The following is a 72,089-nucleotide window of genomic DNA, read 5'->3' on the forward strand; positions in this document are numbered from 1 at the left end:
TGTTTTCGCTCCCAGGAGGCTGCAAGAAGGCCTACTAGGCTCAAAACGGGGTGTGGGGGCTGCGTCACATCCCCTCCACAGCCCAATTTTGCTCCCAGGCGGGTGCAGGAGGCCAAGTGCTACCTGTCACACCACCTAGCACGCTCACCCAGCTGGTCATTACAGCAGAGAACGAGTTGTTAAATTATTTTAATCCCACCACTGACCCAAATCTATGGAGAAGGCTCTAACCCTAGAAGAGTGAAAGGGAAGAGAAGAGGAAGAGAACATTTATTTATTTATTTATTTTGTCAAACACAACAATATATATAAGTATAAGCATGAAATAACCACGCAAAATGAATACAGCCAAAGGAAACATTAGGACAGGAATGGTAGGAATGCTGGTGCTCTTATGCACGCCCCTTACAGACCTCTTAGGAATGGGGTGAGGTCAACAGTAGACAGTTTTAGGTTAAAGTTTTGGGGATTTTGGATGAGACCACGGAGTCAGGTAGTGCATTCCAGGCATTAACAACTCTGTGACTGAAGTCATATTTTCTACAATCAAGATTGGAGCGGTTCACTTTAAGTTTGAATCTATTGTGTGCTTGTGTATTGTTGTGGTTGAAGCTGAAGTAGTCTTCGACAGGAAGGACATTGTAGCAGATGATTTTATGAGTTATGCTCAGGTCATGCTGAAGGCGGGGTAATTCTAAATTTTCTAAACCCAGAATTTCAAGTCTGGTGGCATAAGGTATTTTGTTGCAATCAGAGGAGTGGAGGACTCTTCTTGTAAAATATTTCTGGACACGCTCAATTGTATTAATGTCCGAAATACAGTGTGGGTTCCAGACAGATGAGCTGTAATCGAGAATTGGTCTAACGAATGTTTTGTATGATTTGGTTAGTAGTGTAATCTTTCCGGAGAAGAAGAACATGGCGCAGACACTCAGTTACAGAAGAGATTAATGCATTTCTGGAATAGCTGAAAGACCAGGTTAGGGACAGATCAACACAGAGAACATCTATCTATGTAGTCACCAAGACGATGATGGCAAACGAACAACCATCCACATGCAACCAAGAAAGGCACTGGGCTAGCAAAAATATGCATGCCATCCCACAGAATGATGAATATTTCCAAGAATCAATTATGGAACCTTAAATGACGAATCTGTGGAACTTTTTCTCAGGCATCCTTAATCAGAGGGTGGCCTGTTTTGAATTAATAGGTTAAAGAAACAGTTGACCAAGGAAGACCCAATCAACCTTTTGTTTGGGTTGATTGCTTGCTAATGAATATAATGCTGAAAAGAGACTTCTGGAGCGGGAACTATGAGTTCAGGTCATTTCCTGGCTGGCAATTTACTTTTTTTTTTTTTTTTCAAAAAAGTTTTATTTTGACATTCTTATCCAATAACATATCCAATAACATATTTAATGTACCATCATATACAATTAATCGGGTCTGCCCGTTCACCACCCCCTTCCTTTTCCTTTTACTCTCCTTCTCTACCTTCTTCTACTTTCCATAACCATCCTCCCCCTCTCTTATCTACATCCTCTCCTCTTTCCTCCCTACTCCTTTCTTCTCCCTCTTCCCCTCTTCCTTCCTTTCCTCCTCCTCCTCTTCTCTTTCCTCCTTCTCTCTTCTACTCCTTCTTTCCCTTCATTCTAAAGTGGTAGCCAGGCAGGTCCGATCTTACATTAATTATACATCTTCAATCATCTTTGTACATTAACTATCAATCCATTTTCTGCCCCTCCCCTCCTTCCCTTCCTCCCCACCCCCAGGACTTCCGAGAACCGAGTACAGGGTATAAAACTAACAACAAAATTAAAATCTAGCACAAATCATAATCCATAGTCATTCCTTAAAACCTCCACTCCTTCCAAAGACAAAGAAGATACTTTTCTTCCACTCCATTATATATCAGACCATTCCACTCCTAGAGTTCTCAGAAGTTTCCGATTGAGTTAGTGTTTATTCTTGAATAAAGTACATAGTTTTAATATCCAACCTTCATCAATCAATATCAAAACAACGTTCCATCTTCCAATATTCACCAAGGGTTCTTCTAAAATGTCTTTCTTCCTTAGCAGTCTCTCAAAATAGTTCATATTTCCAACTTAGTTTCTTTAATTTTTCTGTCCAACCTTCAGGGTAAGCAATAGTCCATCTTTTCACATCTTTAACATTTATATATACAACAAATAATATTACAAATATCCAAAGTGTCAATTGTAGTAATTAAAATCTTCACTTTACCTTACTTATATCAAATAACATTATTAAAATTACACCTATAACTTATCCAAAATATATCTATTATAACAATTACATTCTAATTAACATTACATCCATCTCTTAAATATAATATTTAATCCAAATTCCTAAATTTTACTATCTATCCTCCAAAATTAAACAATATTCCATCTTCCTATTCCTTTATACCTTTAATATATCATATAGTACCCCTAAAATTACACATTTATATCCACAATAAATCATTTACAAAAATTAACCATAATCATATGTAATAAAGTTAAACATTCTCCCTCCCCTTCTTCTATCTTACACATTTTCGACCATCTATTCACCATTCAACTTAACATCTGTTAACAAAGAATTCCCAATCTTTAATACATTAGTATAAAAATCTCGTGCTTTACAAATTGTGTTGAGAAAATACTTTCTTCCTTTATAATTCAGTGTTAAACCTACTGGAACCTCCCATCTAAAATATATCTGATGTTTCTTAAGCTCATCCACCAGAAAGGCAAATTCTTTTCTCTTTCTTAACATTTTAGGAGGAATTTCCTTCATCATTATTATATCTTGTCCTAATATTTGAAATTTATTTTTATAAAATGCTCGCAAAATTCCATACCTAATCCTCTTATTTGTAAAATAAATAACCACATCTCTCGGTAAGCACTTCTGCCTTGCCCACCAGGAATTAACACGATAAATTTTTTCAATATTAACTTCAAAATCTTCTGGTTCCATTCCCTCTATCTGAGCAAAGGCCTGAATAAAAATCTCTTTCAAATTTTCCTCTTTAGATTCTCTTAAGCCCCTTACCCTTATAGCATATTCCATTAATTTATATTGTAATATAACCCTTTCTTCCTCTGCCTTATCAGCCTTAACCTGAATATCATCTATTTTATTTTCTAAATTCAAATTAATTTGAACTTCATCTATTTTCCTTTGCAAATCTAAATTAATTTGGTTAAATTCATTCAGTCTTTCTTCTGTCTGTGTACTAGATAACAATAATGGAGTAATTGATTCCTTTAATTTTTTCATCTCCTTACTCTGCTCTTCCACCAAATCTTTAAAATCCAGTATTTCTTTCTCCATTTCATTAAATTTTTGATCTATTTCTGAAAGATGAGCCTCCATAAGCTCCTGTAAAAAATTCCTTAGACTTTCTTTAATATCATCTCTCAATTTCCGTACCTGAAGTGAAGATATTTCCAATAGTTTAGAAGTGGTTAAATCTCTTTGCTTAAAAGCCATTTTTAAACTAAATAATATCAAGAAGAAGAAAAAAAAAGGGGGGGGGGGAATAAAAAGAAAAAAAAACCCAATAAATTTTTCTTCTTAAACACTGTAAGAAAAAGATAAAAAAAAAAAAAAGAATAGATTTTTTAAAAAAAGAAATCCATTTAGAAAAAAAAATCTTGTTATTTTCTTCTTAGAGGTTCCACGCCAGCAATTGTAATTAGCATTTCCTTAGCTTTCACTTTCAAAACACAAAACGCCATCTTTCTTCATCTCCACTCTTCAAATAACTTCTCTGTCAGGGAGTTAAAATCATCTTACAAACGAATGCCAGCCCTCCTGCTTTCGATTCTTTCCGTGTTGACAATTTATCAGTAATCCTCTTCAGTCACGGAGATGGACGCTGCGTTTTGCTCTGCTTTTGCAGAGGCGTTCTGGATTCTGGAGCTTTTTTTGAACTATAGAAGGAGCGTTCCCATCAAACCACCAGAAATCATTCTGGGGCTTTTCTTGGGGGCTCAACTTCAGTTCAAATGCTCATCTCCCCCTCCTTGCCCGAGGGTAGAGATTTACGAGCTGTTGACAGATTAACGCTGTCTAAACAGCTCTCACAGAATCACAAAGAACGGGCGGACTGAGATTGTCCGCCATTTAGCGCAGCGGCGCCACCCGGAAGTCCTGGCTGGCAATTTACTTGAAGGGTGAAGTAGGAATGTGTGTTCTGTAGGGTGGGATGGAAACACAGGTGACGGGAAGGTAAACTTCACCGCAATGTGGGCTGGAGATGACCAGGGAGACAGGAGCAGAAGGGCTTGCGGAATGGAGTTGCAGTTTGGAGGGTACAAAATGTATTCTTTATGAAACGGGTGGAACGCATTCTACCTTTCTCTCCGTTGCCGGTATATGCTTTCAGAATAATAGAATAGAATAATAGAATAACAGAGTTGGAAGGGACCTTGGAGGTCTTCTAATCCAGGGGTCTCCAACCTTGGTCCCTTTAAGACTTGTGGACTTCAACTCCCAGAGTCCCTCAGCCAGAAAAGCTGGCTGAGGAACTCTGGGTGTTGAAGTCCACAAGTCTTAAAGCAGTGGTTCTCAACCTTTATAGTGCTGCGACCCCTTTAATACAATTCCCCACGATGTGGCGACCCCTTTAATACAATTCCCCACAATGTGGCGACCCCAACCATAAAATTATTTTCGTTTTGAATTTATCGCGCCTGAAGCCGTATTGGCTAGCGATCTGAACTGCTTGCGATTGCCTTGAGGACGGAGGCATTAAAGCGGAGACTCCTCCCCTATTATCGTGCCTGAAGACAGATTAGGCTAGCGATTGGGAGTGATTGCAGCTGGCTTGAGAGGGAGACATCAGAGCAAAGATTTCTCTCTTTTTTAATTCATCGCACCTGAAGCCGAATTCGGCTAGCGATTTGAAGAGCCTGCAGCTGGCTTGTGGAGTCAACCATTGGAGCGCGATTCTTTGACTCACAAGTATACTTCCCATATTTCCGATGGTCTTAGGCGACCCCTGGCAAATCGTCATTCGACCCCCAACGGGGTCGCGACCCACAGGTTGAGAAAGGGACCAAGGTTGGGGCTGGGATAGCTCAGGCAGTAGAGAAGCCTGTTATTAGAACACAGAGCCTGCAATTACTGCAGGTTCGAGCCCGGCCCAAGGTTGACTCAGCCTTCCACCCTTTATAAGGTAGGTAAAATGAGGACCCAGATTGTTGTGGGGGCAATAAGTTGACTTTGTAAAAAAAATATATACAAATAGAATGAGACTATTGCCTTATACATTGTAAGCCTCCCTGAGTCTTTGGAGAAGGGCGGGGTATAAATGTAAACAAACAAACAAAAAGACCCCTGTTCTACTCCAACACCCTGTTCACGCAGGAAACCCTGTACCACTATATGCAAGTGGTTTATAGGGTGGAGACTACTAAGACCCAAATGCTCTTCTGGCCCTTGGAGGTCTTTTGGAAAGAAATAGCTAAAAGGTTTTGAGGGCATAGGATGAGGGGTGGTATTCAGCAGGTTTAGGCGAATCGGTAACAGAGATCACCCACTCACCCTGGCATAAAGACGTCCTAATTAGCCACGTTTTCAAGGCCGGGCGCATGCGTGGAAGGCACACGCACAAGCAAAGTGCATGCATGGAAGGCGTGCGCATGAAACGAGTGTGTGCACGCATGGGGCGAACCGGTGGTAAGAATATGTGAAACCCACCACTGATGTATATGCATATCTACGGACCCTTCACATCCTGGACATAAATTGTTTTAACGTCTACCCTCAAAACGACGTTATAGATGCTAAGTCAAGAACTATCTGGAACAAGATAAATGACCAGCCATGAGTTTGAATTCCTGCCATACAATTGCTTTCTCACTGTACACATGTAAACATGGTATGGACATGTGACATGGATATTTTCTTCCTATTAGACCAGTGATGGTGAACCAGTGACATACCATGACATTTTAGTGACATGCCAGCATTCACCAATATATCCTAAGACAACAATTCTCAAAAAGCACACCACATTTTCAGAGTGTGATTTTCAGAGGGTGTGGAAGTCACACAAAAATGGGGTGTACTCTCACCCGGCCTCCAGAGTCTCCGATGTCATTTGTGTAATTATTTGTTTTTATATAATACATAGTGACATACATGATTGGACTTGTTGTGGCTCCAGCCCTCGAACCTGGCCCCATGCCTGAAAGTGACTCCGAGAGTGAGGGGGAAGGGCCGGTAAGGCTTACCTCAGAAGCACCGATTCCTTTGGCCCGGCTCCAGGAGCCAGAACCAGGCCAGTCGGAGGACGTAATGAGGCTGACATCCCCTGATTCCTCCCTTCCTCAGGCTATGCCCTCAGACGCAGCTGATAATCATACTAATCAAGCCTGGATCGACCCGCACTTCAGAAGATTAGAGAGGCGGCGTCATCAGAGGGAAGGGTGGGGCAAGAGCCCCACCCCACAGAATATATAAGGAGCTTTGGGACTGCTCTCAGTTCCACAGGAAGCAAATTAGCTGAACCGTATCGAAGTGAGCTGAAGTCTTAATCTGTTTGAACCTTTTGGCAGGCAGCTGCGTTTTCTCGGCCAGGACTGATAGGAGCCATGAACCCACTGGCTGAAGGCCAGCTCGTTACTCCAGAGTGAGGACGGAGACAGAACATGACTGTATTATTTCTAAGTTAATGAGACTCCACTTCCTAAGGGTCTTGCGTAAAAAACAGGATGGAACAACAACCGATGACCTCCTTTTACCGGTCCACAATATAAAGCATCCTCACTTATTGCATCACGGTGTGGAATGCCGGCTTGACAGCCGTGGATAGAAAGACATTACAGAGGGTGGTGAGTACAGCACAAAACATCGTGGGCTGTCCCCTGATTATCACTAGATTACATTGCTAGGGCTCGCTGCCTTAGAAGAGTGACGAAAATCCTCAGGGACTACTCTCACCCTGGTCACCACTTCTTTACCCTCCTACCATCGGGAAGGAGATATAGAAGCATAGGCAGCCGCACAAACAGGCTAAAGAACAGTTTTTATCCGTGGGCTGTCAGACTCCTGAATGAGAAATAACATCATAACTACATAGTATGATGGACTTGCAGGGCCAGCGCAACATGTAACATGTTCACACTGGTGCAATAGGACTGGGTGTTTGTTAATATGATTTATTGGGTTAGGGATTTTCTGTTTCCACTGTGAGTTGTATTGTGTTGTGGGTGGGTGTGCACCGAGGGAGCTTCACCAATCTCTTTGTACATATGTTGTGCAGTGTCAGTAAAGGTTATTATTGTTAATATGTATACTAGGACACAGAATACAGAAAAATGGGGTTGGAAAGGACCTTGAAGGCCCTGCTTGTGAAGGAGATCCTATACTATTTCAAACAAATGTCTACCCACTCTCTTCTTGAAAACCTCCAGTGTTGAAACACCCGCAACTTCGGGAGGCAAGTTGTTCCACTGGTTAATTGTTCTATCAGGAAATTCCTCCTTAGTTCTAGGTTGCTTCTCTCCTTGATTAATTTCCACCCATTGCTTCTTGTCCTGCCTTCAGGTGCTTTGGAGAATAGGTTGACCTCTTGTTCTTTGTGGCTTTTGTCCATAGGGTTTCAGGTGTTAAGCATTTTCCAAATTTTTAACACAGAGAGCCCCAAAGGTCCCCCATCACTGTGCTAGACATTCTGATAGATATATTCAATCTGGCCATCGCACAAACACCACTGCTTCCAACTTGGTTGACTTGACGGTTTTATTTTTATTTTTATTTTTATTTACATTTATATCCCGCCCTTCTCCGAAGACTCAGGGCGGCTTACAGTGTGTAAGGCAATAGTCTCATTCTATTTGTATATTTACAAAGTCAACTTATTGCCCCCCCCAACAATCTGGGTCCTCATTTTACCTACCTTATAAAGAATGGAAGGCTGAGTCAACCTTGGGCCTGGTGGGACTAGAACCTGCAGTAATTGCAGGCAGCTGTGTTTTAATAACAGGCTATCTTACAGCCTGAGCCACCATGGCCACCATGGTTCTGCATCGTAGGTAGACACAAGTCTAGGGCTACACAATTCTCAACCTGGAAGGGGGAAAAAGTGCCTTGTGAACTTGTGAGTGCATCTCAAAGTAGTATCTATCGGCATCTCCAGAAGGAAGAACGAAAGGAGGGAGAAAACTGTTCAGATTTCCCCAGGTCTCACCATGCAAAATTAATATATTATTCTCTATTTTCGTACTATTGTTTTCCCTTCTCCTCCCCCCATGAAATATAATCTCGCTCAATGATTTTGGCTTTCCACTTCCAGATTGTCCCTTCTCAGAATCTTTTGTTGGCCTTGACTTTTGGATCAACCCCATAACTGGCTTGGCTTTGAAAGTTGCACGGCCCCCAAAAATTAATGTTTAACACAAAACACCCATTAAAACACAAGTGGAAGCAGGTCGGGTCAGAAACTGCTCCTTCCCTCCCTCCTTCCCCTGCATCCCACTTCTTCTGAAGACTTCAGCAATCCTCCAAGAAGTTCTTATCTTCCCTGGGATGCTTAAACCAGGGGTGTCAAACTCAAGGCTTGGGGGCCGGATCCGGCCCATGGGATGCTTAGATCTGACCTGCAGAGCCACCTTAGAAACACTGAAGGACCAGCCCGCGGTGCCTCTGCCAGTGAAAAAGGAGCTTGTGTGCTCATAGGTGGGATTCACTTACCTACCGGTTCACAAATGTGAGCATACACGACCTTCTGCACATGTGCAGTGCTTGCACATTACATCTGGGCAGGTGGGCGGAGCTTCCTGCAGTTGCCACTACCGGTTCGCCTGAACCGGACAGAACCAGCTTTGAATCCCACCTCTGTGTGTGTGTGTGTGTGTGTGTGTATGTGTGGCCATCATGAGCTCCGTTTTTGCTGGCAGAGGGTTGCAGGAGGACATCACAGCTGAAAACGGAGCTCACGAGGGCCGTGGGTGGCACTCCCAAGCTCCGTTTTTGCTGGCAGAGGATTGCAGGAGGCCGTTGCGGCTGAAACAGAGCTCGGGAGCCCGTTTTCGCTGGCAGAGCGCTCGGGCAACCACAGGCACCCCCAACATAAGTGATGTTGAGCTGGCCACATACCACTCTGGGCCCCCGAGGTCAAACACAACCCCAATATGGCCCTCAATGAAAGTGAGTTCGACACCCCTGATTTAAACAATCTTGACCATTGTCCTTGTCTTCTAGATAGGTGGTAGAACAGATCGGCTGAATTTGGGGGGTCCCCCAACTCAAATCGACTCCCGTGGCTTGAGTTGGGGGACAGAACAAGCAATAAATGGTGGCGTCTTGCTTTAGTTAGTAATGAAAGAAGCGCTTGTTCCAATATTCGGCTTGTTTTCGTTCCAGACAGACTTAGGTGGGGGAATTCCGCATAACTCATTTGGCAGCAGCCTCGGAAAATTTGTGAGTGATTAATCAGGAATCTCCTTGAATCTCTCATTTCTCACTGGCAGCCAATGAAGGAACTTGACTGCTTTGACATAAGCAGGTAAACTTCATTTATTTAGAATAATGAGCTGTTTATATCAACAGGGCCAGTCCGGGATTCTAGCGATCCAAGAATAAAGAAAGGCAAGTTTTATAAATACGTTGATAGAATATATAATTGGAATGAAGGAAAATGGGGAAATGATTGCTCCGCAGATGACCAGAAACACTTCACGATTCTGGTAGTTAAGGAATTTATGTCACCAAAAGTGATCCGTCTCAAAGTTCCAGAAAGATTTGGGAATCCAAGTCATATCACAGATGGTTCCCGACTTACAACAATTCATTTAGTGACTGTTTGACGTTACAATGGCACTGAAAAAAGTGAGTTATGACTGTTTTTCAGACTTATGACCATTGCGGTATCCCCCTGGTCACGTGACCAAGATTTAGAAGCTTGGTAACTGACTCATCTTTATGACGGTTGCAGTGTCCCTGGGTCATGTGATCATTTTTTTTTTTTATTCAAAAAGTTTTACAAATTTTTTTTCCCCCTTTCCCCCCTCCTCCCCCCTCCCTTCGCAACCCCCCTCCCCCCCGACTTCCCGGAACGAGCACAAGGTATAGTTAAAAATAAAACAAACATATGCTAAAAAATTTTCGTCCCAACTTAATTATACCCCTACAATCATCAATTCCTAACTTCCCCCAAAAGCAATCAAGAATAATACATCATAATCATTCAAAAACAGTCTGATAACTCTTAATCTGATATCTACGTTGAATATAGTCAATCCATTTTTTCCATTCCTTTAAGTATCTTTCTTGCGTATTGTCTTTCAAAAAGGCTGATATCTTCGCCATCTCAGCCAAATTGGCAACTTTCAATATCCATTCTTCTATTGTAGGTACTTCTTTTTTCTTCCAATATTGTCCTATTAGTAATCTTGCTGCAGTTATTAGATTTAAAATCAATTTAGTCTCAATTACTGTACAATCCGTAATAATTCCCAACAAGAAAAATTGCGGCAGGAACTTTATCTTCTTTTTCAAAACATTTTGTAAAATGTGATCATTTTTTGAGGCCTTCTGACAAGCAAAGTCAATGGGGAAGCCAGATTCACTTAACAACCAGGTTATAGATAGTCCTCGACTTACAACCATTCATTTAGTGACTGTCCAAAATTAGAACGGCACTGAAGAAAGGGATGTATGACCATTTTTCACACTTACAACCATTGTATTCAAATGCTTGACAACTGATTCATATTTCTGACGGTTCCAGGGGATCATATGATCCCCTTTTGTGATCTTCTCACAAGCAAAGTCAATGGGGAAGCCAGATTCATTTCACAGCGCTGTTACTAATTTAACAACTGCAGTGGTTCACTTAACAAACGCGGCAGGAAAAGTCGTAAAATGGGGCAGGACTCGCTTATCAAATTTCTCACTTAGCAGCATAAGTTCTGGGCTCAATTAACATAACATAACATAACATCAGAGTTGGAAGGGTTTTGTGGGTCATAAGTGGAGGGCTACCTGTACAAACTTAACAACTGCAGCCATTCACTTAACACCTGCGGCAAGAGAAGTTGCAAACTGGGGCAAAGCTCACTTAATAACCGTCTCGCTCAGCGACAGAAATTTTGGGCTCAATTGTGGTCCTAATCTAAGGACTGCCTGTATACATGCTTGGTTTTTGAAAGGCATTTGGCATTTGGACAACTGCTTTTTGGGGGAAGATGTCACTTTGACAGAAGACAAAGTGCAATTAACTTGCAATAACTTCATCCTTCTTTTATGACGAGGAATAGCTGGATGAATCTTCAGACCTCAGCACCGTCTCCAGGAAATTTCTCCAACCTCTAAGACCACTCAGTTCTTCAACCCAGAATTTCCCTAGGGCAGCGTTTTCAACTTGCTGCTCTCCAGATGTATATTAAACTTCAAAACTACCCATAGCCTCCAGGCAATCTGGCTTACCCTGAGGATTACGAGTTTTCCAAAACATCTGGAGAACACCAGCTTGGAGAAAGTCTGCTTTAAGCAATGCAGGTGCTCCTATCCTGGGAAAGTGTCCTCTGCCCAATATGCCCATTCGTCCCTTTAATGGGAAAGGAGGGTTTCTGCTGAAGTTGGAAATTTGCTGGGACACGTCGAGGTTTCTTTGGCTCTGACACTTGGTTTTCCGTAATCCTTGACTTTACTTCCTGGCTCTGATTCCTGGCTTGGTCTTTTGATTCTCAACATCACCAGACTCAAATTTAGAATTATAGAGTTGGAAGGGACTGATCACTCCATCTAGTCCAAGTTCATGCTCAGTGAGAGAAATCCAGATGAAAGCCTTTGTCTGAAATGGTAGAGGGCAGGCCTGTCAAACTGGCGGCCCGCGGGACGGATGCGTCATGCGCAGGCCCCGCCCACCCTGGCTCCGCAAAGATGGAATGGTGGCCTAGCGGTGAAGATGCTCACCTCCCCTTTGGAAGGTTGAGATTCAATCCTAGGTAGCGGCAGATATTTCTCTCATAGAGCTCAAAGAAAAAAAAATACCGTATCTGCTGCTGCAAACTCCACCTGGTGTCAGGAAGGGCATCCAGCCGGTAAACGCTCAGCTCCATCCAGTTCACTGGTGAAATCCAAATTTTTTCGCTACCGGTTCTGTGGGCGTGGCTTGGTGGGCATGGTTAGGGGAAGGATACTGCAAAATCCCCATTCTCACCCCACTCCAAGGGGAAGGATACTGCAAAATCCCCATTTTCTCCCCACTCCTGGGGGAAGGATATTGCAAAATCTTCATTCCCATTCCATTCTGGGGCCAGGCAGAGGTGGTATTTGCTGGTTCTCCAAACTACTCAAAATTTCTGCTACCGGTTCTCCAGAACCTGTCAGAATCTGCTGGATTTCACCCCTGATCCAGTTGCCCCGACTCTACCCGAATTAAGGGGATTACAGGGTGACAAAAAGGGAGTTACTTTCAGCTGACGTTTCTAATCTATAAAGACTGTTTTTAGTTTTGTGTCTTCAAGGCTATTAGAAAATCTCGTCAAATTTGAGGTCATCCGCAAATTTGTTAAGCATTCTTCCATTTCTTCGTTGAAGTCATTAGTAAAACCAGATCCAGTCTTTGGCACTCCACTTGACAGATCATTCCAGACTGATGAAGGACCAGTGATGAGTGTAATTTTTAAGCCTGCGAAGTATCCACTTAATTTTCAACCCGCCCAGCCCGCATTTATTTAATTAGCTAAACACAGCGCTCTTTATTAAAACCCCTTGATCTTACATCTGAATCATTTGCAAATGCACTAAGGAAGTGACCCGATCAGAAAATGAGATTCAGTGAATTTAGCAAATTTTTCTTCCTGGATAAATCCATGCCATCTTCTGTTTTCTTAAAAAAAAAAAAGATCTAAAATCTCCCCTCTTATGTCAGAAGGCCCACTTTGTTGTACTTGGCATCTTCTTTATCTCCGTTTTGGAAGACTGAGAAATATGGATTTCACTAATCATTTGTTGCTTCATCTGTTCTCAAAGCTATCTCAAGATAGCTCATAAAAGTTCAGTCGGAACGTAAACAAGTTCATCCAGAGCCCTCAGATGTCATCTGACTTCGGATAGTTTAATGAGTTTTCTTTAATTTTGAACCTAATCAGCTGAACAAGCTCTTTTTTTTGTTATCCTTGTTCAACCTCTGCTCATTTCTCTCTCCAAAACATATTTTTTGGAGTATAAGATGCACTTCCCCCTCGCCTCTAAAAATGGGTGAAAATTGCGGTGCATTTTATGCACCGAATGTTGCCAAAGCTCCGCCCACCCACCCTTTGACCATTTTCGGCCTCCATGTGTCACATTTTCAGCCTCCACATGCTCTATTTTAGACCCGTTCCAGGCTGCTGGGATCGCCACAGCACGTCACCACCGATCGCCACCTCTGTGCGTCACGTTTTTGGCCTCCGCACACCCCGTTTTTGGCCTCTGTGCGTCGCATTTTCATCTGGTTCCAGGCGGTCGGGATCAGTGGCGGCAGCAAGCCAAAAATGGGACAAGCGGAGGCGGTGATGGGCTGTGGCGATCCCCACAGTCTGGAACAGCTGATCGGCGGCATACTGGGAGGCTTATCCAACTGCCAATCAGCTGGTCATGCTGAATCAGGCTGCGATAACATGGTGAAGCTGACCAGGCTGTTTGCTTTTTTGCGGCAAGGACGCTAGCCAGATGAATACCAATGGATGATGGTAGGCAGGGGCAGAATTTTATTTTTCTTCTTTTCATCCCCCAAAACTAATGCGCGTCTTATAATCCGGAGCATCTTCTTTTTATTTATTTATTTATTACCACAAATCAATATATTTTATCTAATTTATATTCAAACCATACTAAATAATGTAAAAATATTCTTGCAAATAACTGACAAATGCAAGGAACCCTTTTCATATATTTTCTTTTCTTTTCATGGAAAACTCGGGGATATAACATCTTGTTTTAAAATATATTGTTTTTGAAACAGCGTCTTACACTCCGAAAAATACGGTACTCTGTTGTTCCATACTATCTGTCTAGTTCTTTCTTTTCAACATGATCCTTTTTTTATTTTTTATTTGAATGTATATCCCACCCTTCTCCGAAGACTCAGGGCGGCTTACACTATGTTAGCAATAGTCTTCATCCTATTTGTATATTTATATACAAAGTCAACTTTTATTGCCCCCAACAATCTGGGTCCTCATTTTACCTACCTTATAAAGGATGGAAGGCTGAGTGAATCTTGGGCCTGGTGGGACTAGAACCTGCAGTAATTGCAAGCAGCTGTGTTAATAACAGACTGTCTTAGCAGTCTGAGCCACAGAGGCCCCTCTGTGCTTTGCAGTTATTTGTTTAGAGACCATCCAAAGTCACAACAGCACTAAAACAAGTGATTTGTGACTGGTCTTCACCCTTAAAATCATTTCGGCATCCCCACAATCACGTTTCTCTTAATTTCCTTTCTTTCTCTATCCTTTCTCCTATTGTTTCTATAGGGGAAAAGAGTGTGTTCTTTTCGGTGCATTGAATCTCAGTGTTCACTCAAGGGTTTTAAGATTGGGCTAAAGTCCATAAAAGACCCATGCTCTCTATTTGTCTATGTTAATGGGGGAGATTCACCGCCTGCTTTTTTTAATTCAACAGATGCAAATCATAAGATCCAGTGTCGCTGAATTCTAAAAAAAAGAAGAAGATATTACTGTGAAATTACTTACTCTTTCAGAGAGACAATTTCATAAACTGGTTTGAAGTTACTAGTTAACTTTACTAACCACAGCAAAATTCGCAAAACTCCCATGATGGGAGTGCCAAAAAGCTAAAAAAAAATTGGTGGCTAATAAGCTGGTTAGAAGAGATGCTAATGGTCAAAATAGAGGTCGAACCAGAATTTTTCTTATTGGGCATGATGGATGGCAAATACGATAAAAACGTAACCCACTTAAAGTTGCATATATTAACCGCGGCAAGATTAGCATTTGCTCAAAAATGGAAGTGTAAAGAAATAGAAGAAGAAGAAGAAGTAATAAGCAAAGTAATAAGCAAAGTAATAAGCAAAATTTACAACTATGCAGAGATGGACAGACTAACTTTAGAACTTAAAGACAAGAGCGAATCAAGGTACTATGAGGTCTGGAATAAATTCTATGACTGGCTTGATAGGAGGAAGAATGTTAAAACCAAGAGATAACAAATATCTGGAAATGTATATATCAACGTATATTGTACTTGTGAGAGTATAATAGGTTTATTAAATATGTATATAGTTGTAGGGGTAGTAGTAATATAGTATATACTTGATATATAAGGAATTAGGAGATATGTAAATTTGTATATAGACTGAGGAATATATGATTTAGTAACCTGAACTTGTCGTAAATGTTAGAAACCAGATACGTAGAGCAATGTCCATTATTTTTGATTGTTTTTAAAACCAATAATTTTTTTCTAAAAAAAAAAATATCTCAAAACTTCTGTATAAAATCTTTTGGAAACATCTGAAATTCTTAAGTTTCCTTCATACTTCAGAAGCTATTTCAGAAACGGGGTGGGGGGGAGACGACCCACAATTCTTCAAAATCTGAAGTAATCTCTTTTTAAAATAATGTTAAAAGTAGATTTCGTGTGGATAGATTCCTGGTAAATTCTTGCAGAAATATGCGATTTATTGTGCCAACTTTTCAATTGAATGTGGACATGTGTTAAATAAATGTGCATTGTATTTTAACTCCATTTATGGGACGTTAGCTATTAATGATTGTTCAGTTATCTCTGATGCAGTAATTCCAAACCAATTCTGCTTTTAACGAATTTACAGATTTGCAGATTACACATGCTTAAATAAGTAAGTGGGACCAATTCGGAGTTAATGATTAAGTAACTAAATTATGCAAACATGGACGGCATATATTAGAAGTTGGATAACTTTTCGATGGGCAGCTGGTAGATGAACTCATTTCTTTTTATGAAGTTAACAGCTGCAGTGGATATAGCAATGTGGGCAAATCCATGTTTTTATTATTGTTTGGAGTATGTGTTTAAAGTATGTAACAAAAAAGTACTTTAAGTCTAGTTTGGGGCTTATTTTTTGAGTCTTTATGTGTTTTCAACTGTAAGTAGTAAATGAACGGTTGTAACTCAAGGACTACCTGAATAGCAGAATATTCACATATTTATATTTATTTATATATTTATTATATATAATATATATAAATATATTAATATATTATATATAATATATATAAATATAAATATTTATTTATAGATATTTCACAAAAAGAGTCCTCCACTCCTCTGCTCGCAACAAAATACCTTATGCTACCAGTTTCAAAATTTGGGGCTTAGACAACTTAGAACTTTGCCGTCTTTGGTTTGACCTAAGCATAGTACATAAAACCATCTGCTACAATGTCCTTCCAGCCAATGAATACTTCAGCTTCAACCAAAACAATACAAGAACACACAATAGATACAAACTCATGGTAAACCGCTCCAAACTAGACTGCAGAAAATACGACTTCAGTAACAGAGTGGTCAGTGCCTGGAATGCACTACCTGACTCTGTGGTTTCTTCCCCAAATCCCCAAACCTTTAACCTTAGACTGTCTACTATTGACCTCACCCCATTCCTAAGAGGTCTATAAGGGGCATGCATAAGCGCACCAGCGTGCCTACCGTCCCTGTCCTAATGTTTTCTTTTATTTGTATCCTTTACATGTGTTTATAATTATGCTTACACTTGTATCTATCATAAAATACATGCTTGACGAAAATAAATAAATAAAAATAAAAACTAAGAGAGCTGGAAAGGACCTTGGAGATCTTTTAGTCCAGCTCCCTGCTGAGGTGGGAAATCCTGCACCATTTCAGACAAACCGTTGTTCAATCTCTTCTTTAAAACTTCTATTGTTCACAATAACTTTGCTTATGGCCAGATTTTGAAATTTTGCTGGGCTGAGCCAGAGGTTGTACCTACACTTGGCAATTAGGTTTCTCTACTATCTCGGTGATTCAGCGTGCTGCAGCTGGTACCGCCGGAACCTGGCAAACCCTGGCATTTTCATCTCCTACGATAGACGTTAGCTAACCATGGAATTTTTAAAACCTTCGTCATTGCCACATTCTGCTCCAGGTGGCAAAGATTGAGAACCTGAGCCAATATTTGACTTTTTTTTAAATTTGCATTTATATCCCCCACTTCTCTGAAGACTCAGGGCGGTTTACACTATGTTAAGCAATAGTCTTCATCCATTTGTATATTATATACAAAGTCAACTTATTGCCCCCCCAACAATCTGGGTCCTCATTTTACCTACCTTATAAAGGATGGAAGGCTGAGTCAACCTTTGGGCCTGGTGGGACTTGAACCTGCAGTAATTGCAAGCAGCTGTGTTAATAACAGACTGTCTTAGCAGTCTGAGCCACCAGACTTGGTTTGTCTTTCAAAGTTCCTCATGCAAAAAAAAACAAACATTTAAAGTCTTCTTTGGGTTTCAGGTTTTACTTCGAACTTTGGAAACCACTTGATAAAGAGTTAAATCTAGGGAGTCAAGCTATTCTCCAGAGCAGGGGTCCCCAAGCTTTCGGACCTCAGGGACCACTAAGTTCATAATTTTAAATCCTGCGGATCACTAATATGATCTGCCTAATGACCAGCTGGGTGGTCATGTGACTGGGTGGGCATGGCCAACTCCTCACCTCCCCACCTGGGCTTCCTAGGGCCCCAACAAGAAGCAGTTGTTGGAGCTAAGCAGCCACCACGAGAAAGAGTTGGCAAAACAGATCAGTTCAAATTCGGATCTGACCAAGAATGAGGCTCAGCAGAAGTATCTCAGGACTACGAGCATAGGCTTTCCAAGCAGAGGAAAGACCTGTGGGAGTGCAAGGCCAGGTACCGGCACCTGGAGGCTCAGTGGGCTGAGGTGGTCAGCCAGTTCCAGGCCATGATGCAGTCCCAGTGGACCAAGGCCCTCTGGCTCTTCGCCACCAGCTGTGCTTCCCTCCAGCCTTCACCCAAAGCCCCACACCAGGAGGATGAAGCAGACCCCAAGTCGGAATTTCTGCACCCCTCCGACCCACACAAGAAGACCCCGAAGGGGGAGATACTCCGCAGCAACACAAATGTTCATTGCATGTATCCATCCCAGGCCTTTTGTTTGAGGATCCCTGATTTAGTGCAATAATAAAAATGCAAATAATTTTTCTGTGGACCACCAAAATTTTCTTGTGGACCACCAGTAGTCCACGGACCACCAGTTGGTGACCACTGCTCCAAAGCACCTGACAGGACAAGAAGCAATGGGTGGAAACCAGGGGTGAAATCCAACAGGTTATAGAGAACTGGTAGCGGAAATTTTGAGCACTTTGGAGAATAAGTTGGTGCATAAGAGCACCAATGTGCCTACCGTTCCTGTCCAAATGTTCCCTTTGATTGTATCCAATTTCATATAGTTATTACATACTTATGATTATATATATGCTTATATATCGTATAGTTATTTCATGCTTATGCTTATATATAATGTTGTGACAAATAAAATAAATAAAATAAATAAAAATAAATAAAATAAACTGGCAGATGCCACCTCTGGCTGGCCCCAGAGTGGGGTGGGAATGGAGATTTTGCAATATCCTTTCCCCAGGACTGAGGAGGGAATGGGGATTTTGCAATATCCTTCCCCTGCCATGCCCACCAAGCTACACCATGCCCATCAAGCCACGCCCAGAGAACCGGTAGTAAAAAAATTTGGATTTCACTACTGGTGGAAACTAATCAAGGCGAGAAGCAACTTAGAACTAAGGAGAAATTTCCTGATGGTTAGAACAATTAATCAGTGGAACAACTTGCCTCCAGAAGTTGTGAATGCTCCAACACTGGATGTTTTTAAGAACAGATTGGATAACCATTTGTCTGAAGTGATGTAGGGTTTCCTGCCTAAGCAGTGGGTTGGACTAGAAGACCACGAAAGTCTCTTCCAACATCGGGGAAATGATGTGCGGACTCCAAAGCCTCCAGAGGCTGGCAGTAGTGAGGCAGAGGAACAGGAGGAGCCTGTTCCTAATGCACACATGTGAAGAGCTCCCAGAAGGCAAGAGCAGCTAAAGCAAAGAGGACGATTCGGGAGTAGGGCCGCAAGATGATTGGCCCCTCCCATAAGGCTTAAAAACCAGCAATGGCGTTTGGGCTCTTTGCCGGAAAACAATGTTGATAGCTTTGTCTTGTTGCATTTGTTTTGTATCGGTTTCTTCTGAGCTTTTGCCAAGAAAGGCCTTTGGCAGTTTGCCTAATTGGACCAAGGTTGGTGATAGGACTGAGGAGGAATTTGCTTTAATTTAGTTGGACTACGCTGAGAATGAATTAATTTTCAGCTGTTCTAATAAAGTTTGTTTGTTTTTACACGGACTGAATTTCCTACTACCTACTTGGGCCTGGGTCACAATATTGCCCCACCAACAATCTGGCTCTTCATTTTACCAACCTTAGAAGGATGGAAGGCTGAGCCAACCTTAAGTCAATGCCATCTATTTGGTTGTGCCATTCAAGATTCCTGGCCCTGCTTGCAAATTACACCTTGCCACTATGTGTTGGACTGTCTCCGAGGCCTCTCTGCCTAGCCAGCACCTTGGGTCCTGTCTATTTTATATAAAGGTAAAGTAACAGCAGCAGGATTTTTAATACAGGTTGTCCTCAACGTACGACCACAATTGAGCCCAAAACATTCTATTGTTAAGTGAGACATTTGTTAAGTGAGTTTTGCTCCATTTTATGACCTTTCTTTCTTTTTTTAATTTGCATTTATATCCTGCCCTTCTCCAAAGACTCAGGGCGGCTTACACTATGTCAAGCAATAGTCTTCATCCATTTGTATATTATATACAAAGTCGACTTATTGCCCCCAACAATCTGGGTCCTCATTTTACCTACCTTATAAAGGATGGAAGGCTGAGTCAACCTTGGGCCTGGTGGGACTTGAACCTGCAGTAATTGCAAGCAAGCTGCTGTTAATAACAGACTGCATTAATCTGTTGAGCCACCAGAGGCCACCAGATTAATCTTGCCACAATTGTTAAGTGAATCACTGCAGTTGGTAAGTTATCAACCCGGATGCTAAGTGAATCTAGCTTCCCCGTTGACTTTGCTTGTGAGAAGGTCGCAAAAGGACATCACGTGACCTCGGGACACAGCAACGGTCATAAATACGAGCCAATTGCGAAGCAAAGGTCGTAACTGCAAAGGTCGTAACTGTGAAAAACGGTCATAATAAGTCACATTTTTCAGTGCTGTTGTCACTTTGAACGGTCACTAAACGAACTGCTGTAAGTTGAGGAATGCCTGTATGGCCAGCGGTGGAAAGATTTGATATTACTTACACTGAAAAAAAAAAGCGACTAGTGAAGTGGATGGAACTGGTTGAGAGAAATGACTCCATCATATTTTACAGAAGTGACATTTATGGCATACCGGGTTGTTTTTTTTTATGGTGCTCACATAAATATGTTTTGCAATGGGAAGTTTCTTGGAGCAGGTCATTGAACTAATCTAACTCCAGAAACATTGGAATGACTCTGTTTTGCGCCAGAAGTGTGAAGATGTTGCTTCTCTTCTCCATCTTCTCCAATCCTAGTTCCCACAAGGATAGGGGTGAAATCCTCCCAGTTCGGACCGGATCTGCCGATCCGGTAGCAATGGCGGCAGGTGGTTCGGAGAACCGGTAGCAAAAATCCCTGACCCCCTCCATGCCCAGCTGAGCCATGTGATCGTCAGAGCCTTTTTTTTTTTCACTTTTAAAAGCGTTTTTTTTAACAACCTCTTCGGCCGAAGAGATTGTGAAAAAAAAATGCTTTTAAAGGGTTAAAACAAAGTTCTGAGGATCCCAGACTGATCGTCAGAGGCTTTTTTTTTTTTACTTTTAAAAGCACCTTTTTAAAAAAGGTAAAAAAGCTGAAGCCTGCTAGGCAAAAAATGGGGATGTAGGCAAAAAATGAGGGGGCGGGTTTGTTTGAGAGAGAGAGAGAGAGAGAAAGAAAGAGACAGAGAAAAAGAGAGGGAGGGAGGGAGGGAGGGAGGGAGGGAGGGAGGAAAAAGGAGAGGAAGGAAGGACTACAAACCTGGCACTAGACGCAGCTTCAGAGGATAATCCAGGGCTGGAAAGGACCTGGAGATCATCTAATCCAACCCTGCTCCAGCAGGACACTTTTAGTGAGTTTCTGTCTTTTGATCCCCCAGTCACATAGCCACGCCCACCCAGTCACATGACACACACCCAAGCCATGCCCACCAAGCCATGCCCACAGAACCACAGTAGGAAAGAAATTTAGATTTCACCACTGCGCAAGGATAACGGGAATCATAGTCCATCAAGTTGGGACTTTATTACGGGAAAGAGAGACCCTCGTGTCAAACCTGTCAGCAATTTTCCAACACAGCAGTCTTCCAATATTTGAGGGGCTGCCACAGAGAGGAGGGGGCCAAGCGATTTTCCAAAACACCTGAAGGCCAGACAGGGAATAATGGATGGAAATTGATGGAAACTGACCAAGGAGAGATTCAACCTGGAAATAAGGAGAAATTTTCTGACAGTGAGAGCTTCATCCCATGGAACTGAAGTTGTGGGAGCTTAATCCCTGGAAGCTTTCAAAGAAGAGACTGGGCTGTCATCTGTCAGAAATGGTGTAGGGTCTCCTGCTTGGGCAGGGGGGTTTAAAGATGACCTACAAGATCCCTTCCAACTCTATTAATCTGTATCTGTAATTCCCTAAAGAAGCTGCACAGAACCCAAGGGCGGAGTCAAAAGAGGAATCCGCCTAGAATTGCTATGTGTAGCCACAAACGGACTAAATCCAATTCTGCTTGGATTTTGTTAATCCTTACCTAGTCCCATAATAGCACAGACTGTTAGTTGACTTGATTCCTGTGCACAGGCATAAGCAATAAATCAGTTTAATTAACTTTAATTAATTAACATGGAACTTAACTTATGGTCCTTATCTTTCTGTTCCTGACACTGCATCTCTTTACAGACTCATGCTGTTGTCCCATTGCAATCCCAGGTAGATGTCTTTGATTTAAAGTGGGACTGGCAGGTAAATTGTGCGCATCCATCTGTCTTCTGAATCTCTTGCTCTTCCTCAAATCCAGATTCCTGTACAGCCTTCTTTAAAGTACAGCACATATACCTGCATTCCTTTCCTGTAACTGTTAAGTTCTATTCTATTCTATTCTATTCTATTCTATTCTATTCTATTCTATTCTATTCTATTCTATTCTATTCTATTCTATTCTATTCTACTCTGGTCCAGTCCAGTCCAGTCCAGTCCAGGCCAGTCCAGTCCAGTCCAGTCCAGTCCAGTCCAGTCCAGTCTATATTCCATATTCCATATTCCATATTCCATATTCCATTCAATTATCTAGTCCTCTCTAGTCAACTTTAGTCTAGTATATATTCCTATCCTTCTCTTCCCTACCCTACCCTACCCTACCTAATAATTCTGTTCTATTCTATTCTATTCTATTCTATTCTATTCTATTCTATTCTATTCTATTCTATTCTATTCTATTCTACTCTACTCTACTCTACTCTACTCTAATCTACTCTACTCAGGTCCATTCCATTCCATTCTAGTCCAGCCCAGTCCTGTCCAGTCTATATTCCATATTCCACATTCTATATTCCATTCCATTATCTAGTGTACTCTAGTCAACTCTAATCTAGTATATATTCCTACTCTTCTGTTCTCTTCTCTTCTCTTCTGTTCTCTTCTCTTCTGTTCTCTTCTCTTCTCTTCTCTTCTCTTCTCTTCTCTTCTCTTCTCTTCTCTTCTCTTCTCTTCTCTTCTCTTCTCTTCTCTTCTCCTCTCCTCTCCTCTCCCCTTCCCTTCCCTTCCCTTCCCTTCCCTACCCTACCCTACCCTACCCTACCTATTCTACTAATTTTCTTCTCTTCTCTTCTCTTCTCTTCTCTTCTCTTCTCTTCTCTTCTCTTCTCTTCTCTTCTCTTCTCTTCTCTTCTCTTCTTCTAGTCTATTTAGGTCCAGTTCAATCCAGTCCAGTCTAGTCTATATTCTATATTCCATATTCCAATCCATTCTCTAGTCTATTCTAGTCAACTCTAGTCTAGTATGTATTCCTTATCCTACCCTACCCTACCCTAAACCTGAACTTAACAGTAAGAGCAAAGAGATGCAGGTACTGTACTTTTCACAACTTCAAGAATAAATAAAGGTAGACAACGTGAATTGACTTAGCAACGTTACTTGGCAACCTTAGTGACCTCGTATTGTGATTTATAAGAAAATCGGCAATAGGTAGTCCTCGGGTTATGACCTTTCATAACCGGATTCCAAGGCTCATGGGGAGTTTTTGTAGAACTGCAGGACTCCTTGTTTCATTTCTCTTATGCCCGAAATAGCTTGATCATGGGAGCAGAGGAGGTGAGTTCGATCCTAATAGAGGCAGATATTTCTCTCTCTGGGCATGATGAGAAATATATCTGCTGAATAAGACTCCGCATTGGCGACAGGAAGGGCGTCTGGCCAGTAAACACACAGCTCCATCCAGTTGCCCAGACTCCCTCCCTCCCCCTGCAAGGGATTATGGGGTCATTAAAAGAAGATGGGAGTAAAGGAGGTGTTGCCTGCTAACCCTGCCTGTTGTGATTTCGATCAGGGGTCTCCAACCTTGGTCCCTTTAAGACTTGTGGACTTCAACTCCCAGAGTCCCTCAGCCAGCAAAGCTGGCTGAGGAACTCTGGGAGTTGAAGTCCACAAGTCTTAAAGGGACCAAGGTTGGAGACCTCTGATTTAGATTAAGTTGGTTCTCCCTTCAGTGATACATCTGGCCCACCCTGCTTTGGAGTTTTCCAAACTTCTCCAGTCTAGAAATTGAGGCATGGATCAGAACAGCTTTTCCTTGAAGCTGCTCTTGGGGTGGGGGGGTCATGCCAAGAGATCAAGCAGAACTCTAACTCTAACTCTACTGGGTAACTCTACAGGACCTTCCGAGGTGGTGTCCCCCCCATCCTTTGGAGAAGGTCAACATAGAAGTCACCTCTCGGTCCCACCTGTCCAGACTGCACCGCAGCAGCGACAAGCAATGATCGCAGCCACAGTCCTACCTCTGGGTTTCCGGCAAGGAACTTTTCTCCCCCTCCTTAGAGACCCTGGAAGGGTAAACCGCCCCGCCATCACAGTCCCCCTCCCCAAGATTGCAACCGCAAATGTAGCTGTATGTTGTCACCTCCCACCCCCCACTCTCACTCTCACTCTACTCTCCCAGCCGGCCGGCTGATCCATTGACCTAGTAATTGATCAAGGGCGCGTGACTTTCCATTAGTGGAGCGCTCCCCAGCCCCAGAGTCTGTTTACACACACACACACCCGTTTCCATGGGACTTATTTCCCAGCAAACCCGCAGCGAGGCTGGGGACCCCGGTGCCCTCCTATGCATCCTTGAGGAAAGAAGGGGATACGAATGGCATTCCAAGCGCCACTCATTCCTTTTCCTCCTGCCCTCCCCCCCCCCCCCGTCGCTCCTGTTGGAATGTCCCCTTTCAACGATCCCAAAACAGAAGGCAAGAGGCTGCTTCCCCCCCACCTCTCTCCCTCCCTCTCTCTGTCCTTCTTTCCTTTCTTTTCTCTCTCTCTCTCCCTCCCTCCTTCTCTCCCTTCCATTCTCCCTCCCTCCCTCTCTCCCTCTCCCTGTCCTTCTCTCCCTCTCTCTCATTCCCTTCCTTCCTCTCCCTGTCCTTCTCTCCCTTCCTTTCTCTCTTCCTCTCTCCCTCCCTTCCTCCTTCTCCCTGTCCTTCTCTCCCTTCCTTCCTTCCTTTCTCTCTCTCCTTCCCTCCTTCTCCCTGTCCTTCTCTCCTTTCCTTTCTCTCTCTCTCTCCCTCCTTCTCTCTCCTTCCTTCTCTCCTCTCTCTCTCCTTCCTCTCTCTCCTTCCTTCCTTCTTCCTTCCTTCTCTCCCTCTCCCTCCTCTCCTCCCTCCTTCACTGTCCTTCTCTCCCTTCCTTTCTCTCTCCCTCCCTCTCTCCCTCCCTCCCTCTCTCCCCCTCTCCCTCTCCCTGTCCTTCTCTCCCTTCCTTTCTCTCTCTCTCCTTCCTTTTTTCCTTCCTTCCTTCCTTCCTTCCTTCCTTCCTTCCTTCCTTCCTTCCTTCCTTCCTTCCTTCCTTCCTTCCTTTCTCTCTCTCTCTCTCTCTCCCTCCCTCCCCCTATCTTTCTCTCTCTCCTTTCTTTATGTACACTGAGAGCATAAAGTGTGTGTCCAATCACACTTGGCCAATAAAGAATTCTATTCTATTCTCTCTCTTTCCCTCCCTCCCTCCCTCTCCCTGTCCCTCTCTCCTTTCCTTTCTCGCTCTCTCCCTCCCTCCCTCTCCCTGTCTTTCTCCCCTTTCCTTTCTCTCTCTCTCTTGCTCTCTTCGCATCCCCCCCCCCGCTCCGACGACCCTCCTAGGGTCGTGGCGGAGCAGGGGAGTGTCCCCAAATGTCGTGCGTTCTTTTAAGGCAGGTCAGGCTGTCAATGGAGGTGAACCAGGTGGGGGAAAGTGAAAGAGCGGAGGGAGGTGGGGGGTGGAGGGAGAAGAGAACGTCGAAGAAAGTGGTCGGAAGTGAGGGAAAGAGAAAGTCAGAGAAATTGGGCGGGGGGGAGAGAAACTTGGATAAAGTGGTCGGAGATGGAGGAGAGAAAGTCGGAGAAAGTCGGAGAAAGTGGTCGGAGATGACGGGAGACAGAAAGTCGGAGAAAGTGGTCGGAGATGGGGGGGAGAGAGAGAGAAAGTCGGAGAAAGTGGTCGGGGTGGGGGAAAGAGAAACTTGGAGAAAGTGGTCGGAGATGGCGGGGAGAGAGAAAGTCAGAGAAATTGGGGGTGGGGGAAAGAGAAAGTGGGAGAAAGTGGTCGGAGATGGTGGGGGGAGAGAGAGAAAGTGGGAGAAAGTGGTCGGGGACGGGAAGGGTCCTTTCCGTCGCTTTTGAGACCAGAGTCTCTGCATCCATTTCTTTCTTGCTTCTACCCCGGACCCGCCTGGATTAGTTTTGGAGACCCGAGAAAAGCGGCGACTTAAAGCGCCGGCTCCGCGTCTGCCTCTGGATGCGCAGGGAGGGGCGGGCGGTGCACGGAGGTGAGGAGGGAGAAGGGGTGAGGGGTTATTAGGGAGGCAGGGGAGGGGCATTTGCCCAGCCGGGAAAAAAAAAAAGATCTTGACAAAAAGGCTGGGTTGGGTCACAAGGCGCCTGCGCCACTCTGCCGGCTCCTGAGCAGTCCCGAACTTTTCCTCCGCCTGCCCAGCGCCTCCGCCTCCGCCTTCCTCGCCTTGGCAAGCGGGGCTCACTCAGCCCGGAGATCGCAGAAGGAGCGCGGCGGGGCTCCCAGCTCGCACCTCCGCGGATCGCGGTCCCCTCTTACCTCCTCCTCCTCGTCCTCCGCAGTTCCCCTCCTTACCTCCCACCCACCCAGAAAGAAGAGGTCCCCCCCCCCGCGGAGTCCCTCGCGCGTGGGGAAGGGGGTCTCTCCCTGCGTTCGTGGGGGAAGACCAAAAAACCACCTCTGAATTTTTTTAAAAAAAATATATATAAATCTTATTTTGGGGAGGGGGGGGAGCCGGGATCGGCAGTGCGGAGAAACCCGCGCGGGATGGGCTATCGGTACCCACCTGCCTGATCGTTGTTACCATCACTTTTCAACCCAGACCAAACTGCTTTCAAGAAGAAAACTTTCGGCGCCCTTAAAAGCTGCGGCAGAGGTAAGTGGCGAAGGAGGGGGGGAGGGGGCGAGTGAGAGAGCGAGTGAGATACAGATACAGAGAGATAGAGACAGTGGTGGGATTCAAGTAATTTAACAACCGGTTCTCTGCCCTAAGGATTTCTTCCAATAACCAGTTTGCCAAACCGTCCAGAAAGTTACCCACCGGTTCCCCGGAAGTGGTTCGAACTGGCTGAATCCCACCACTGGATAGAGATACAGAGAGAGGGGGAGGGAGGGAGGAGAGAGAGAGAAAGTCAGAGAAAGTGGTCGGAAGTGAGGGAGTGACAATCGGAGAAAGTGGTCGGGGTGAGGAAAGAAAGTCAGAGAAATTGGGCGGGGAGAGAAACTTGATAAAGTGGTCGGAGATGGAGGAGAAAGTCGAGAAAGTCGGAGAAAGTGGTCGGAGATGACGGGAGACAGAAAGTCGGAGAAAGTGGTCGGAGATGGGGAGAGAGAGAGAAAGTCGAGAAAGTGGTCGGGGTGCGGAAAGAAACTTGGATAAAGTGGTCGGAGATGGCGGGAGAGAGAAAGTCAGAGAAATTGGGGCTGGGGAAAGAGAAAGTCGAGAAAGTGGTCGGAGATGGTGGGGAGAGAGAGAAAGTGGGAGAAAGTGGTCGGGGTGCGGGAAAGAGAAACTTGGAGAAAGTGGTCGGAGATGGCGGGGAGAGAGAAAGTCAGAGAAATTGGGGCTGGGGGAAAGAGAAAGTCGGAGAAAGTGGTCGGAGATGGTGGGGAGAGAGAAAGGGGGAGAAGGTGGTGGGGGAGGGGAAGGGTCCTTTCCGTCCCTTTTGAGACCAGAGTCTCTGCATCCATTTCTTTCTTGCTTCTACCCGGGACCCGCCTGGATTAGTTTTGGAGACCCGAGAAAAGCGGCGACTTAAAGCGCCGACTCCGCGTCTGCCTCTGGATGCGCAGGGAGGGGCGGGCGGTGCACGGAGGTGAGGAGGGGAGAAGGGGTGAGGGGGGGGGTTATTAGGGAGGCAGGGGAGGGGCATTTGCCCAGCCGGGAAAAAAAAAAAAAGATCTTGACAAAAAGGCTGGGTTGGGTCACAAGGCGCCTGCGCCACTCTGCCGGCTCCTGAGCAGTCCCGAACTTTTCCTCCGCCTGCCCAGCGCCTCCGCCTCCGCCTTCCTCGCCTTGGCAAGCGGGGCTCACTCAGCCCGGAGCTCGCAGAAGGAGCGCGGCGGGGCTCCCAGCTCGCACCTCCGCGGATCGCGGTCCCCTCTTACCTCCTCCTCCTCGTCCTCCGGAGTTCCCCTCCTTACCTCCCACCCACCCAGAAAGAAGAGGTCCCCCCCCGCGGAGTCCCTCGCGCGTGGGGAAGGGGGTCTCTCCCTGCGTTCGTGGGGGAAGACCAAAAAAACACCTCTGAATTTTTAAAAAAAATATATATATAGATCTTATTTTGGGGAGTGGGGGGAGCCGGGATCGGCAGTGCGGAGAAACCCGCGCGGGATGGGCTATCGGTACCCACCTGCCTGATCGTTGTTACCATCACTTTTCAACCCAGACCAAACTGCTTTCAAGAAGAAAACTTTCGGCGCCCTTAAAAGCTGCGGCAGAGGTAAGTGGCGAAGGAGGGGGGGAGGGGGCGAGTGAGAGAGCGAGTGAGATACAGATACAGAGAGATAGAGACAGTGGTGGGATTCAAGTAATTTAACAACCGGTTCTCTGCCCTAAGGATTTCTTCCAATAACCAGTTTGCCAAACCGTTCAGAAAGTTAACAACCGGTTCCCCCGAAGTGGTGCGAATTGGCTGAATCCCACCACTGGATAGAGATACAGAGAGAGGGGGAGGGAGGGAGGGAGGGAGAGATACAGATACAGAGAGATACAGATATAGAGAGAATGATACAGAGAGAGAGAGGGTGGGATAGATAGATAGATAGATAGATAGATAGATAGATAGATAGATAGATAGATAGATAGATAGATAGATAGATAGATAAATACACACAGAGAGATACAGAGAATTATAAAGAGATAGAGAGGGAGGGTGGGATACACACACACACACACACACACACACACACACACACACACACACACACATACATATATATATATATATTTGAATTTATATCCCGCCCTTCTCCGAAGACTCAGGGCGGCTTACATTGTGTAAGGCAATAGATATCTATATCTATATCTATATCTACATAGATAGAGAGAGAGAGAGAGAGAGAGAGAGAGAGAGAAAGAGAGAATGATAGAGAGAGGGAGGGAGAGAGAGATACATACAGAGAGAATGATGCAGAGAGAGAGAGAGAGGGAGGGAGGGAAGGAGAGAGAGAGAGAGAGAGAGAATGAAAGAGAGAGGGAGGGAGAGAGAGAGAGATACATACAGAGACAATGATAGAGAGAGAGGGAGGGAGGGAGAGAGAGAGAGAGAGGACAGGGTGGGCGGAGGGGACCGGTGACCCCCGCAGCCGATGCCCTGGAAAGCCCCATGATCCCGCGAGAGGCTCCCGGGCGATATGGCCAGTGATCAGGGATAATGGGAGGTAGGGTCCAACCGTGATGAAAAGACCCTTTCCCGCCCCCTCCCCCCGCAGCCTCAACCACAGCTGCAGCGTTTTGCGGAGGCACCGAAGTCCCTCAGGGCGCCCTGAGTCTTCCCACTGGAAGATCCCTCTTTGCATTGAAAAAGCAGCTGGAAGCCGCCAACAAGGGGGAGGTATTTCCACGGGCTGTATTTGAGGGCAAAGAACCTCCCCCCCCCCCCACCATCGAAGGCGGGTCCTTCCTTCCTGCCGCTACCGGTGATGGTGGCCGGTGGGACTTCTGGCTGAAACAGAATTCCCTTTTCACAAAGTGACTGTATTCGGTTATTGGAAAGGCGGCTACTTGGTGGGTATCAATGAAACGTGGGCAACAAATCCAAGGACCTAGACGGGGTCAAGCTTGGTGGCACAGCTAATGCTCCAGAAAACAGAAAGGGTACTTCAAAAGTTTTCAGTAGAATGGACCATACAGTGGGCTGAAATTAACAGGGTGAAAATGAATAGGAACAACAGCAAAGTTTTTTTATCTCATTGTTGTGCATTGCCCAGAGTCCCTTTTGTGAACTGGGTGACTGGATAGCTAACTAGGTAGCTAGCTAGCTACATACCATAAATAGATAGATACTGTAGATAGATAGATAGACAGACAGACAGACAGACAGACAGCTACCGTAGATATATAGATACCATAGATAGATGAAAGATAGATACAGATAGATAGATAGATGATAGATAGATAGATGAATGATAGATGAATAGATAGATGAATGAATAGATAGATAGATGATAGATAGATAGATAGATAGATGAATAGATGAATGAATAGATAGATGAATAGATAGATAGATGAATAGATAGATAGATAGAGAGATAGATAGATAGATAGATAGATAGATAGATAGATGATAGATAGATAGATAGATAGATAGATAGATAGATAGATAGATAGATAGATGAATGAATAGATGAATGAATGAATGAATAGATAGATAGATAGATAGATGAATAGATAGATAGATAGATAGATAATAGATAGATAGATAGATAGATAGATAGATAGATGAATGAATGAATGAATGAATAGATAGATAGATGAATAGATAGATAGATAGATAGAGATAGATAGAGATAGATAGATAGATAGATAGATAGATAGATAGATAGATAGATAGATAGATAGATAGATAGATAGATAGATAGATAGATAGATAGATAGATAGATAGATAGATAGATAGATAGATAGATAGATAGATAGATAGATACCATAGTTATATAGATACCATAGATAGATAGATAGATAGATAGATAGATAGATAGATAGATAGATAGATAGATAGATAGATAGATAGATAGATAGATAGATAGATGATGGATGAATGGATGGATAGAGATATAGAGATATAAAGATATAGACGAAAAGGATGATAATGATGAAGATGGCTAGATGATATAGATAGATATAGATGCTGCAATGGTCGTAAGTATAAAAAATGATCATGTCACTTTTTCAAGTGATGTAACTTTGAACAAACTTTTGAACAAACTTTTTTGACATCAGCCAAAAAAGGCAACGCAGTCCTAGTCTGCATTAACAGAGGGACAGAATCAACATCATGTGAAGTGTTAGTACTGCGTTATAAAACTTTAGTAAGTCCACACTTGGAATGCTGCATTCAGTTCTCGTCACCACAGTATGAAAAAAAGATGCTGAGATTCAGGAAAGAGTGCAGAGAAGAGCAACAAGAATGATTAGGGGGCTGGCTGGAGGCTAAAATTAAGGGGTCTTACCTTTACAAAGATGAGGCGGGTGGTCAAATTATTTTCCAAAGCAAGATAAGATACAATGGATGGAAATTTACCAAGGAGAATAGCAACCTAGAACAAATGAGAAAAGGTGAGAGCAATCAACCGATGGAACAGAAGTTGCCTTTAGAAGTTGTGGGTGCTCCAAGACTGGAGGCTTTCAAAAAGAGACTGGACAGCCATTTATCTGACATGGTCTAGGCCAGGGTCTCCTGCTTGAGTGGGGGTGGGTGGGTGGGTTGGACTAGAAGACCTCCTAGGTCCCTTCCAAGTCTATTCTATATTTGATGTTCCATGAACAGTCACTAAACAAATCTTTGTAAAGTTGAGGGACTACCTGTACTTCATTCCTGCCTGTCTGAACTTAGGTTGTGTATACATCTTTAATTGTCCAAAAATGGGACTGCCAAAGTTAAAAGCAATTGATCTCATAACCCAGCCTTTAGCCTCCCCACCCCCTCATCTGATTAAGGCGACCATTCCAGAATTCTTCCTTAGCATGGCTGGGAATTCTGGAGGCTGCCGACATTTAGACAGCACCAGAATGGAGAAACCTGCAGAGGCATATTTCATTTGGGATAACATTCTTCTCTTTCCACTGACCTAAAGTTCAGGGTAACCGATTTGTATGAATTTGCTCTTAGCGAGAAGGCTTTTTCCTTATTCTTTGAATATGCTAAGGAATTTAAGAAGCTACTTCTGTAAGTTTAAAGTTTTGGTCTCTCTTTGTTGTTGTTGTTAGTTGCGAAGTCGTATCCAACCCATCATGACCCCATGGACAATGTTGCTCCAGGCCTTCCTGTCCTCTACCATCCTCCGGAGTCCATTTAAGCTCATGCCGACTGCTTCAGTGACTCCATCCAGCCACCTCGTTCTCTGCCGTCCCCTTCTTCTTTTGCCCTCAATCTTTCCAAGCATTAGGCTCTTCTCCAGTGAGTCCTTCCTTCTCATTAGGTGGCCAAAGTATTTGAGTTTCCTCTTCAGGATCTGGCCTTCTAAAGAGCCGTCAGGGTTGATCTCCTCTAGGATTGACCAGTTTGATCAGCTTGCAGTCCAAGGGACTCGCAGGAGTCTTCTCCAGCACCATAGTTCAAAGGCCTCAATGCGTTGGCACTCAGCCTTCCTTATGGTCCAACTTTCACAGCCATACATTGCAACTGGGAAAACCATAGCCTTGGCTAAACGCACTTTCGTTGGCAGGGTGATGTCTCTGCTTTTTAGTATGCTGTTTAGGTTTGTTTGGTCTCTGTATGATTCTTTTATTGAGTTTCCTGTCTCGTATCCAACAGGGAAATGTTTGCAGTCAAAGTCTTCCTCTGTGAGAAAGCAACGTTGCTCTGCGTGTGCCCAGAGTGTTGCATTAAAATTAGGAAATCTTCTTATGATTGCTAAGTCATGAACCAGAAATTCTTTCATGCTTTTCAACATATTTACAGATAAGTTTACAGATCTACAGATATTTACAGATCCCTCACATCCAGGACATAAACTGTTTCAACTCCTACCCTCAAAAGGACGCTATAGAGCACTGCACACCAGAACAACTAGACACAAGAACAGTTTTTCCCCGAAGGCCATCACTCTGCTAAACAAATAATTCCCTCAACACTGTCAAACTATTTACTGAATCTGCACTATTATTAATCGTCTCATCGTTCCCATCACCCATCTCTTTCCACTTATGACTGTATGACTGTAACTTTGTTGCTGGCAATCCTTATGATTTATATTGATATATTGACCATCAGTTGTGTTGTAAATGTTGTACCTTGATGAACGTATCTTTTCTTTTATGTACACTGAGAGCATATGCACCAGGACAAATTCCTTGTGTGTCCAATCACACTTCGCCAATAAAAAATTCTATTCTATTCTATTCTAAAAAAAACAAAAAACCATTGGCACAGAATAAGGCACCTCTCACCAGATGTTTAGCCCTTATCTTGTTAGCTGATTGCTCGCTCTTCTGTAGTCTCTCTGGAATTTGGTTTGCTCTTCTCCAACAGCCCTGTAAAGTAGGCCAGCACAATCCCGCAACATTGCAACAAATGTTATTTGTGACCAAGATGACTAACCAGTGAGGTTTCAGACAAGATCATTTGAAACAATTGTCTAATTCATGTTCTTACAGCTCACAATAAATTATGTGGTTTTGTTTATCTTGCTTGAGACTTTGGACTCTTAAATCAGAATACAGTATGTCTAGAACGCCTTGGCTTATTTGGGAATGCTTGTTTTAAATGTGTTTTTAATGAGGCACAACAGCATATTTTTCCTTCCTAGAGATAAGGGCTTTCCACGGAAATATATGTTCTCTATGTGAATAATTTTTGTACTTATTTTAGTTTCATTATACTAAGCCAAGACTAAAAAAAGAAAAACACAACTCAAGGGAAAAAAGGACAAAATTTACAGATGATGAAGAATAATATTATTCTTATTTCTTTGAAGGAGTGTCTATTTGGTTTAATTGTTGCCAACCACGGCTTCTGCGCACAATGGGACTTTAAGCCAAACAGACATTATGATCACGCAGTTTCCATACAAGAGTCAGACTGCCCTCAATATTTCCCCCTGATTTTGAGATTATTTCCACTTAAGGAGACATGTCCCATTTGACCCACCCATTTGAGTTATTGTCTGTTTGTTTCCTAATTTGATTTACACCTTGCTTTTCCAATCTGGCAAATTCTCAAAGCAATTAATTAAATGAGTCCTTTTGGCCAAAGAACCATGAGTGTTTGCCCAGGAAATCATTCTCTCTCTCTCTCTCTCTCCTTCCCTCCGTCCCTCCCTCCATCCGTCCTTCCCTCTCTCTTTCTCTCTTTCTTTCTCTTATTGGTGTTTTGCTGACGTTCTCAAAATACAGGTTTGAGATAAGGGACTTCAAGAGTAAATAAAGTCTCTTTCCAGTTGAAGTGAAGTTCTTGTCACTTCATGAACAATAAGGATGATGAGCAGTCTGGAGATTAAACTGTATGGTGAACAGTTGAGGGAATTAGGGATATCTAGTCTATCAAAGAGAATGATCAGGGAAGACACAATAACCGTCTTCCGGTCCTTGACAGGTTGTCACAAAGAAAAGGAGATTGAGTTATTACCACTATAAAAAAGATGTTGAAACTTTAGAAAGAGTGCCGAGAAGAGCAACAAAGATGATGAGGGGGTCTGAAGGATAAAACCTATGAGGAACAATAGTAGGAATTGGACACGTCTAGTTTAATGAAAAGAACGACTGGTGGAGACATGATACAGTGTCCCAATATCTCAGGGGCTTCCACAAAGAAGAGGCAGTCTAGTTTTTCTCCAAAGCATCCGAAGGCAGGACAAGAAGCAATGGGTGGAAACTAATCAAGGAGAGGAGCAATGCAGAACTAAGGAGAAACTTCCTAACAGTGAGAACAATTAACCAGTGGAACAGCTTGCCTCCAGAAGTTGTGGATGCTCCAACACTGGAGGTTTTTAAGAAGAGGCTGTATACCATTTATCTGGAATGGTATAGGGCAGGGGTCAGCAACCCACGGCTCTGGACCCACATGCGGCTCTTTCATCCCTCTGCTGTGGCTCCCTGTCGCTCAAAATATGCGTTTCACAACTGTCAAATTGCGACACCCACCGATGCACAATTTATTAAGCTTTTCGACCCTCCGGTAGGCCAATCATGGATAAAACCAAGAAAAGAAAAATGTCAGAAGAAAACAGAATCTTTAATTCAACTACATATGCTAGTTTTGTAGCTGCTCAGGAAATAGTCAGGCATGGAAAGAGTTTTGTGGCTCCCAGTGTTTTCTTTTCTGTGGGAAACGGGTCCAAATGGCTTTCTGATTGTTTAAGGTTGCAGACCCCTGGTATAGGGTCTCCTGCTTGAACAGGGGGTTGGACTAAAAGACTTCCAAGGTCCCTTCCAACTCTGTTATTCCAGGGTAGCAGAAGGCAGGAGAAAAAGAAGCAATGAGTGGAAGCTTGGTCAAAGAGAGAGACCATCTACAAATAAGGAGAAATTTTTCTGACTGTGAGAACAATTAATCAGTAGAATAGCTTGCTTCCTGGGATTGTGGTGCTCCAGCACTGGAGGTTTTCAAAAATAGACTGAACAACCCATTTGATTGGGTAAGAAACTTCCTGACTTGAGGAGGAAGTTGGATTGGAAGACCTCTGAAGTCCCTTCCAGCCCTATGATTCTGTGTTCTATGACAATACGGAATATTTCGTTCTTCCAGGAGATTTTCCCAATTTTTCAGGCTAGCCTAAAGCCCTGAGAATCCTTGAAGTTCTCCCATTCAAATGGTCTCCAGGTCTCATCCTGTTGTGCAGCCGGGCCCCCTCTCATCTCCTGCTATCTCAGCCAGAGATTGATAGTACAGAAGAATGTCCTGGCATGCCTCCAGCCCCCAGCCCTGGCACCATGCCCAGACAAACCGAGCAAACAAACCTCCCTCCGATAGTATGTGCGCCTGAAGCCAGCCACGAGCTGGGATTACCGGCAGCTGGGGACGAAACAATGCAATGGATAGATCCCCGCTTCCGGAGAATGGAGAGGCGACGTCAGCAAAAGGAAGGGAGGGGCAGGCCTGGATAAGTGCTGAGTCATGGAGCCACACCCCATGGCCTATATAAAGGATCTGCTTTCTGGCATTCTTTGAGTCAGGCAAAGTCTAACTTGGATTGCTGAAGTCACATCCTGGTCTCCTGCCTGCCCTGAGAACTCTGACAGAACTTTGGCAAAGCTGCAGAGGCATACGGACTTGCATACAGACTTCCCCAACCCGGCCGTCAGAGGAGGAGTGGGACACGACACATCCTGCTTACCTTCTTTAATCGGAGCAGGGCATTAAAATATCACCTGCAGCCAGTTCATTGGTAACAGAGCAGATGGAATCTACATAGCGATGGTTGGTAGATCCCACCTCCTTCCCATTTAACTATTGGTCCCTTTCACCCAGTTGTTATTGTTAATTGTAATAATTCAACTTGTAATGCTCATATATTTTTAATGACTCCTTGGAGAAGACTCTGTTGTTGGGAAAAACCAAAGGCAAAAGGAGAAGGGAATAGGCAGAAGAGGGAATAGACTAGACTAGACTAGACTAGACTAGACTAGACTGGACAGGACTAGACTAGACTAAGCTAGAATAACAGAGTTGGAAGCAGTAGTAGGTTTCAATTTAGTTTGCTACCGGTTCACTTAGGCGCATACACGTGCTCAAAAGCGTGCACGACACTTTTGTGCATGCGCAGAAGCATCCGGGTGGATGGGCGGAGCCTCCCACCACCACTACCAGTTCACCCCGGGTCGGGGCGAATGGGTAGGAACCCACCACTGGTTGAAAGAGACCTTGAGGTCTTCTAGTCCAACCCTCCCACCCAAGCAGAAGGTCGTATACCATTTCTGACAGGTGGCTGTCTACTCTATTCTTGAAAGCTTCCAGTAATGAAGCACCCACAATTTCCGAAGGCAAAAGCTGTTCCATGGGTTGATTGTTCTTACTGTCAGAAATTTGCTCCTCATTTCTAGGTTGAATCTCTCCTTGTTCAGTTTCCATCCATTATTCCTTGTCTGGCCTTCATGTGCTTTGGAAAATAGCTTGATCCCCACCTCTCTGTGGCAGCCCCTCAAATATTGAAAGACTGCTATCATGTCACCCCTGGTCCTTCTCTTCACCAGACTAGCCTTGCCCAGTCCCTGCAACCGTTCTTCATATGTTTTAGTCTAATCATCCTGGTTGCTCTTCTCTGCACTTTTTCTAGAGTCTCAACATCCTTTTTGTAGTTTTGTAGATAGTGTCATCAATGCAATGCACATGAATTTGGGCAAACTCTGGGAAACACTGGAGGACAGGAGAGCTTGGTGTGCTATGATCTGTTTGTTTAGTGGTGGAAAAAGGAAAGATTTTTATCATTTGTCACCCCACACGGTATTCATTTATGGCAGTGAGCCAAGTGCCAGGAACACACAGGAAAGTGTTCACCTTAGTTGGGTACAAAAAAGTCCGGTGTGCAAGGCTCTGTGTAGTGATCTTCAGAGGATGGATCCCAAAAATCAGGAGTCTAAGAAGCACATTTTCAAACCTTACCAGATTTTATTTGAAGGCAGAAGCTTCTGTGAGCTTCTGCTCATTTTCATCAGACGCGACAGATCTGATAAATGAGGTGGTCTCCACTGCTTCTGAGAGAATGAATTACAGGTAGTCCTTGTTTAATGACAAGGGGGGGGCTGTTAAGCAATGTAGCTGTTAAGCGAGACATCACACAACTGTCTCTTACCATTTTTACCGCTGGCTTCTCCATTGACTCTGCTTATTGGAAGGGTGCTTGTCGTTTGTAAATTATGGCTTAGAACAATATGCAAACCTAGGCATTTGTGGCTTACCTAACTCTTGGTTAAAGCATCATGACAATGTGGTTGTGGGAATTGGGCCACGGTTAGCAGGGTTGGATTTTTGCCTGATCTTTCCGACGTGCCAAATTTCTCCCGAGTGGTTTTATCTTTTTCCTAGTGGGCGCTCAAGACGTTACTACTGCCGCTCCAAAACAACTTTCCAATTTTACAACCGTATTTATTCAAATATGGCCCAAGCTTCCAAGGTATACATTAGACGCGTGATGGAATCAGTTTGTTCTGTGGTTATGAATGTGGACATTTCTTTGGCATGGCTGCATTTGTGGGGTGGGAGTGAGTGGGAATATATCCTTGTGGTTTGAGAATTTGAGGGCGAAGCTCGGCTTACAGGTTTAATTTCGCTTGGGTCTGTTTTTCATTTGGGTATTTACAGAGTGTTACATGAAATGGCTCCTTTGGAGAGAAATTAATGTTTAACTTCTTATCTGAATGACCGTGAGCACACACCCGGAATCATTCTCCAATCCATTCTCTCCAACTGCCTTTTTGGTCTGGCCCAAAAACAAATAGCATTTTCTTTGTTTTTGGTTGCTGACTGAGGTCGGCTGAAAGAACAGAAGATAGAATCATAGGGCTGGAAGGGACCTCAGAGGTCTTAGAATAGAATAGAATAGAATTTTTTATTGGCCAAGTGTGATTGGACACACAAGGAATTTGTCTTGGTGCATATGCTCTCAGTGTACATAAAGGAAAAGATACGTTCATCAAGGTACAATACTTACAACACTTATTGATATGATGAACTATAATGGGAATCATCGTTCCCATCACCCATCTCTTTCCACTTATGACTGTATGACTGTAACTTTGTTGCTGGTAATCCTTATGATTTATATTGATATTGATTGTTCCTGATTGCTTATTTGTACTCTATGATTATCATTAAGTGTTGTATCATTAAGTGTTAAATTGTACCCTATGACCATCATTTGTGTTGTAAATGTTGTACCTTGATGAAGGTATCTTTTCTTTTATGTACCCTGAGAGCGTATGCACCAAGACAAATTCCTTGTGTGTCCAATCACACTTGGCCAATAAAAAATTCTATTCTATTCTATTCTATTCTATTCTATTCTATTCTATTCTATTCTATTCTATTCTATTCTATTCTGATAGTCATAGGGTACAAATTTAACACTTAATGATACAACACTTAAAGATAGTCCTGGGGTACAAATAAGCAATCAGTAAACAATCAATATCAGTATAAATCATAAGGATAGAAGCAACGAAGTTACAGTCATACAGTCATAAGTGGAAGGAGATGGGTGATGGGAACAATGAGAAGATTAATAGTAGTGCAGATTCAGTAAATAGTTTGCCAGTGTTGAGGGAATTATTTGTTTAGCAGAGTGATGGCCTTCGGGAAAAAACTGTTCTTGTGTCTAGTTGTTCTGGTGTGCAGTGCTCTATAGCGTCCTTTTGAGGGTAGGAGTTGAAACAGTTTATGTCCAGGATGTGAGGGATCTGTAAATATTTTCACAGACCCTCTTTTTGACTCGTGCAGTATACAGGTCCTCAATGGAAGGCAGGTTGGCAGCCATTGTTTTTTCTGCAGTTCTAATGATCCTCTGACTAGAAGACCTGAGAGGACTTCTAGTCCAACCTCCTACTCAAGGTAGGAGTCTCATACCATCCAGATCAAATGGTTGTCCAATCTACTTTTGAAAACCTCCAGGGATGGAGGATCCACTACTGCAGGAGGCAAGCTGTTCCACTGATTAATTATGCTCGCTGTCAGAAAAATTCTCATTTTCTAGGTTAGATCAGTGTGGGGAAAAAAATGGTCAAGAGGTAAAATTTGCCCGTTTAATGAGGTAACAAACTGCGTATCTGTAACTGAGTAGTAAGGAAAGCATGATATGAATAGAATGGAATGGAATAGAACAAGAACAGGACAGAGGTGGGACTCAGACGGTTCGGACCGGTTTGGGTGAACCGGTAGTAACAACCTGCAGGTGGCCCTGCCCACCTTCCCACCCACTGGGGCACAATCCTGTCCTATATCGCTGTGGATTTGACGGCGTACACATGTGTGGACGCATGAATTCCCGAGTCATTTGACGTTGCATCAGTGGTGGCTTGCTTCAGGTTCTGTCCGGTTCTTGAGAACCGGTAGTAAAAATGGCGGGAAGCTCCGCCCATCTGCCCTGACATCACATTTGGTGATCTGCGCATGTGAATGAAGCGTGTGCGCATGCGCTTAAGTGATATGAGTGCATGAGCGCGCTTCGGTTGCTAACCAGTAGTAAAGGTAAATGGAACCCACCCCGGCGTCACATGTATGTTTGGACGGTGCGTGTTTGTGACGGTGCGTGTTTGAAGTCACACATATGCACTCACATTTCCGGTGCTGGGTGAATCAGTGGTGACAGAATGTGAAGCCCACCTCTGGAACAGGAACAGGGACAGGATGTAATAGAATGCAATGCAGAAAATGCAGAGTAGAGTAGAATAGGAATAGGAATAGGAATAGGAATAGGAATAGGAATAGGAATAGAATAAAATACATTGCAATGTAGAAAAAATGCAGACAGAACAGAGGAGAGGAGAGGAGAGGAGAGAGCAGGGGAGAGGAGAGGAGAGAACAGAGGAGAGGAGAGGAGAGGAGAGGAGAGGAGAGAACACTTTATTTGGCTAAATGTGATTAGACAAGGAATTTGTCTCCGGTGCAGAAGCTCTCAGTGTACAAGCAAAGCAACAGAATAATACTGATCATAATAACACTACTACAGATAGTCCTCGACTTACAACAGTTCATTTAGTCACCGTTCAACAGCACTGAAAAAAAGTGTCTTGACTGCTTTTTCACACTTACGACCGCTGCAGTATCCCCCTTGGTTATGTGTGATCAAAATTAAGACGCTTGGCAAACCAGTTCATATTTATGTCGATTGCAATGTCCCTGGGACCGTGTGATCACTTTTCGTGACCTTCTGACAAGTGAAGTCCCTGGGGGAAGACAAGATTCCCTTAACAGCCTGTTTTACTTACTTAACAACTGCAGTGATTCACTTAACCACCGTGGCAAGAAAGGTCACAAAATGGGGCAACGTTCACTTAACAAAGCGGTTGGACTAGAAGATCTCTAAGTTCCCTTCAACTCCGCTGTTCTGTTATTCTGTTAAGTTGATGAGTTTGGGGCATGTATATACATCCGGAAAATTTTTGAGATTTAAAAGTTTTTTTTCTTCTTACCTGCAAGTTGGCCAATCGCTTGCCCGGTAACAATACTCTGTTCCGATTTTGCCTCCTGCTCAATCTTCTTGTGTGGCCATCCCGACTTTGGCAGCTTCTAATGGCTGCCTTTCCGGTTGTTGGGTTGAAGGCTGGATGCCGGTGCTGCAGGGAATTCGCAACTTTCCTGTTCATGCCAGCCGGTGCCTTCTTTCTTTGCTGTCCCTCCAGGACAGCTATAGTTCATTGAGAACCCCCAAGGCAGGAATTTCGGTGCTCTTCCCGGGTTCCTGGAGTTTGCGTCATCCCGTCGTAACGCTGGCCACACCTCCTTCAAGGCATGTATATCCATCCATTCAGAGGATGCTGGAGATCATTCTCTAGTTCAATTCTCCCTGCATCTGGTAGGAGATCTATTACAGCTGACAAGCAGACTGTCAATTGTCGCATAAGACACGAAGGCTGGTTTGTTCGTCGTTAAACGTTTCCATCTTCCATTATATCCAAGTCTTTTCCAGCGCGTATCCAAGCTCTTTTTTCAAAGGGAAGGAGGGGAGAAGGAAGGCAAGCCGGACCAAGTCCTTCAACTTGCCCTGCCAGCTGCTAACCCAATAACATCATGATCCTATTATTCTTGTGTGTGTGGGGGGTGTGCAATTGAGCCCCATATATCTGCTGTGCGACTACTGTATTTGCTGGCACATAGCCCATACGCTTCCAGACGGCGTTGGGTGTTTTTACCCCCTGGCGCGTCTCATCTCGTAACCCTCAAAGCAGTCGAGTCTGCTTTTCAGCATCATTCCTATCGGTTGTAATCGATACAGCTTATGTTTTTAAAAATGCACCCCTCCACACACACACTCTCAGGTTTTAGAAAGGGGGAATTTGGTTCCCTTGACTGCACCCTTAACTAGCGGCAGAAAAAGTTTGTCTCACTTGGCAAAGGTAGAAGAGAGTTTGGGTCGGTATAGCTCTGCCGTTGGTTTTAGGAATCTCTTTCTCATCCCACTCATGATCCATTTTCTCCCTCTACCGTTTACCGTTTTCCATGGAAAAACTGCCTTCATCGTGAGCTGTCATGGAGGTTATGGCTTTCGGACCCCTTCCCCTCCTAGGAGTTCTATCCAGGTTTGGAAAAGGACCTCGTAAATAATGACTTTTTTAAAAAAAGAAAACAGACGCATGACATACTGTCCCTTGTTGAAAAGCAATTCATGGAATGATTGAGGTAGGTAGATACATAGACAGACAGAAAATGAATATGAGAGAGAGAGATGATGAGGGAGGGGAGGTGTGAAGGGTCCTTGGTGCTCTCTGAGCTTGCTGGTTTTCTTGCAGATGTTTCATTATCCAAACTAGATAATATCATCACACACACATTAGATTGATTGATTGATTGATGATAGCTAGATGGATGGATGGATGGATGGATGGATGGACGGATAGATATATAAACAGATGTATTATGTGTTCTGTCCTCCCTCGCCTCCGTCCGAGCGATGGCTTAATTAGCCGGCACTATCAGCTCTGGCAGCAAACTAGCAAGCATCTGCCAAGTGTCTCTGTTATCTCCCTCGACACTGATGAGTCATCCAGGAACAAACAGTACTTCAGCTCTTAGTTAAGCAGTTAATTTGCCTGCTACAATATGTATGTAGCAGGCAATATGTATTTTAACTAATATTTTAATTTTGTATATTTAATTGTTTTAATCTTGCCTGAGAAGGGCGGTATAAAAATTTAAATAATAAATAAATAAATAATAAAACAGCAGCTCTTGCTGCCTTTATATCCTGTGGCTCCATGACTCAGCACTTCCTAGGCCTGCCCCACCCCTGCTTCTGTTGTTCCTGCCTCTCCTGCCTACGAAACCTAGGGTCCAGCCAGGCCTGATTGCCATCAGCTGGGACTGGAGGCGTGACCTGGGGGGGAAAGAGTCAGGGGACGGAGGCCTTGTTATCTCTTCCACCTGGCCTGCCTCTGGCTCCTGGAGCTGAGCCAGGGAAGCCGGTGCTCCAGTAAGTCCTGACAGCCCTTCCCCCTCACTTTCCAAGTCACTTTTTGGCAGGAGGCCCAGCTCGGGGGGCGCAGACACAACAGTATGGATGATGGATGGATGGATGGATATATAAACAGATGGATGGATGGATGGATGATGGATGGATGGATAGATATATAAACAGATATATAGATGGATGGATGGATGGATTATGGATGATGGATGATGGATGATGGATGGATGGATGGATGGATGGATGGATGGATGGATAGATGGATGATGGATGATGGATGATGGATGATGGATAGAAGATGGATAGATAGATAGATAGATAAATAGATAGATAAATAGATAGATAGATAGATAGATAGATAGATAGATAGATAGATAGATAGATAGATAGATAGCTTCCACAAAACTCAGTTTAGTTGTATCCACCCATCTTTTGAATTCTTCCTTTGAGCCTTCACTGACTTGTAGCGAGGTTCTGCTTTTAGGGTATAGGTGTGGGGCTCTGAAAATCAAAAGGAGATGTTGAAATTCTTCTAAGCAGTTTCCTCACCTATAGACAGAGATCTTGCCAAACTAAAGTAGACTTCCTGCACCATTGAACACATTGGGAACTATTAGGGAGGAGCCATCGTCACTCTCTTTCTCCCACACAGAGTATCTAAGCTGCATTGTCTCTTGCTCCTCTGGAATGCTCCCCTCCCTCCTAGGAATCCAGACTATATTCTGCCATAGTGGGTTCTCAATGCTTGCTGTATCATAACCCCCAAATAACAAATGAATTAACATAGGGCTTTGTTTGTTTGAGAGGGACGCGGTGCTCAGTGGCTAAGATGTTGAGCTTGTCGATTGAAAGGTTGGCAGTTCAGTGGTTCGAATCCCTGGTGCCGCGTAACGGGGTGAGTTCCCGTTACTTGTCCTAGCTTCTGCCAACCTAGCAGTTTGAAAGCACGTAAAAAATGCAAGTAGAAAAATAGGGGCCACCTTTGGTGGGAAGGGAACAGCGTTGCATGCGACTTTGGCATTGAGTCACGCCGGCCACATGACCACGGAGACGTCTTCGGACAGCGCTGGCTCTTCGGCTTAGAAACGGAGATGAGCACCGCCCCCTAGAGTTGGGAACGACTAGCACATATGTGTGAGGGGAACCTTTACCTTTGATTGTATGACCTTTTCATTCTGGGTTGCTCCTGGCCTACAGTTGAGAACTATTGCTTGGACGTGGTGGGTTCTGACATATGCTAATAGATCCCCTCCCTGGACTGCGGGTGTTCCTGTTTTGTCTACTGATAAGTCTTGGCGCACACAGCTAAACTTCAGAAATGATAATAATAAGCGATGCTACAAAAAGAAGCTAGAGAGTGCTAATTTTCTTCTGATCAGAATATACACTCAATCCCCCATCCCTGCTTTTGGGGTGGGTGGGGAAAGGAAGATTAAAAACCTCACGTTGTTTTAGGCACTTATCCAACATTAGCTGGCTGAAAATAATGGCAGATCTAAGAATGAAAATGTACTTTTTTTTTTTTTTTGCTGAATTGGAAAACATCCATTTGATATTATTCAACCTGTAAATTGCTGTTCTCCATCAAGGTGATAGATGCCTGGGGCAATGCAGAAATAATCATAACAACTGTTATCATAACTTCAGGAAATATTGGAGCAAAACCGCAGGTAGGGTCAAGGGGAGGCCAATGAATAAAGCAAAACTTAAATGCCAAAGCCGATTGCAACTACATAGCAAAAAAGGCTCTAAGAGTTGTAAACCTAATTTTATACAGCTTCTTTTCCAAAAACTCTACACTACTAACCAGAGCATACAAAACATTTGCCAGACCTATTCTTGAATACAGCTCATCCGTCTGGAACCCATACCACATCTCTGACATTAATACAATCGAACACGTCCAGAAATATTTTACTAGAAGAGTTCTTCGCTCCTCTGTAAACAACGAAATACCTTATGCCACCAGGCTTGAAATCCTGGGATTAGAAAACTTAGAACTCCGCCGACTCCGACATGACCTGTGTTTAACACACAGAATCATCTATTGCAATATCCTTCCTGTTAAAGACTACTTCAGCTTCAATCGCAATAATACAAGAGCAAACAATAGATTCAAACTTAATGTCAACCGCTTCAAACCTGATTGCAGAAAATACAACTTCTGCAACAGAGTTGTTAACGCTTGGAACTCATTACCTGACTCCATAGTCTCTACTCAAAATCCCAAAATCTTCTACCAAAAACTGTCTACTATTGACCTCACCCCATTCCTAAGAGGACTATAAGGGGCGTGCATAAGAGCACAAAAGTGCCTACCGTTCCTTGTCCTATTGTTCCTTTCATTATATCAAATTAACATAGCTGTTGCTTACTTTTGCTTATATATATATATTTTTCTTTTATGATGTGTTGTTGTTTTTATGTCGATGTTTGTGTATACTGTTGTGACAAAATGAAATAAAAAAAATGGTGCTTTTCTTATGCAAATTCCACTCTTTTGTACACGGGGCATGTCATGCTTATAGAAAGTGGGCGGAGCTTCCATCACAAAGGAAGGATGCTGTCATCATTTGGAGCAGTGCTTGCAATTCTGTAGATCGCTCTGCAGCAAGTCACATAGTTTACAGCTGTCGTGTCCCACTCCTCCGCTGACGGCCGGGTCAGGGAAATCCGAATCAGGCGTGCCTCTGCAGCTCTGCCAAAGTCCTAGCAAAGTCCTCAAGGCAGGCAGGAGACCAGAAAGTGACTTCAGCAAGATATGTTTAGACTTTGCCTGACTCAGAGAATGCCAGAAAGCGGATCCTTTATAAAGGCCATGGGGTGTGGCTCCATGACTCAGCACTTATCCAGGCCTGCCCCTCCCTTCCTTCTGTTGCCTCCGCCTATCAAGTCTTCTGACGCGAGGGTCACTCCAGTCGGCAGCTGTTGGTAATAAACCTTCCTCAGGCTCACATGCTGTGGAGGAGGGGAAGGGGTGTAGTTGCTCCGTTTGCCTGGGCATGGAGCCAGAGCTGGGGGCTGGAGGTATTTCTTCCTCTTCAGCCTGTCTGGGCATGGAGCCAGGGCTGGGGGCTGGAGGTATTTCTTCTTCCGTGTTCGGAAGCAGATAAGAAGACCCCGGCTGAGGTGAGATTGGACGAGACACAACAACAGCAGTGTCCAATCCCCCACTACAAAAACATCCCATCAAAATGAAAGCTGTGGCATTGCGTTAAAAAAATATTACAGGTAGTCCTCGACTTACAACAGCTCCTTTGGTGACAGTTTCAACGGCACTGAATACAGTGACTTATGACCGTCTTTCAGGCTTATGTCCCAACGGTGCTTTTTTTCAGGAGGCAACTGGACTTCCTTGTTTTCTTTTTCTTTTGAAGATGTTTCGCTTCTCATCCAAGAAGCTTCTTCCGCTCTGACAGGATGATGGGGGAATGGAAGGATTTATATTCCTTGAAGACAGCTGGTCATTTGCGTCCTTTTAGAGCAGGGGTCGCCAACCCTTTTGGTCCTCAGGGACCACTAAATTCATAATTTTAAATCCCGCGGACCACTAATACGAATCTTTTAAAAGATAAATCGTATTTAGTGCAATATAAAAATGCAAATAATTTTTCTGCGGACCACCAGAATTTTCTCACGGACCACCAGTCAGTCACCGCTGTTTTAGAGGGTCGTTGAAGCACTTGGAGGTTTAGGGAATTTGGGATGAGTGGTGCGGGATAGGAATAGAGTTCCGGAGAAAAAATTGCAGACTTGTTGTGTCTCGTCCAATCTCACCTCAGCCGGGGTCTTCTTATCTGCTTCCGAACACGGAAGAAGAAATACCTCCCGGCCTCAGCCCTGGCTCCATGCCCAGACAGGCTGAAGAGGAGGAAGTATCTCCAGCCCCCAGCTCTGGCTCCATGCCCAGGCAAACGGAGCAACTAGACCCCTCCCCCTCCTCCACAGCATGTGAGCCTGAGGGAGGTCAATTGCCAACAGCTGCCGACTGAGTGACTCGCGTCAGAAGACTTGATAGGCGGAGGCAACAGAAGGAAGGGAGGGGCAGGCCTGGATAAGTGCTGAGTCATGGAGCCACACCCCATGGCCTATATAAAGGACCTGCTTTCTGGCATTCTCTGAGTCAGGCAAAGTCTAAACATATCTTGCTGAAGTCACTTTCTGGTCTCCTGCCTGCCTTGAGGACTTTGCTAGGACTTTGGCAGAGCTGCAGAGGCACGCCTGATTCGGATTTCCCTGACCCGGCCGTCAGCGGAGGAGTGGGACACGACAAGACTACAGGAACCATTTGCACCACTCAGGTGACCCTGAGGACACAGATAAACCTCCAAGTGGCCTCAATGACTGTCTAAAAGGATGCAAATGACCAGCTGTCAGCAAGGAATATAAATCCTTCCATTCCCCACCATCTCCAGTCAGAGCTGAAGAAGCTTCTTGGATGAGAAGCGAAATGTCTTCAAAAGAAAAAAAACACAAGTCCAGTTGCCTCCTGAAAGAGCATCTGTGGGACAACCATGACCTGGATGACTGATGAATCTCTACAGACTTTTTCAGACTTATGTAAATCACTGCAGTTCTTAAGTTAGTAACTCGGCTGTTAAGTGAATCTGTCTTTCCCATTGACTTTAATTCTCAGAAGGGACTCACATAACCCTGGCACATTGCAACCGTCATAAATTTGAGCCAGTTGCCAAGTGTCTCTGTTATCTCCTCGACACTGATGAGTCATCCAGGAACAAACAGTACTTCAGCTCTTAGTTAAGCAGTTAATTTGCCTGCTACAATATGTATGTAGCAGGCAATATGTATTTTAACTAATATTTTAATTTTGTATATTTAATTGTTTTAATCTTGGCTGAGAAGGGCGGTATAAAAATTTAAATAATAAATAAATAAATAATAAAACAGCAGCTCTTGCTGCCTTTATATCCTGTGGCTCCATGACTCAGCACTTCCTAGGCCTGCCCCACCCCTGCTTCTGTTGTTCCTGCCTCTCCTGCCTACGAAACCTAGGGTCCAGCCAGGCCTGATTGCCATCAGCTGGGACTGGAGGCGTGACCTGGGGGGGAAAGAGTCAGGGGACGGAGGCCTCGTTATCTCTTCCACCTGGCCTGCCTCTGGCTCCTGGAGCTGAGCCAGGGAAGCCGGTGCTCCCAAGGTAAGTCCTGACAGCCCTTCCCCCTCACTTTCCAAGTCACTTTTTGGCAGGAGGCCCAGCTCGGGGGGCGCAGACACAACAGTATGGATGATGGATGGATGGATGGATATATAAACAGATGGATGGATGGATGGATGATGGATGGATGGATAGATATATAAACAGATATATAGATGGATGGATGGATGGATTATGGATGATGGATGATGGATGATGGATGGATGGATGGATGGATGGATGGATGGATGGATAGATGGATGATGGATGATGGATGATGGATAGAAGATGGATAGATAGATAGATAGATAAATAGATAGATAAATAGATAGATAGATAGATAGATAGATAGATAGATAGATAGATAGATAGATAGCTTCCACAAAACTCAGTTTAGTTGTATCCACCCATCTTTTGAATTCTTCCTTTGAGCCTTCACTGACTTGTAGCGAGGTTCTGCTTTTAGGGTATAGGTGTGAAAATCAAAAGGAGATGTTGAAATTCTTCTAAGCAGTTTCCTCACCTATAGACAGAGATCTTGCCAAACTAAAGTAGACTTCCTGCACCATTGAACACATTGGGAACTATTAGGGAGGAGCCATCGTCACTCTCTTTCTCCCACACAGAGTATCTAAGCTGCATTGTCTCTTGCTCCTCTGGAATGCTCCCCTCCCTCCTAGGAATCCAGACTATATTCCGCCACAGTGGGTTCTCAATGCTTGCTGTATCATAACCCCCAAATAACAAATGAATTAACATAGGGCTTTGTTTGTTTGAGAGGGACGCGGTGCTCAGTGGCTAAGATGTTGAGCTTGTCAATTGAAAGGTTGGCAGTTCAGTGGTTCGAATCCCTGGTGCCGCGTAACGGGGTGAGTTCCCATTACTTGTCCCAGCTTCTGCCAACCTAGCAGTTTGAAAGCACGTAAAAAATGCAAGTAGAAAAATAGGGGCCACCTTTGGTGGGAAGGGAACAGCGTTGAGTGCGCCTTTGGCATTGAGTCATGCCGGCCACATGACCACGGAGACGTCTTCGGACAGCGCTGGCTCTTCGGCTTAGAAACGGAGATGAGCACCGCCCCCTAGAGTCGGGAACGACTAGCACATATGTGTGAGGGGAACCTTTACCTTTGATTGTATGGCCCGTGGGGATGCTACCGGTGGTCGTAAGTGTGAAAAATGATCATAAGTCACTTTTTCAAACCATGTTGTAACTTTGAACAGTCACTCAATTAATGTTTTTTAAGTTGAAGATGCTTTGTGCTTCATTTCCCCATATCTACCGAACTTAGGTTACCTGTACATCTTTTAATTGTCCCAAAAAGTGACCGCCAAAGATAAATCCATTTTTTTTACTACCGGTTCTGTGGGCGTGGCTTGGTGGGCCTTGTGTGGCTTGGTGGGCATGGCAGGGGAAGGATACTGTAAAATCCCCATTCCCACCCCATTCCAGGGGAAGGATACTGCAAAATCCCCATTCCCATCCTACTCTGGGGCCAGCCAGAGGTGGTGTTTGCCAGTTCTCTGAACTATTCAAAATTTCCGCTAGTGGTTCTCCAGAACCTGCCAGAACCTTCTGGATTTCACCCCTGAGTTAATCCCATAACACGGCCTTTAGCTTCCTTCATCTGAGCGTCCAAACTTTGACCACGTGACTCCATGGGGATGCCGCAATGGTCGTAAGGGTAAAAAATGGTCGTAAGTCATTGTGTTTCAGTTCCGTCATAACTTCAAACGGTCACAAAAAGAAAGGTTATAAGTTGGGAACTACTTGTAATGGGTGGAAGATCCTTAAAGAGATTTCCAACCTAGAACTAAGGAGAAATTTCCTGGCAGTGAGGACAATTAATCTGGAATGGCTGGCTTGCCTCCAGAAGCTGTGGGCGCTCCATCAATGGAGGTTTAGGCTCTCCTGCTTTTTTTTTTTTTTAATTTGCATTTATATCCCGCCCTTCTCCGAAGACTCAGGGCGGCTTACACTATGTCAAGCAATATGTCATCCATTTGTATATTATATACAAAGTCAACTTATTGCCCCCAACAATCTGGGTCCTCATTTTACCTACCTTATAAAGGATGGAAGGCTGAGTCAACCTTGGGCCTGGTGGGACTTGAACCTGCAGTAATTGCAAGCAGCTGCTGTTAATAACAGACTGTCTTACCAGTCTGAGCCACCAGAGGCCCTTAAGCAGGAGGTTGGACTAGAAGACCTCCAAGGTGCCTTCCAATCCTATTATTCTACGTTTAGGGGACTGGAGACTAAAACATATGAAGAACGGTTACAGGAACTGGGCATGGCTAGTCTAGTGAAGAGAAGGACCAGGGGAGACATGATAGCAGTCTTCCAATATTTGAGGGGCTGCCACAGAGAGGACGGGGTCAAGCTCTTTTCCAAGAGCCTTCCTGAAGGCCAGACAAGGAATAATGGATGGAAACTGACCAAGGAGAGATTCAACCTGGAAATAAGAGGAATTTTTCAGACAGTCAGAACAATCAACCAGTGGAACAGAAGTTGCCTTCGGAAGTTGTGGGAACTTCATCACTGGAGGCTTTCAAGAAGAGATTGGACTGCCATTTGTCAGAAATGTTGTAGGGTCTCCTGCTTGGGTGAGGGAGGTTGGACTAGATAACCTATAAGGTCCCTTCCAACTCTGTTAATATGTAATATGTAATGATGCATTATACACCTTACCACAATGAGTACATTGAATTTTTTTTCCTTCTTCACCCAGCACCACCCAGGACCCTAGCTTAAAATCTGGCTGTATATTCCATTCCTTTGCGGCATTTCAAGAATGAAGCTAAGCCGTTCCAACTATTATTGATTTAACCCCAGCTGGGTTTAAATATGCATAAGATGCATCTAATAGTTTTTTTTTGTTGTTGTTTACATTTATACCCCGCCCTTCTCCGAAGACTCAGGGCGGCTTACACTATGTCAAGCAATATGTCAACCATTTGTATATTATATACAAAGTCAACTTATTGCCCCCAACAATCTGGGTCCTCATTTTACCTACCTTATAAAGGATGGAAGGCTGAGTCAACCTTGGGCCTGGTGGGACTTGAACCTGCAGTAATTGCAAGCAGCTGCTGTTAATAACAGACTGTCTTACGAGTCTGAGCCACCAGAGGCCCTTGAGAAGGAGGTTGGACCAAAAGACCTCCAAGGTGCCTTCCAACCCTATTATTCTACATTTAGGGGACTAGAGACTAAAACATATGAAGAACAGTTACAGGACCTGGGCATGGCTAGTCTAGTGAAGAGAAAGACCAGGGGAGACATGATAGCAGTCTTCCAATATTTGAGGGGCTGCCACAGAGAGGAAGGGGTCAAGCTCTTTTCCAAGAGCCTTCCTGAAGGCCAGACAAGGAATAATGGATGGAAACTGACCAAGGAGAGATTCAACCTGGAAATAAGGGGAATTTTTCAGACAGTGAGAACAATCAACCAGTGGAACAGAAGTTGCCTTCGGAAGTTGTGGGAGCTTCATCACTGGAGGCTTTCAAGAAGAGATTGGACTGCCATTTGTCAGAAATGTTGTAGGGTCTCCTGCTTGGGTGAGGGGGGTTGGACTAGATAACCTATAAGGTCCCTTCCAACTCTGTTAATATGTATTAATGAGTACATTGAATTTTTTTTCCTTCTTCACCCAGCACCACCCAGGACCCTTGCTTAAAATCTGGCTGTATATTCCATTCATTTGCGGCATTTCAAGAATGAAGCTAAGCCGTTCCAGCTATTATTGATTTAACCCCAGCTGGGTTTAAATATGCATAAGATGCATCTAATAGTTATGGTTTGTTTGAATAAGGCTGACCAGGGAGTGGGCGAGATTTCCTCCCGCTTTGCGGTGGGAATTCAGAAGCCTGCGGTGTTTTAGCTGCCTGGCTAATTTTCAAATTAAATTTTCACACCCCCCCCCCCTTCAATACTGCTGTTTTCATGCGCTTTTTTTTTTTGGTTCTTTGCTACTGAGCAGTTTTCTTTCCTCTTGGGTATTCACAATACTTTGGATAATGTGGCATTGATTTCCACTCCACCCCGTCCATGATGAGTAGAAATGTGGGTAGCGGGTTTGAGTTTCACGATGTTTTTGCAGGCTCTTGGAAGCGGGCAACCCGATCGTGTGGAGGTTCTCAAATTGTGGGTTGAGACACCTCCAGGGGGTTGTGGGCAATTTAAAAAGGGGGGGGTTGCAAAATTTTTAAACATTGCCTTAAGCATTGCAAAGCATTTTGAACTTCTGAATATTAATACTTTACTGGTCCATTTTCAATAGAAAGGAAAGGAAAGGAAAGGAAAGGAAAGGAAAGGAAAGGAAAGGAAAGGAAAGGAAAGGAAAGGAAAGGAAAGGAAAGGAAAGGAAAGGAAAGGAAAGGCTAGGCTAGAACAGAGCTGGAGGGAACCTTGGAGATCTTCTAGTCCAGCCCCCTGCTCAAGCAGGAGAACCTATACCATCTCAGTCAAGGGACTGTCCAGTCTCTTCTTAAAAACCTCCAGTGATGGAATGCCTACGATTTCTAGAGGCAAGCTGTTCCATTGGTTAATTGTCCTCACTGTTAGGAAGTTTCTCCTTAATTCCAGGTTGCTTCTCTCTTTGATTAGTTTCCAACCATTGTTTCTTGTCCTGCCCTCTGGTGCTTTGGAGAATAATTTGACCCCCTCTTCTTTGTGGCAGCACCTCAAATATTAGAATACTGATATCATGTCACTCTTAGACCTAAAACCTGCAATGTAATGTAATGTAATGTAATGTAATGTAATGTAATGGACTGGACTGGATTGGACTAGACTGGACTGGACTGGACTGGACTGGACTGGAATAGAATAGAATAGAATAGAATAGAATAGAATAGAATAGAATAGAATAGAATAGAATAGAATAGAATAGAATAGAATAGAATAGACCAAGTGTGATTAGATATACAAGGAATTTGTCTCTGGTGCAGAAGCTCTCAAGTCTACGTGGAAAACAACAAAGTAATAATAATGATAATATCAAAGTAATAATAATCATAATAATGATACTAATAGAGAAAATAATGGAACAAGAATTCTGTGAAAAACAACCCTTGGTATATGCTTAGATTATTATAGTACAGAGTATTACTTTCGGATGAACTTCTGTGTGAATTTACAGAAAACATTTACATGTATCTGCTGAAATAACACTGCTGTGTCCAAAATGTTTACAGTTTCGAATTTTGCTTTGATTGCAGCATATTTTGTGGCTTGGGAGGTGTGTATATGAATGGGTGTTTGTTTGTGTGGGGTGGAGTGTGCTATGCCCTGATCCGCAGAGTGTAAGCTACACACAAATTTGCAGAGGATTGTTTCAAACTGTTTCTGATTCTTTACTTTACTTTACGGGTTACTTACGGGACCGCCTACTGCTACCGAATACCTCTCACCGACCCGTGCGCTCTCACAGAGAGGGACTCCTCAGGGTGCCGTCAGCTAGGCAGTGTCGTCTGGCGACACCCAGGGGAAGGGCCTTCTCTGTGGGGGCTCCCACCCTCTGGAACGAACTCCCCCCAGGACTTCGTCAACTTCCGGACCTCCGAACCTTCCGTCACGAGCTTAAAACACATTTATTCATCTGCGCAGGACTGGATTAGATTTTAAATTTATATTGGTTTTAAATGGGTTTTATTATTTATATTGTTTTTTAATAATTCGGCCTTGTGGAATAAGTTTTTTAATTGTTATTTTAGTCTGTATTTATATGTGCTTTTTACTTGCCTGTGAACCGCCCTGAGTCCCTTGGGAGATAGGGCGGTATATAAATGTGATTAATAAATAAATAAATAAATAAATAAATAGTAATAGCTGTAGGAGGCATCTGTACTTCTGGAAGGAAGGAACACATAACAAATAGTCTCCGCTTACAAGCATAATTGAATCCACGGTTTCAGTTGTAAGTTGTGATGATTGTTAAGCAGGTCTTCACATACCTGATTTTAGGATCTTTTTTTTGCAGCAGCAGTTGTTAATAGAATAGAATAGAATAGAATTTTTATTGGCCAAGTGTGATTGGACACACAAGGAATTTGTCTTGGTGCATATGCTCTCAGTGTACATAAAAGAAAAGATACGTTCATCAAGGTACAACATTTACAACACAATTGATGGTCAGTATATCAATATAAATCATAAGGATTGCCAGCAACAAGTTATAGTCATACAGTCATAAGTGGAAAGAGATTGGTGATGGGAACTATGAGACGATTAATAGTAGTGCAGATTCAGTAAATAGTCTGACAGTGTTGAGGGAATTATTTGTTTAGCAGAGTGATGGCCTTCGGGAAAAAACTGTTCTTGTGTCTAGTTGTTCTGGTGTGCAGTGCTCTATAGCGTCGTTTTGAGGGTAGGAGTTGAAACAGTTTATGTCCAGGATGCGAGGGATCTGCAAATATTTTCACAGCCCTCTTCTTGATTTGTGCAGTATACAGGTCCTCAATGGAAGGCAGGTTGGTAGCAATTATTTTTTCTGCAGTTCTAATTATCCTCTGAAGTCTGTGTTTTTCTTGTTGGGTTGCAGAACCGAACCAGACAGTTATAGAGGTACAAATGACAGACTCAATAATTCCTCTGTAGAATTGGATCAGCAGCTCCTTGGGCAGTTTGAGCTTACTGAGTTGGCGCAGAAAGAACATTCTTTGTTGTCCTTTTTTAATGATGTTTTTGATGTTAGCTGTCCATTTGAGATCTTGCAATATGATAGAACCCAGAAATTTGAAGGTTTCTACTGTTGATACTGTGTTGTCAAGTATTGTGAGAGGTGGAAGTATGGAAGGGTTTCTCCTAAAGTCTACCACCATTTCTACGGTTTTGAGTGTGTTCAGTTCCAGATTGTTTTGGTTGCACCACAAGGCTAGTCGTTTGACCTCTCGTCTACATGTGGATTCGTCATTGTCTCGAATGAGACCGATCACTGTTGTGTCATCTGCGAACTTCAGTAGCTTAACAGATGGATCATTGGAGATGCAGTCATTGGTATACAGAGAGAAGAGAAGTGGGGAGAGCACACAGCCTTGGGGGGCCCCTGTGCTAATTGTACAGGTATTTGATGTGATCTTGCTTAGCTTCACCTGCTGCTTCCTGTTTGTTAGGAAGCTTGTGATCCACTTACAAGTCTGTTCCGGTACCTTAAGCGAAGACTGTAGTCATAAAGTGAACACCATGGTTGTTAGACAGTGTAATCATTAAGCGAATCCATTGTTTACTGTCCCTCTGTCGATGCAGCCTGAGATTGCATTGGTTTCTTTGACAGATGCAGCACACTGTTGTCTCATATTTAAGCGATTATCCATTATGAGTTTGATCCTCTCTTCCTCAGGCTCTTGAATTTAAAGTCTCTACCTCCATTAGTTCATTATTCATTATTATTCATTATTATTAGTTCATTATTCATTAGTTCATCACTTCTACAGAGGAATTATTGAGTCTGTCATCTGCACCTCCATAACTGTCTGGTTTGGTTCTGCAACCCAGCAAGACAGACACAGACTTCAAAGGATCATTAGAAGTGCAGAAAAAAACATGGCTACCAACCTGCCTTCCATTGAGGACCTGTATACTGCATGAGTCAAAAAGAGGGCTGTGAAAATATTGACAGACCCCTAACATCCTGGACATAAACTGTTTCAACTCCTACCCTATAGAGCACTGCACACCAGAACAACTAGACACAAGAACAGTTTTTTCCCAAACGCCATCACTCTGCTAAACAAATAATTCCCTTAACACTGTCAAACTATTCACTGAGTCTGCACTACTATTAATCTTCTCATTGTTCCCATCACCCATCTCCTTACACTTATGAATGTAACTTTGCTGCTTGTATCCTTACAATTTATAGTGATATTGATTGTTTCCTGATTGCTTATTTGTAGCCTATGACTATCATTAAGTGTTGTACCTTATGATTCTTGATGAAGTATCTTTTCTTTTATGTCCACTGAGTGCATATGCACCAAGACAAATTCCTTGGCCAATAAAAAATTGGCCAATAAAAAATTCTATTCTATTCTATTCTATTCTATTCTATTCTATTCTATTCTATTCTATTCTATTCTATTCTATTCTATTCTATTCTATTCTTGTTTCCTAGTATGATTTGATTGCTTATTAGTATCCTATGACTATCACTAAGTGTTGCATCTTGCGATTCTTGACGAATATATTTTATTTTTTCTTTATGTACACCGAGAGCATATACAGCAAAGACAAATTCCTTGTGTGTCCAATCACACTTGGCCAATGAAGAATTCTGTTCTATTAAATCACAGCTCCAGGTTGTAATAACTGAAGTGGAAAACCAGTACGGATCTATTCTGTTGCTGGTCCCCCAAAATTTTATTTCTTCAGGACCAAAGTAGAATAGTTGTTCATTCTTTACTCATTAATTGTAAGATTTTTCTTCTTTTTCTCCAGATCCTTGCTCATCATGGTGGCATTGCCAGGCTTTCTCCTACTCCTATGGATAGTAAAAGGAGTTGTGCCCTCACATCCTCATGGGAAGCCAACTTGGCCAACCTACAAGGTGCCTGTCGTTCTACCCCAGTTAACAATCCCTTTGGACAAGCCACATTTTGATGCAGAAGCCCAGCTGGAAGTGATCTCCCCATGTGGCCCATCATGCCACAAACGCTCCCCACTCCCAACGTATGAAGAAGTGAAAGATTATTTGTCCTATGAGACGCTGTACTCCAATGGATCCCGCACCGAAACCGAGGTCGGCATCTACATTGTTAGCAGGGCCAGCACAGGGGAGCAGAGCCGATCGCGGACAAAGAGACAAATCTATGGCTATGACACGAGATTTAGCATTTTTGGCAAGGACTTCTTGCTGAATTACCCGTTTTCTACTTCTGTGAAGTTGTCCACAGGGTGCACCGGAACGTTAGTGGCTGAAAAACACGTCTTGACGGCTGCTCATTGCATCCACGATGGGAAGAGTTACGTCAAGGGAGCCAAGAAGCTACGGGTTGGGTTCCTGAGACCCAAGCCGAAAGATGGCGTCAAAAGGACCAACAACAGTAGCGCCCCTGAGCCCGAGAAAATGAAGTTCCAGTGGATCCGGGTGAAACGGACACATGTTCCTAAAGGATGGATCAAAGGGAACGCTAACGACATTGGCATGGATTATGACTATGCCCTGTTGGAGCTCAAGAAACCCCATAAGCGAAAGTTCATGAAGATTGGAGTGAGCCCAGCAGCACGTCAACTGCCCAAAGGAAGAATTCACTTCTCAGGCTACGACAACGATCGGCCTGGAAACTTGGTGTACCGGTTCTGTGATGTCAAAGACGAAACGTACGATCTCTTGTATCAGCAGTGCGACGCCCAGCCGGGGGCCAGCGGTTCCGGAGTCTACGTGAGGATGTGGAAGAGACAGAATCACAAATGGGAGCGTAAGATTATAGGGATATTCTCCGGGCACCAGTGGGTGGACACCAATGGATCCCCCCAGGATTTCAACGTGGCCGTTCGTATCACACCCCTCAAATACGCACAGATTTGTTTCTGGATCACGGGGAACTACCAACAGTGTAGAGATGGATAGAGCCAATGGGTGTCCCAGAGAGGGTTCAGCGGCTTGCTGGGGAGGGGAAGGGAAAGGGAGAGGCATGGTGGAAAGTGTACGCTCAACTGTTCTGTGGGCCCAGTTCTGTTTTTAGAAATGCCAAGGTGCAGGAGTTGACCAAGAGCTCAACCAGGTTAGTGTTTGGCGATAAGCACGGTGTCCACCCCATGACACAGATCCTGGACCCTTTGCATAGTTTTCGCCTTAGGATAAGCAATAGCTGAGGTAAAAGGGGTGGGGCTGAAGCAAAGTATCCGTATCTCCCCTTTTGCACCCTTTTTTAGGATGGGCCATCGTTTGCCAACGGGGATGCTGATTGGCCGGTTCTTACACAATTCACGTAGCGCAGGATTGGCCAGGTCTGATAGGAAGATAACTGAAGAGAGACACAGGCATCTGTACTTACATCCAGGGATGCCAAAATAGCAAATAGAGGATTGGGACATCACAGTGCAAGCTCTGCACTTCTGGGTGTGTGTTGTATCATCAGTTATTAGTCTATAAGGCATTAATTTATTTTGGGATGTCATGACACACTTTTCACCATTTCCCCTTCCTCTGTGGTTGGAGATTTTCCACAGTGGTGCCCCTCCTCCTCCTCCTCCTCTGTGATTGGAGATTTTCCACAGTGGTCCTTCTCTTTCTCCTTCTCCTTCTCTTTCTCCTTCTCCTTCTCCACCTCCTTTCTGCATTCCTCCTTCCTCTATGGTTGGAGATTTCCCACAATGGTCCTCCTCCTCCTCCTCCTCCTCCTCCTCCTTTCAGCATTCCTCCTTCCTTTGTGGTTGGAGATTTCCCACAATCCTCCTCCTCCATTCACCATTTCTCCTTCCTCTGTAGTTGGAGATTTTCCACAGTGGTCCTTCTCCTTCTCCTTCTCCTTCTCCTTCTCCTTCTCCTTCTCCTTCTCCTTCTCCTTCCCCTTCTCTTTCTCCTCCTTCTCCTTCTCCTTCTCCTTCTCCACCTCCTTTCAGCATTCCTGAATGACTATAACTTGTTGCTGGCAATCCTTATGATTTATATTGATATATTGACCATCAATTGTGTTGTAAATGTTGTACCTTGATGAACGTATCTTTTCTTTTATGTACACTGAGAGCATATGCACCAAGACAAATTCCTTGTGTGTCCAATCACACTTGGCCAATAAAATTCTATTCTATTCTATTCTATTCTATTCTATTCTATTCTCTGTAGTTGGAGATTTTCCACAGTGGTCCTTCTCCTTCTCTTTCTCCTTCTCCTCCTTTCTGCATTCCTCCTTTCTCCTTTCTCTGTGGTTGGAGATTTCCCACAATCCTCCTCCTCCAGTCACCATTTCTCCTTCCTCTGTAGTTGGAGATTTTCCACAGTGGTCCTTCTCCTTCTCCTTCTCCTCCTCTTCTTCCTCCTCCTCCTTTCAGCATTCCTCCTTCCTCTGTAGTTGGAGATTTCCCACAGTCATCGTCCCTCTCCCTTCCCCCTCCCCCTCCCCCATTCTTCAATTCCCAATAAGAATCAATGAGAGGTAGAAAGGGGATGCCAAAAAGTGCTTGAAAAGCAAAAGACAAGAGGAACTTACGCTGGTATTCTTCTAAAAGAAGCCGTCAACAAAATACGAACCTTTGACCAAATTGAGTGGTAGAACGCCATTCCTTTCTCTGCTTTCTTTTTTAAGGGCCTATCAAAATATGAGATCTGGATGTGCATTAGCTTTCTCCAAGGGTCATGTTAGCAATACGTCCAGTACGGTATCGAAACACCTACTTGATCACGAGACCATGGGATGCTGCAACGGTTGTAAATGTAAGCAACGCTCATATGTCACTTTTTTCAGTGTCGTTGTAACTTTGAACAGTCACTAAATGAACTGTTTTAAGCCAAGGACTACCTGTACTGCATCAGAACGGGACACTCAAATACCCTTAGAATGGGACACTTTAATACCCACAGTACCCCTCTCTGCATTGCACGAAATCTGTTTCCTTTATTTCTAAGCATTTAGAAATGTATTGCGCCGCACCCTGAAGCCCTCCTGGTTTGAAACATGACCCAAAAGGTCGAAGACAAGTTGGCCAATAATAGGACCTTGTAAATATTTATAAACCTTCGCTAGAAATGGAAACATGCATTGTAATTCTACTTATTTTGTAAGGAAGTTCAAATACAGCACGTGTTTAACACCTCGTGTGTTTCTTTTGTGTGTGTCTTGGTTGACTTCCTCGTTTTCTTCTTGTGAGAAAAGTGCAGGCTGTTAAGATAAGAGCAACCAGGCTAAATCAAAGCAAGGCCAATTTAGACAGCTTTAAACCTAGAGTTTCAACATTGTGTCTTCAAGGTTGGTAGCCCATTAGAACAGGGGTCAGCAACCTTAAAGAGTCAGAGAGCCATTTGGACCCGTTTCCCACAGAAAAGAAAACACCGGGAGAAAGCTATTCTACTGATAAATTGTCCTCACAGTCAGAAAAAATTCTCCTTATTTGGAGACGCTCTCTCTCTTTAACCAAGCTTCCACTCATTACTTCTTTTTCTCCTGCCTTCTGGTACCCTGGAATAATAGAGTTGGAAGGGACCTTGGAGGTCTTTTAGTCCAACCCCCTGTTCAAGCAGGAGACTCTAGACCAGGGGTCGGCAACCTTAAACAATCAGAGAGCCATTTGGACCCCTTTCCCAAAGAAAAGAAAACACCGGGAGCCACAAAACTCTTCCTGTGCCTGACTATTTCCTGAGCGGCCACAAAACTGGCATATGTAGTTGAATTAAATATTCTGTTTTCTTCTGACATTTTTCTTTTCTTGGTTTTATCCATGACTGGCCTACTGGGGGTCAAAAAGCTTAATAAATTGTGCGTCAGTGGGTGTCGCACACTGGCAGTTGTGACACATATTTTGAGTGACAGGGAGCTGCAGCAAAGGGATGAAAGAGCCACATGCAGCAAAGGGATGAAGGAGCCACATGCGGCTCCAGAGCTGTGGGTTGCTGACTCCTGCACTATAACAATGGTCCCCAGCCTTTCCGGTTCTGTAGACCGGCAGAGAGGGCAGCCATGGGTAGGATGGCAGCGGTGGGAGAGGGAGGGGATAGTTTTGTACACACAAGCCAATCCCACACATGCACAAGTGGAACTTTGTGTGCTCACCTGCCGCTTGCATAGACTGGTTCCCAACAGGTGACGGACAGATACTGATCTGTGGGTCAGGGTTTGGGGATCCCTGCTTTATCATCTTGTCTTCATTTGTCTAAAACCCTTTCAACGGCAACCAAATTAGTGTCCATCACCAGATCTTGTAGGGATGCATGAGCCAGTTTAGCGATGCATTTTGTGAAGAAATGCCTCCTTTGATCTATATACTGCCAAATTCTTTTGTGACCCTTAACTGGGCGAAATGGTACATCAAAGAGCAATAATTTTTGAACCAAGGTATCTCAAGTGGTCTAACTTATAGGATGTGTACAAAATCGGGAACTTGTGACTCTGGAGGTAATGAAATTTGGGGAATTGTGGCTGCTCCAGTGATTACTGTGGCTGCTCATGATCTCCATTTTCAATGTTCTGTGACAGTTTCCCAGCCAATCTCACAATCCCTTGCTCCTTCCCCACTCAGCAGCAGCCACTTGGGAAGGGAACGGAAGGGGAGGGCAGAGGAGGGGAGGGGAGGAAAAAAGGGAGGGAGGATGCTCTCTACTATATTCCCACAAGGAGAGTCAATGGGGAAGCCAGCAGGAAATCAGAGATCGCTTCTAATCCTACTGTTTTTTGGTCATTCTGCTTCTCTGTTTAGATAAGGAAATAGTGGTGAAATGATGATCTGATGGGGCACAGGTTGTCTAATCTTCTCAACATCAATATTTAGTCAGATTCACTGGTTCTAGTGCAGTGATGGCGAACCTTTGACGTGCCCGTGTGCGGGCCTGTGTGCCGGAAATGGCAGACGAAACCATCCCGCGAGATATGCGCAGCCCCGCTGGACTTTATGCACGTGGGAGTGCCGATATCCAGAAGAGTAGCAGTCCTCATGCACGAGCCGCATGCACGAGCCGGCACTTGAACACCTGGATACTAGCATAGAAGCATGCCCGACGAACAGCTGGCCATCGCACATGCACGCAACATCAACCCAGAAGGTCAGGTGCTGGCCTGCGCATGTGTGACGGAATGCCGCTCTTCCGGGTTCTGCTGCTCTCACGCGTACGATGGTCATCTGACCGGCGCACGTGTGATCACAGGAATGTGGAATAGGAGCCAGCGGGGCCGCACATTCTTCGCGGGATGGTTTCCCGTGCTGCTTCTAGCACGCATGCCATAGGTTCACCAACACTGTTCTAGTGTTTGGGTAGGATGAAAACTTTCTCCTTGCTCAGTTTCTCCAGGCTGTGTCTAATTTCATACGGCTACATTCGTTTCCCGCAGTCCACTGTTTTTTCCCTAAAAAGAACCTAAGCTTTCTAATTTTTGTTTCTTACTTGCACCTTTCCATGAACTTTTCACCTCTATTTGTTGGCCTTTGAACGTGCAAAGTAGGTTGTCCTTCCAAAGAAGAGCGCGTTTTGCCAAGAGAAGGACAGTCCGCCAGTTGTAAGATCAGAAATTCCCCACCTCCAATCCTCTTATTATAATAACATGAATTCATAATGCCTCTATTTATTGTTCCAGAGGTGCTTGGAAATTGTCCAGCTTGAATTTTTCTGGCCAGCAAAGACGACATACTTGAAATTCTCCCCCCCCCCCGTTGCGGGGTAACACTTCGGCTGTCCTTGAGAAAGGAAGCATTTGAGGAGGGGGGAGACATAAGGAAGACTGACAGCAAGGCAATCGGCACAAGGATGACGTTCACATTTCCGTAGAGACCTAAGGAAAATCGGAAGTTTCGTGTCATAAAGAAGGGGAATTACTAGGAACAAACATACAGTATTCATCTAACTCAGTAGAGGGGAACTATGACAACTTTATGACCAACGGTGGGATTCAGCCGGTTTGGGCGAACCAGTAGTTAAATTGCTGGCTGGCTCCACCCCTTCCAGGAGTCCCCACGCGGCCCATTTTGGCTCTCCGGTAAGTGCATGGAGGCCTCCTAGGCCCAAAACTGGCCACTCGGGGAATGCGGTGCACCACCCCGCCCCCGCAGCCCATTTTTGCTCCCAGGAGGCTTCAGGGAGGCCTCCTAGGCCCAAAATGGGATGCGTGGAGAGGCACATCCCTCCCCCATGGCCTGTTTTTGCTCCCAGATGGGTGCAGGAGGCCGAGTGCTGCCTATCACACCCCCTAGCCACACCCACCATGGCCACACCCACCCACCAGTTTGTTGGTGGGGATGGTGTAGAATGTCATTTGGGGTTTGCTATTTGTCCCTTGTGGCAAGTTCTTAAAGATGGGAGTACCAGACCATCTTATTTGTCTCTTGAGAAACCTGTATGCGGATCAAGAAGCAACAGTGAGAACTGGACACGGAACCACTGATTGGTTCAAAATTGGGAAAAGGAGTCCGGCAAGGCTGTATACTATCCCCCTGCCTATTTAACTTATATGCAGAACATATCATGAGAAAGGTGGGGCTAGATGAATCAAAAATTGGAATTAAGATTGCCGGAAGAAATATCAACAACCTCAGATACGCAGATGATACCACTCTAATGGCAGAAAGCGAAGAGGAACTAAAGAGTCTCTTGATGCGGGTGAAGGAGGAGAGTGCAAAAGTTGGCTTGAAACTCAACATTAAGAAAACTAAAATCATGGCATCCGGCCCTCTCAATTCCTGGCAGATAGATGGGGAAGAAATGGAGGTAGTGACAGATTTTATTTTTCTGGGCTCCAAGATCACCGCAGATGGGGACTGCAGCCAAGAAATTAAAAGATGCTTGCTCCTGGGAAGGAAAGCTATGGCAAATCTAGACAGCGTACTAAAAAGCAGAGACATCACCCTGCCAACAAAATTGCGTACAGTCAAGGCTATGGTTTTCCCAGGTGCAATGTATGGCTGTGAAGGTTGGACCATAAGAAAGGCTGAGCCCCAAAGAATTGAGGCCTTTGAACTCTGGTGCTGGAAAAGACTCATTTAACATAACATAACAACAGAGTTGGAAAGGACCTTGGAGGCCTTCTAGTCCAACCCCCTGCCCAGGCAGGAAACCCTACACCATCTCAGTCAGATGGTTATCCAACATTTTCTTAAAAATTTCCAGTGTTGGAGCATTCACAACTTCTGCAGGCAAGTCGTTCCACTTATTAATTGTTCTAACTGTCAGGAAATTTCTTCTTAGTTCTAAGTTGCTTCTTTCTTTGATCAGTTTCCACCCATTGCTTCTTGTTCTACCCTCAGGTGCTTTGGAGAACAGCCTGACTCCCTCTTCTTTGTGGGAACCCCTGAGATATTGGAAAACAGCTATCATGTCTCCCCTAGTTCTTCTTTTTATTAAAAATAGACATACCCAGTTCCTGCAACCGTTCTTCATGTGTTTTAGCCTCCAGTCCCCTAAACTCCTGCGAGTCCCTTGGACTGCAAGGCCAACAAACAAGTCAGTTCTAGAGGAGATCAACCCTGACTGCTCTTTAGAAGGCCAGATCCTGAAGATGAAACTGAAATACTTTGGCCACCTAATAAGAAGGAAGGACTCACTGGAGAAGAGCCTAATGCTGGGAAAGATTGAGGGCAAAAGAAGAATGGGACGACAGAGAACGAGGTGACTGGATGGAGTCACTGAAGCAGTAGGCATGAGTTTAAATGGACTCCAGAGGATGGTAGAGGACAGGAAGGCCTGGAGGAACGTTGTCCATGGGGTCGCGATGGGTCGGACACGACTTCGCAACTAACAACAAGTTTGTCCCTTTGGTCAAAAGTACTTGTTGAGCTGTAAAGTTATGCTAGTGATTTCTATGTATTTGGGGTTTTGTATTTTCCAACTATGTACATTTTTATTTGCAATCTTATTTACAACTTAAGTATCAGTTTTGATTTCACCCCTTTTTTCATTGTTGGGATCCTGTCAAGTTCAGTTCTTCGGTTCTTCAATGACGGTACATTTGTGAAATCTGGAATGTTGAGCTTGAATTTTCTTTTTCTTTTTTTTAAAAATAATTTTTATTAAACTTTTCACTTTTAAAAACAAAATAAAGAAAAATACAACAAAAAACAAAAACACATTAAAAACACATAACAGACATAACATTACATCATATGACAGTTAGAACAATCAATAAGTGGAACAACTTGCCTGCAGAAGTTGTGAATGCTCCAACACTGGAAATTTTTAAGAAAATGTTGGATAGCCATTTGTCTCAAATGGTATAGGGTTTCCTGCCTCGACAGGGGTTGGACTAGAAGACCTCCAAGGTCCCTTCCAACTCTCTTATTATATTATATTATATATTATTTTACAGCTTGCCGTATCGACATAAATATATATTCTCTGTTCTTATTCAATCTATCCTCTACAATGCTTATATTTACATTGGTGTCTATTTACCAATCTGTCCTTATACGGTTAACACAATTCAGTTGTTTACACTTCCTAATTTTAACTTAATTAGGTTAATCTAATTGAATTTTCTAATTATATGCATTTGGGTGCACATTTCCCCAAATGTATGCCAAAGTGTTTATAATTTTGCCAACACTTTCCTTGCATACAATGAATAATCTTCAAGAACATATGCCCTTTTTACATAAATAGGACTATCATCAAAGGACAAACTGTGCTAGAATTTGGAAAAGGGCAAATTTCAAACGAGAGCTGCATTTTCATTGTTTGAACATTTCATACTAATTATGTTTGCACTCAGTGCAAACAATCCACATTTTTGTCCCTTATCGCTTGTCCTGTCCTCACTTACGTATTAAAATCTGTGTGCAGCTCGACATGTAGCTAAACCCACCTATCCTCCAATAAAACAGACTGTGTGCGTAGATCCGAATGCTTCATTGAAAGAACAGGATATTGTAAAACTGGGGAAAATAGGGATATATAGAATGAGAATCAAATACACGATAGGCAGTACCGAGTTACTGCTGAACATAACAATTAATAAATACAAGCAATTTAAATCTCACCAGCGATGCTCTGTGTGTGAGATGTTTGTCCTTGGATGACCATGTGCCACGGATTAAGACGGATTTTTCTTTGTGGTTCTGCCTTCTCCAAATGCTAAAGAAAACGGAGTCTGGCTTCCCAGCATGCACTTGTTTTGAGAGCACGGGCTCATGGATAAAGGGGTTGGGTCAGCTTCAAACAATACACTTGGTATTTGTCCCTCCAGCCACCAGATGGAGCTAGAGAGCAACAACAGTATATACAGATCGTATTGTTAGGGCATATTTGTCCCTCCGGCCACTAGATGGGGCTAGAGAGCAACAACAGTATATAAAAGTTATATACTGGGGCATGGCATCGCTAATCATTAGCAGCAAGTGATTCCAGATATCGATGGCTTCTTTGGAAAGCCAACTCTGATCAATCAATAATTTTTTATTTGCATTTATGTTCACTTCACAACGGTGTTACTAAGTTAAGAACCGCAGTGATTCACTTAATAACTGTGGCAAGAAAGGGTGTAGATTGGGGCCAAGCTCGCTTAACAGCTGTCTTGCTTAGCAACGGAAATTTGGGCTCAGTTATAGTGGTAGGTTGAGGCAGTTGTGAAATTCAATTTTTTTTTATTAACGGTTCTATGGGTGTGGCTTGGTGGGCGTGGCTTGGTGGGTGTGGCAGGGGGAGAATGCTGCAAATTCCCCATTCGCTCCCCGCTCCTGGGGGAAGGATATTGCAAAATCTCCATTCCCACCCCACTCTGGGGCCAGCCAGAGGTGGTATTTGCCGGTTCTCCAAACTACTCAAAATTTCCGCTACCGGTTCTGCAGAACCTGTCGGAACCTGCTGGATTTCACCCCTGGGTTGAGGACTACCAGTGCCTTCAGGATAATTTCAAGGTGAATGAAATCCTCAGATGGTTCCTACTTTAACAAGTAACAAACAGATTGAGAGATCAAACCCACAAATCTGTTATTTGACAGAAGGGAACCTATAAGAAAGAATAGGCAAAACAGCCACTACCCTTCTCATCTCCTGCCTTAAGTAATATCTTCATAACGGTGGAACTGGTACTAATACCCTAATCCAGGGGTTCTCCAACCTTGGCAACTTTAAGCCTGGTGGACTACAACTCCCAGAATTCCCCAGCCAGGCTTAAAGTTGTCAAGGTTGGAGAACCCCTGCCTTAATCCAATAAAAGTACCAATAAAGGAGAATATTTGTAACTTGAAATGCAGGGTCCTTGGTGCTCTCTGAGCTTGGTTGTTTTCTTTTTTTTTTTTAATTGAAAAAGTTTTACAACAAACATATTTTTTTAAAAAAATTCCCCCTCTTCCCCCTCCCCCCTCCCCCCTCCCCTCCCCCGTTCTCCCCTCCCCCACTGAAGACTTCCCAGGGCAAAATACAGGGTATAACATCTAACAAGCATACACTAAAATACCACAAAAACCATAACCCATAATCCTTTCTCCACCATTGATCCCTTAATTCCCCTTTCCAACAAATACACAAATACCATACATTACTATCACTCATAAGCTATTGGGTACTTTTTGGTCTGATACTTATTTTGAATATAATCAATCCATTTTCTCCATTCCGCTATATATCGTTCTTGTGAGTAGTCTTTCAAGTACGCAGAAAATTTTGCCATTTCTGCTGAATTTGAAACTTTAAGTGGCCATTCTTCAATTGTAGGCAGTTCTTCTTTCTTCCAATGTTGCGCCACCAAAAGTCTCGCTGCTGATATTTTCAATATTAATTTAGTCTCTATTACTGTACAATCCGTGATTATGCCTAGTAAAAACAGTTGTGGGGTAAACTTTATCTTCTTTTTCAAAATGTTCTGCATAATCCACCATATTTTAAGCCAAAACGATTTGATTTTTTTACAAGTCCATGATCTTGGTTGTTTTCTTGTGGACATTTCATCACCCAACTAGGTAACGTCATCAGGTAGAACTGGCCCTGCTGCCAAACATTGTCGATTTTTTTATTCTTTAAATCATATTCTTCTAATTTGAACTATACATGTATTCATCTCTTTTATTTTCTGGTTTAGACATATCTCCCATCTGGCTCCGAGGCTTCTGAGCAAAACTCTTCCATTGGCTAGATAAAGGGATTAGAATATTTTTTTAAATGGCAGTGCGGGGGATGGGACGGGATGGACACTTGACCTCCAAAATCTTTCCTGATTAATCTTATCTTAAGCTTCTCTATCCCAGCCTTTTGAACTCTTCTATTCTTGGGGCACTTCAGTATTTATCAGCTCCTGATAAAGATGCCTGGTTAGGAATGTATTTTATTGTAATGCACTTATATACAATGACTTTAAATGGTCATTACTTTGTTCTCATTCAGGTTTTTTTTTGGGATGATTAGGATATTTCTTTTTTATGGTTTCCTTCCTTCCTTCCTTCCTTCCTTCCTTCCTTCCTTCCTTCCTTCCTTCCTTCCTTCCTTCCTTCCTCTTTCCCTCCCTCCTTCCTTCTCTCCTTTCTCAATTGCTCCCTTCCTCCTTCCCTCCCTCCCCCTTCTTCCTGTCCCTCTCTCATTCCTAACTTCCTTCTCCTTCCTTCCTTTTCTTTTCCTCTTTTCCTCCCCTTCTTTCCTCCTCTCTCCTTTCTTCCTTCCCTCCCTCCTTCCTTCCATCCTTTTTCAATTGTTCCCTTCCTCCTTCTGTCCTCCCTCCCTCCCCTTCTCCTTCCTTCCTTCCTTCCTGCCTTCCTTCCTTCCTTCCTTCTTCCCCCCTCTCTCTCCTTCCTTCCTCCCTCCCTCCCTCCCTTTTTTCTCACTTTCCCCCTTCCTCTTTTCCTCCTTCCTTCAATCCTTCCTTCCCTTATTTTTGATATATTGTTAACTTAAAACAGTGGTTCTCAAAACCCGCAACTTTAAGAGGAATGGCCTTCATCTTCTAAAATTCCCAGAATTCCCCAGCCAGCCAGCCAGCCAGCCAGCCAGCCAGCCAGCATTTCATTTCTTTGAAATTCTGGAACTTGAAGTCCATACATTTTAAAGCCTCTGTGGTTGAGAAACGCTGGCTGGAAGCCCCAATTTCCCTGCATCTCCTGCATCGCATACTATAAACGCAAGAAACTCATTTCTTAACAACATTATTTCTTGTTGAAAAGGATATAATCTAACATCTATTGACATTTTTGGTTTTCATAAACACATATCTTCCTTTTCAATTCAGCTGTTAATTTATTTATTTATTTATTTAATCATATTTATATACCGCCCTATCTCCCGAGGGACTCAGGGCGGTTCACAGGCGCTTAAAAACATATAAATACAGAATAAAAACAATTAAAAAACTTATTTTAAAGCCCGTTAATTAAAATATACCAATAAAACCCAATTAAAACCCAGAAATTTAAAATCTAGCTCAGTCCTGCACAATTAAATAAGTATGTTTTAAGCCCGCGGCGGAAGGTCCGAAGGTCCGGAAGCTGACGGAGTCCGGGGGGTAGTTCGTTCCAAAGGGTGGGAGCCCCCACAGAGAAGGCCCTTCCCCTGGGCGTCGCCAGACGACATTGCCTCGCTGACGGCACCCTGAGGAGACCCTCTCTGTGAGAGCGCACGGGTCGGTGAGAGGTATTCGGTAGCAGTAGGCGGTCCCGTAAATAACCCGGCCCAATGCCATGGAGCGCTTTAAAGGTGGTCACCAAGACCTTGAAGCGCACCCGGAAGGCCACAGGTAGCCAGTGCAGTCTGCGCAGGATGGGTGTTATACGGGAGCCACGAGGGGCTCCATCTATCACCCGCGCAGCTGCATTCTGGACTAACTGCAGCCTCCGGATGCCCTTCAAGGGGAGCCCCATGTAGAGAGCATTGCAGTAATCCAGGCGAGACGTCACGAGCGCGTGAGTGACCGTGCATAGGCATCCCGGTCCAGAAAGGCGCAACTGGCGTACCAGGCGAACCTGGTAGAACGCTCTCCTGGAGACGGCCGTCAAATGGTCTTCTAGAGACAGCCGTCATCCAGGAGGACGCCTAAGTTGCGGACCTCTCCATGGGGGCCAATGACTCGCCACCGATGCTCAGCCGCGGATTAAGCTGACTGTACCGGGATGCCGGCATCCACAGCCACTCTGTCTTGGCGGGATTGAGCTTGAGCCTGTTTCTCCCCATCCAGACCCGTCGGCCTCCAGACACCGGGACAGCACTTGATAACCGTTGGGGTGGTCCGTGTAGAAAAGTACAGCTGGGTGTCATCCGCATACAGCTGGTACTTCACACCAAACCACTGATGATCTCACCCAGCGGCTTCATGTAGATGTTAAACAGAAGGCGAGAGGATCGACCCTGCGGCACCCCACAAGTGAGGCGCCTCGGAGCCGACCTCTGCCCCCTGTCAACACAGACTGCGACCGGTCGGAGAGATAGGAGGAGAACCACCGATAAACGGTGCCTCCCACTCCCAATCCCTCCAACCGGCGCAGCAGGATACCATGGTCGATGGTATCGAAAGCCGCTGAGAGGTCTAATAGGACCAGGGCAGAGGAGCAACCCCTATCCCTGGCCCTCCAGAGATCATCCACCAACGCGACCAAAGCCGTCTCTGTGCTGTAACCGGGCCGGAAACCGGACTGGAACGGGTCTAGATAGACAGCTTCATCCAGGTGCAAGGGAAACTGATATGCCACCATACTCTCTACAACCTTCGCCGCAAAGCGAAGGTTGGAGACCGGACGATAGTTACCTAAAACAGCCGGGTCCAGGGAAGGCTTCTTAAGGAGGGGCCTCACCACCGCCTCTTTCAAGGCGGCCGGGAAGACACCCTCCACCAAAGAAGCGATCGTAATCGCCTGGAGCCAGCCTCGTGTGACCTCCCGAGTGGCCAGCACCAGCCAGGAGGGGCACGGGTCCAGTAAACATGTGGTGGCATTCAGCCTACCCAGCAACCTGTCCATGTCCTCAGGAGCCACAGGGTCAAACTCATCCCAAACAATATCGCCAAGACCACCCTCGAGCATCTCACCCGCATCACCGCAATCTTGGTCCAACCCATCCCGAAGCTGAACGATTTTATCGTATAGATAACCGTTAAACTCCTCAGCACGTCCCTGCAACGGGTCATCCCGCTCCCCCTGGTGTAGGAGGGAGCGAGTCACCCGAAACAGGGCGGCTGGGCGGTTATCTGCCGATGCAATGAGGGAGGAGGCGTAGCTACGCCTCGCTTCCCTCAATGCCACTAGGTAAGTCCTAGTATAGGACTTCACTAGTGTCCGATCAGCTTCCGAACGGCTAGACCTCCAGGAGCTCTCTAGGCGTCTTCTCCGGCGCTTCATCCCTCTCAGCTCCTCGGAGAACCAAGGAGCCGGTTGGGACCTGCGCCGGGTCAGAGGCCGCAAAGGCACGACACGGTCTAAGGCCCCCGCCGCGGCCCGTTCCCAGGCCGCCACAAGTTCCTCAGCCGAGCCGTGAGCCAGACCCTCAGGAAACGGCCCAAGCTCCGTCCGGAACCCGTCAGGGTCCATCAGGCGCCTGGGGCGGAACCAACGTATCGGCTCCGCCTCCCTGCGGTGGTGAATGGCGGTCAGAAAGTCTAGGCAAAGAAGAGAGTGATCTGACCATGACAAAGGTTCAATGACTATTTCCTTTAAGTCCAGATCTCTCAACCACTGACCAGAGAGAAAAATCAGGTCCAGAGTGCCACCCCCAATGTGAGTAGGGCCATCAACTACTTGGGTCAGGTCCAAGGCCGTCATGGAAGCCGTGAACTCCCGAGCTGCCGTCGATGATGAGCCGGAAGATGGCAAGTTAAAGTCCCCCATGACTAAGAGTCTGGGGGTCTCAACTGCCACCCCAGCCAGCATCTCCAGGAGCTCGGGCAGGGCAGCTGTCACGCAGCAAGGAGCCAGGTACGTGATCAGCAAGCCCATCTGACACCTACGACCCCATCTCACAAAGAGGGATTCACACCCGGCAATCTAAGGTACAGTGGTCTCCCTCGGCTCTAGACTCTCTCTAATCACAACCGCCACCCCCCCACCCCTACCCTGGGCCCTCGGCTGATGGAATGCATGGAAACCCGGCGGGCACATCTCTACAAGGGGCACGCCCCCTTCAGTGCCCAACCAGGTCTCCGTAATGCCCATAAGGTCCGCGGAACCCCCCTGTATAAGATCACAAACAAGGGGGGCTTTGTTCACCACGGACCGAGCATTGCACAACATCAACCGAAGGCCCAGGCTCTGAGGATCCTGACCATCCGGGGAACGGGAAAAGTCCAAGGGGTCGGAGCGCGTGATCGCTTTGAGGCATCGAGCACGCGCTCCCGGAACTTGATATGACCCCTCGCTTCCGCCATACCTGCCCCTCCCACTTACCGTGTCAATAGGACCACCCTCACAGATAGGAACAAACTCCTCCCCCATAACCTCCGAACCTGATAGTAAAAAACCGCCGCGAGCATGTGCAGGAACTGGCCCCCTACCCGACGGGTTACCCCCATTACCCGCCCCTACCCTCCCACCCCTTAAAAATTCCCTCTCTAAAAAACCCCACAAGCTCTTCTTCTTCGCATGCCACCTCTGTGGGTCCCAAGACCCGTCATGGAGGCCGGCCCTCGATAATGAGGAGGGCCATTCCTGCGAGGCGGGGGCACCTCGCAGACGCAAGAGTTCACAAGCAGTATAATGCGTAGCAGCTGAGACTAAGAATCGGCAAAGTAGAGGCTCCATCTCCGAATGGCAAGATGATGAC

At 44.4% G+C, this 72,089-nt stretch overlaps 1 protein-coding gene across 2 annotated transcripts; it reads left to right on the forward strand.

The window, feature by feature from the left end:
- Positions 1 to 27,797: 27,797 nt before the first annotated feature.
- Positions 27,798 to 59,539, forward strand: PRSS23 (serine protease 23). Of its 2 annotated transcripts, none has more exons than XM_058186522.1 (2): positions 27,798 to 28,296; positions 56,222 to 59,539. In XM_058186522.1, the coding sequence occupies exon 2, from the start codon at positions 56,235 to 56,237 to the stop codon at positions 57,351 to 57,353; it is 1,119 nt and encodes a 372-aa protein (XP_058042505.1). In that variant the 5' UTR covers positions 27,798 to 28,296; positions 56,222 to 56,234; the 3' UTR covers positions 57,354 to 59,539. The 2 variants fall into 2 exon arrangements, with proteins under 2 accessions (XP_058042505.1, XP_058042506.1); XM_058186523.1 differs by lacking the exon at positions 27,798 to 28,296 and adding an exon at positions 37,493 to 37,625.
- The last annotated feature ends 12,550 nt before the right edge of the window (positions 59,540 to 72,089 follow it).

The sequence above is a fragment of the Ahaetulla prasina genome, chromosome 5 (genome assembly GCF_028640845.1).
Source record: "Ahaetulla prasina isolate Xishuangbanna chromosome 5, ASM2864084v1, whole genome shotgun sequence".
In the NCBI taxonomy this organism is placed as follows: domain Eukaryota; kingdom Metazoa; phylum Chordata; class Lepidosauria; order Squamata; family Colubridae; genus Ahaetulla; species Ahaetulla prasina.

Excerpts from the sequence above, each read along its gene's own strand:
- PRSS23 (XM_058186522.1), top strand. The coding sequence starts at position 56,235 with ATGGTGGCATTGCCAGGCTTTCTCCTACTCCTATGGATAGTAAAAGGA.